The sequence below is a fragment of the Carassius auratus genome, unplaced genomic scaffold (genome assembly GCF_003368295.1).
Source record: "Carassius auratus strain Wakin unplaced genomic scaffold, ASM336829v1 scaf_tig00215732, whole genome shotgun sequence".
Taxonomy (NCBI): domain Eukaryota; kingdom Metazoa; phylum Chordata; class Actinopteri; order Cypriniformes; family Cyprinidae; genus Carassius; species Carassius auratus.
In genome coordinates this window covers 21,431-93,519 of record NW_020528216.1, presented here as the reverse complement: position 1 = coordinate 93,519, position 72,089 = coordinate 21,431, and the positions used below count along the sequence as shown (strand labels likewise).

The following is a 72,089-nucleotide window of genomic DNA, read 5'->3' as shown; positions in this document are numbered from 1 at the left end:
GGGAGTCAAGTAGACAGAGATGCACCTAAACGTGCACATATACACGGATGCACATGAATTGTCTGACTGACAGCTGTCTGTAGTGCTGTCCAGTGAGTTAGAGGACCAGACAGCTTATATAAGCCTGATGATCCCGTAATATTTCCCCCTCATATTCCACCTGATTAAAGCTGAGGCTTCTCATTAAGCCAAAACTCTGTTTTACATTTTCTTTCCATGTGTTCAGTGCTCACATTCATGTACTGTACCTCAAGAGTTTAATTATGAATGTGGCAGGGGAGGGGAAAGAGTTTTGTAATTGTCAGGGTCTGGAAATACATATCACAACCTTGAGGAAATAAATTGACAGATGTGAGAGAGGATCATGTGCTGGGTGTAAGCAGTTTAGGGTAACCGGCTCTCTGAATGAAGACATCTGATGGGACAGTAGGGATGTAAAAATAAAAAAGAAGAGGAAATAAACAATATATTACACCTCATGTTCTGTTTCAGGTCTGAAAAAACCCAAGGCTCATTAAATAATAAAAATTTTTTTTAAAAAAAACGTAACATATTACTATCATGTTGATATTTTATGGTATTCTTACTCTGATAAGAATGTGATTTCAACTTAATAAGCTACAAAAGTAAAAATAATTCATAAGAATAAAGAATAAAATAAGAAATAAAATTATTGTCTTACATACACTGAACAAAATTATGAATGCAACACTTTTGTTTTTGCCCCCATTTTTCATGGGCTGAACTCAAAGTTTTAAGTTTACATTTAAGAGTGGCCTTTTATTGTGTCCAGCCTAAGGCACACCAATGCAATAATCATGTTGTCTAATCATCATCTTGGTATGCCAAACCTGTGAGGTGGATGGATTATTTTAGCAAAGGAGAAGTGCTCACCAACACAGATTTAGACAGATTTGTGAACAATATTTGAGAGAAATAGGCCTTTTGTGTACATAGAAAAAGTCTTAGATTTTTGAGTTCAGCTCATGAAAAATGGGGGCAAAAACAATAGTGATGCTTTAATAATTTTGTTCAGTGTATGAAAGAATTGATCTGTCTGTCACCGTATAATTCAGTTTGAACTTTTCTTTCACAACATTTCTTTTCATTGAGTTAATTGTGTCACTTTGTTCGGGTGTGTGACATTTAATTAGTCTAGTCTGCTTGTGCTTTTAAGTTGCTCTCTTTCTCTTCATTGTTGTCAGGTCTCATCGATGTTATGTGTTTCAAGTCTTTTCTCGGTTTGGATTTACCTTCTGTGAATTTATTAAAAACTGCCTATCATCATTATCATCATCTTCTTCTTCATCATCACGCTGAAGAGATAATCATTGTATTAGGCCTACAATTAAGCGCTTTACTGCAGCATACCTCAACTAAATGCATTTTATATGGGATAACTAATGCAAGATTTATATATAAATCAAATATTGCAACTTAAAGTTCAACAAAAGGCTGTGAGTGGCTGCAGAAGCAAACTTGACTGCTAGTCATAATGATATAGCTCTGTGGATGCATTCTTTCCATAACTACGCCCTGAAACATGGCATATTCTTTCACAGTTGTGTTCTCACTATAATTTTATGTACCTTATATGACAGCTTTGTTCTGCATATGATGCCCTTAATGGTACCTTTCTTTTCAAATTGATTCAAGCAATTCAAGACCATCATGGGCGAACACATTTGAAGTGTCATCAATGGTAGGCCAAGAGAGTATCGCAGTGCATACAGTGGGTGGTGTATCGTGGCTATTCGGTTCGGTTTGAATATCATTACACCCCTAATATTGAAAAATGTGTTCATCGTTTTTATGTGTGCGTGTGTGTTGGTAAATATTGTTATCCACATTATAATAAGATCTCTTCATTTAAATGAATATGGTCAAGTCCGTTTCACAGTCAGCATTAACTTTGTCTTGGACCTGTTTTATTTATAAGATGGAACGTTAAATTAGAAGTAAAGCTGACATGAGAACAACAACAGTAACAACTGAAAAGGGGTGCAAATGAGTGCTGTTCCAAAGGGAACCCTCCAATCAGGAGCTTGCGCAACTTATTAATGCAAACATTAAAGCAGGAGTGAGAGGCAGAATTCATTTCATCCCTATGCTTCACCAAGACCCTGAGCAAAACCCTAGTGTTTACACACATATCTGTCTCCACTAAATGACAGGAGACAGCTGACGTGCTCGCCGAATGTATCTATGCCTCTCGTGTACAGGAAGTAATGGCTCGGGCTGAGACAGGTTTCTTAACTTCACCTCCGCCTCCACCCACAAGCAGCACCACTGATCAATTCTGCTTATACTCCTACAAAATTGTTACCAGGCCTAATCCCATTTGAGGTTTTTGGGGGGAAATTGACGTTTGCTGAGGTGTTTTCATGGATGGAGGAGAATAGATGGACCTCACCTGTGGTTCTGGGCCACTGGTGCATACTGTGGATAATGGCACAATGTGCATGACTGGAACAATGGGATCAGAGAGTTGAGCACATGAGCCGACAGAAGGAAGTGTGATAATTCTCTCTTGCTCTCTTTCACTCTATATCCAGCTATGATGTGTCCTCTCTCTTTCTCTCGCACACACCTTTCCTTTGCATGTAGGTCAGTGTCTCATCTTCAGGAATTTGATATGTCCTGGGTAATGGATTATGGCTTAAATTGGGCCGGAACGATCTGGAATAGTGTACCAGCACCTTAGATTCAATTTGTTTGTCAATCAATTCCATTTCCCGTATGCTCCTGCACATTTTTTGTAGATTCATTATCGCTCCATTTAGTAAGTGTACTTGGTCAAAACCTTTAAAGTTTACTAGACTAAGCATTATGTTCCCTTTAAATCGGTAACTCTGACAGAGACAAGATTAATGTCAAGACACAGTTCTGTGATATATAGCAGCATGGGGCATCTCGCCCCTCTCTAAAACCCTATTCATAGAGCCAATGTCTTTGTCTCTGCATGTCACCAGTCTCAGTAGTGGTTGGTCATCTGTAGGCATTCTTAGTACTGGTTGCCCTAGAAACAGTAAAGGAGTAAGTTTATTCAGATCTCAAGTATGTTTTTTTCATGTGTCATTTTTTTATTATTATTAAATTGGCTGACATAATTGTGTGAGGTTTATTGTTTTCTTTTTACATTGAATTTGTCTTTGCATAAATGTAGATATATTTTGTTGTTGGATATGCCCACATCGATTCACCAATGGTCTGTGCTACTCATGTCACTGCATCTCGCCAACGGTCATTGAAAATGAATGTAACAATAACAATGTAAACATGTAAAGTTTACATGTCATATTATTTCACATTATTTGCACAACAAAATGATTCAGTAATCCCTAATTAAGGCTCCCAATGTTCACCTCATTAAGTAACTACATAAATATGCAACCTTTCCTTGTAGGTAGTTACAGCTTGCTACATCAAGCTCAAGCAGCTGTTATCCATGCAACAGTGGAGTAGCTACTTTCAGCAATTAAACCACTATGGTTACTGTAATCCAAGAATAGACATGAAGAAATGTAAGAGAGGGGGGAAAAATCCAATCAATGTGCTATTTAGCACTTAGCTCCTCAGTGGTATATCATTATTTCATCAGAATTATCGCTCTTTTACCATGCCTGATATGACAGCAGATTTGTGTTGAAGGTGTCATCATTGCAACTGTAGCTCCACAAATGATGAGCAGATAAGTGGAGGTTGGGAGGACATGTTCTCTGCGACTGTATGTCAGAACCTGCTTTGTGTGCAGCTTTATCAGCCACAATGTGATCCCTCTGGCAAGAGAAGACACACAATCACAGAGTACTGACAGTTCAATTTCACACTTCATTATTGGGCTGCAGAGTGGTTGGAGTCACTCAGAGAACTAGCATTGTTTTGCTTCAGTTCTGTGATGCTGTTCATTTTTCTCTCCAAATTGATCTGGAACACAGTATTATCCACAAGGCTTTGAAGAATATATTCTAAAAATAGAGCACCTGTGCTTTTATTTACGGTATATGCATTGAATGTACACCTCAGGTGTATGTGGTAGAGAGGGCTGGTTCTGTATGCAAGCTAATATGTTATACTGTATGTGTCAATAGTTTTTGACAAGGTAAAGAAAGAAGGGGTATACACATTTAAATAAGGTTTTGCAAATGCTTTGATGCTTGAATACAATGGTAAGTTACAGTAGCTCTGATACTGATACATTTTGAAGACACCCTAGTTTTGTTTCTTTTTTAAGTGACATTAATGGCATTGTATATATTTGCGCCAAAGAAACAAACACATTGTCATCTTGTCCCAGCGGGTGAAGTGGATTTAGTTATTGTACAGTTAACAAAAGTTATCCTGAGTATTGTAATGACTGAATTGAATATACATATATAATGAATATACATAACAAATGTCAGTAGACCAGAAAGATTTAAAAATGGCCTGATAATTCATAAATCCATAAGATCTTACCTTCATGCTGTGGGAGTACTGGTGTTAGGACAAATCCAGAGGCCAGGCGAGGGGGCCCAGAATGTGATTTAAACACACACTTGTATCAAACTATTAGTTTATTACTTTAACTATTAGTTTATTATTTTACTTCCATGCCAAACAATTTTACTTACATTAAGCTTTTACTTAATAATATATCTATTTTTTATTTTATTTATTTTTTATGTGGGAAGACAACTTGTTTTGAAAATATACACATATTTTCCTTAAATTTCATAAATCTGCATGTAGAATAATATAAGTTCCAAATTTAACATTTCACAAATAAATACATGTTTAAAGACAAGGAAAGGGAACCCAATATATAGGCCAGTACACATGAGGATCAGGTGAAAACAAATCAAGCTGACAAAGGCTAAACAAGGGGGCGTGACCAGGGGTAACAAGGAGGTGGGACAAAAGGAGCACGTACTGTAGCAGAATGAATATATATATATATATATATATATATATATATATATATATATATATATATATATATATTAGGGCTGTCAATCGATTAATCTAATTAATCACACCCTTTTTTTTCTGTGATCAATCGCTATTAATCGCACAGTTCATGAAATTAAGAATAAACCAAATATCTTGTTTCAAATATTTATTTTGTCATAATTTGCCATATCCTGCGAATTAAACCAAAATATTTCATGGTGATTCTCAAAATTCAGCATTTTTGCTTTTTCTAAATAAATTCAGGATAAGGATATACTGTATGTCTTTTCAAAAAAGGACACTTAGAAACTCCAACAGGACACAAAAGAACCAGATGATATAAGGAGTCCATGTAAACAAATATGAAAAAAAGTATGTGTATGTTTTATAGTATGTGTACAGTGAGCAGAGAGCTTTTTTACATTTTAGAGAGGTCAAGATGCAATACTGAACAGGACCACATGGAGATAAAAAAAATAAAAAAAACTAAACTAATGGCTGACTGCATATATCTATTATAGTATATGGACCCATTCAGAAAAAACTAAACACAGCAACATACACGACAAATCAAAACATTATCGTGAATGTGTGTGGAAACAATGTGAATGTACAGAAATGTCTGTGCTGTGCATAAATACAATGTGATACAATACAATACGATCAGTGCGTAAAGAGCACTCATGCATTATTATAACAAACTCGCACTTACTGTACGACTCCTGTACGCCACCGCAATCGTCTTTACCTTGATTGCAGTCTTCTCCATCGAAACTCTACTAGCAAGACTGGTTATCCAGTCGAGAAACTGTAGTTTGCGTCTCATCTGGCCATATAGCAGTGGGATGTGTTGACAATCCGTTCAGTCTGTACTTAACACGACGTGTGAGGCACAGCAATACGTGAGAGACAATCACAGAATATTACAGAACTCGTGTTTAAAAGCCAAACACACTGGAATGAATAATTCACTGAAATGCAATGCGAGTCTCTGCTCTCTCTGCAATCTCTGATGTAATCAGCCTGGTTTCCTTTATATTAGCACTGTTTTGGACAGATTAAAAAGAACTGATAACAAGCAGAGAAGCAAAATTTGGGTTAAATGGTTAGAATATAATTTGTTCATCAGTAATTTTGTGTTAACTGTGTTAAATTATTTAAATACATTAAGAATTGTAAAATTAATAACATGCGTTAAAGATGACAGCCCTAATATATACATATACATATACAGTAAGAGTGAAATACTTAATTGTAACCAATTTATTTATTTTGTATTAATAATATCACATTAAATTTTCTTAGTAAAATGTGCCTAGGACAATGGGCGCCTCTTTTAACATATTATGCTAATACTAATTTTGTGCTACTGCTATTACTGCCACTAATACTTTTAGAATGACCTCTTTTTGCCACAAAATCTTGTTAGTTTTAATGGGCATCTGATGTAAAATATTGACATAAAATTAACATCAGTAAAGTTTATCTCCTGACAAACTGCTTCCTAAGAGATGTGCTTGATTAAAGCAAACTCTCATTGAACTGTCTTTTTGAAGTTCCTTAAAAGTGTTTAATTTCTGATGCTGTTGGTGATTGGCCAGAGAACCCAGCTTAGATCTACCAGGACCAGCTAAATCAAACTTGCTGCAGTGAATACTTTGACGGAAAAAATCTGAGACATTGCTCCAAAAATCTGCTGCTGGCTATTTGCATTCATCTCTAAAGGATTTATTAGAGTTAAAGGTTTATTTGGTACAAATGTATAATCATAAGTCAGAGCTAGAAACATGAATTGCTTTTAACATTAGGGGATATCTGGTTGTTTGTTTTACTAGTAAGTAATGCTAAACTAGCTTTTTTTTTTTTGGACTAAATGGCTAATAAAGTAGCATTGCATAGCTAATGTTTAAGTCTTCTAGAAGAGTTACTCTTTAAACCATACCAAACAGTTAAATTTAGCTTAGGATTCATTTAGATAGTGGAGAACCCCCTGTAGTCCTAACTGTGTTCCCCATTTTAGGGCCCTATTGTTTAGTCATCAAGTGAAGATAAGTGAAACAATGCTAATCACCTGTCAGAGAACAAAAGTACACAGACATCAGAAAGCCACTACTGATAATGGTAGACATCAGACACGTAGTGTCCTCACCCAGCCTGTCTCCTGGCCTCCATATCTACATGTGTGCAGGTGGAGGGAAACAAGAGAATCTTTATCTGGCTTTTCCTAAACCACATAACAGCAGATTAATCAACTTGTCTCAACCTGGTAAACAGAAGAAAAAACAAGTTCAGGTTCCAAGGTAACATCAAGAAAAAAAGAATACTGTTGTCAACAAAGGGAAGGTCCATTGAATTTCAATTTATGTAAAGCACAGTCTGTACAGGAGAGAAAAACTTTGAACTGTTGAGCAGTAAATGTGTTGAACCATATACAAAGAATTACTGTAAAATGTTACCAAATTATTAATGCACAGGTTATCAAGCTATACTAGTTATATGTTTGAATGTTTTAAAATACAGTAAAACCTGTAATGTTTTAAGTAATGTTTAATAATCCTTAATACTATTTCAATTTTAAACAATGTTTCTATTGTAATGTGTTTTAAATAAATTGTAATTCTGTGATGGCAAAGTTGAATTAAATTGTTTTATTAAATTATTTTACATTTTTAATATTTATTTATTATTATTATTATTATTATTATTATTATTATTATTATTATTATTATTATTATTATTATTATTATTATTATTATTATTATTATATTTTGAATTGTGTTGTGTTTGTGTCATTTTTTGATGAATACAAAGTTCAAAAGACCATCATTAATTTAAAATAGGAATCTTTTGTAGCATTATAAATGACAACCATTTGATATTAATTAAATGTCATTGCTAAATAAAAAGAATATACATTTCTTTAAAAAAAATAAATAAATAAAATCTTGCAGAGCCTAAACTTTGGAACAGCAGTGTATATGTTTATTTTCCACATTATATTGCCTTTTCTTAAGAAAATACCTCTACAAAACTCTAAATCACTCGAGTTTAAATCATAAATACTGTAGTGAGACTTTTTACATCGCCATCCTCATAAATGCCTGCCAGAAACAGATATCAACAGATGTTACAAAGTGGTATGAAGAAATCAATCCTCAGATGTCTTAAATTTTTTATGTTTATATGTCTTTTCCATCTTAGGCGGTTTTCTGCTATCTTTTGCATATAATGAAAGCCCTACATCTCACAATCCCCTCTTGTCTTTTTTCAGGCCCTAAAGCCTTTTTCAACAGAGAGGTACATGAGAGCGATTGTCTGCAGTGTGGTAACTGCTCCTAAACTAGTGCTCATTTGTAAGATGGTTGGCTCGGTATTGTTGATCACACTCCCACTAATGAGCAGAGCCACAAGGAAACTGTGGACTTACTTTGTATTTTCCATGTTGATTTGAGTGGTTGATTGCGGGGGGGGGGGTCATGGGGTGTATTTAAACATGGTAAAATCTGTTAAACAGTTGAGAATATTAGACATGTTTTGCTAGCTCCAAGCATAATCAAATTAGCCAAACTCGTTCATAAACAAACAGGGACGTGAAGAGCTTTGTGTACGCCGGCTTTCCACATCTACAGATATTTTTGTGGAGTTCTGCACGATCACATTCCTGCCGGCCTGCTAATGAGGTACCATTCAAAGGAGAAATCCTTCAAACAGAATCCAACTTCTGTATTATTTAAAATCAGACTATAACATGAAATTAAGATTGAGTCAAATATATACACATATGTGTGTGTATATCACAGTATTAACAAAAATATTAAGCAGTTTTCTGTTTTCAACTTTGATAATAGTATGTTTCTTTAGCATAAAATAAGCATATTCAAATGATTTCATGAACTCTCCCTCTCTCTCTCATATGGGTTATAATAATGAGAAATAAAGGAGAACCCACAGAATATAGCCTCAAAAGACTAAATCACTAAGCAGGAGAGAATATAACTCTTAGACAAAATCATCTTTCGATGAAGCAATCTATAGTTCAAGGAACAGAAAATACTGTAAATGAATTAGCTAAAGCTACTTTTCCTCTTAAGAGACTGCATGTAGCATTGTTTAAATGCTCATCTTTGTATAAATTGAATGTGTTGTAGATATGAGTTGTGTGCTACAAATTGCATGGACAAGTGTGGTTAGTTTGTATAAAAGCATTACTGCTGAAGGTCTAGTCAGAGGCAGCTGCTGAAGTGCGGGGGCAAAAGAATTGCAGGGTCGAGTGCACTCTCCAACCAAAGGTTGCAACAAAGTTAATTACCGTAGACTGAAGTTATTTTGTGTTCCCCATGGGATTTCCTCAGAGCAAAAATAAAGTAGTTACTTGTGAATTCATGCCATTTCCTGGAGCCTTCCGCCTCATTTTAAGAGGAACAACCTCCAGTGAATGTTACCTCGGGTTTTCAGCAGTCCCTGCTCCTGCTTATTGTAGTCCTATACCTAAACAGTATTTTTGACTAATCCTTTTATTATGTTCTCTTCTGTCAAGACAAAGGCTCTGTGGGTCATCATCACCCTTTGGCTCTTTTAAACCTCAGACCTGGTCTTTACCAGTTGGAAAAAGCAGATTCCGGGGCACTTAAAAAAAAAAAGAGGATTACGTCCATTGGCTTTGTAAACCACCAGCACCTGGTAAAGCCTTTTAATGGGCCACACTCAAGTTTTCCTAGATTTTCTCATTTTTGCCTTGCTAATTTGAAGATGGATTTAAACAGACCTCTTGGATTAATCGACTGAACAGTCTCTAAAGCCTTAAAAATGCCAAGTGCTTAAGGGTAGTCTTCAGACAGCCGGAACCACACAAGTGTGAAAAGTGATTTTCCTGAGGGACGGAACGGAAATATCCTTATTTGCATTTAGAGAATGCTTCAACTTTATGAAATGTTTAGCAACTGTGAAGCAGAGCTTGTGTTGATGTCACAGCACTATTTGGCTTTTAATAGGACCAGAGGCTTAAGCGCGGCATTACATCTTTCCTTCCTCTTGAAATTGTCACTCTGTAATCCCTTGGCAAAGAGTAATGCAGCTAGATTAGTGGGCCAACCCCAGATTTCTGAGCGATCGTCAGAGAACCCACAAAGAGATCACTGGACCATCTAGCTCACAGTATATATGTTGCTCTGTGTTTTTCCATTTGACATCAACAGAATGCATTGTGATGCTATATGTATGTGATCTGATGACGATGGGGGTTTTGAAATGTGTTCATGATTTGAGCACAAAACACTCCGGATTTAATAAGAGTGAACAGGCTCTGTCCATCTGGGCCAGCGAGGGGCGAGGTGGGGGGGGGGGTGATTAATCCATAGCTCTGTGCAGTATGAGGGATATTAATAATGGACAGTTGAAAAAGTACCTGTCTAAATACAATGAAAGCCGAGAGAACTGTTTCTATTTCACGTGAAACAGCTTACATCTTAAAATATGATGGATTTGATTGCCTTCCGCCCTTCAAATGGTAATTTCCTCAACCCTCCTGAGATGCCTTTTCAGAATATAAACAAGATTAGATTAGCTCAACACCTCAGAAGAAAATCTCATTCAAATACTAATGTAATTGTCTGTTAATTTGCTTTTCAGCAGCTTTTATCACCTGTCAGCATCTTTAACAGCGTAAGGCAATCAAGGGGTAATTGACACTAATGTTACATAGAAATCCAACATATTAAATGAACAATGAGAATCATTTTGACTGTGATCAGCACTAATCGTCATAAGAACTGATTATATATTTATATTGCTTTGTGATGTATGCAAGCTGAAAATTATGATATGTAAATTAATCTTTGTGAACTTCATTTTACTCTTACTCTTTAGATAAAACTTTGAAATAAGGATTAATTCATTAATATTAGTTAATGCATTATGTAAAAAAATAACTATCGCTCCACCATAATAGTTCAAATATTCGCCATTTAAAATACTTATTTGTAATATATATATATATATATATATATATATATATATATATATATATTATTATTATTATTATTATTATTATTATTATTATTTTAAAATGATTATACATTTAATTATTATTGATTTATGTTTGTTTATAATACATTTTAGTTATTTTATTTTTATCTTGAAAAGTGAAAAAAAAGTACAAAAAATGCATTAGTATGTAGATACCTTGAACCAAAATGCTGTAAAATACTGTTCGTTTTATTATACAATGAAAAAGAAAACAAAAAATGGTGTAGAAACAATTTCACTTAAAAATTGCAAGAATTATTTCATGAGGAATTGCATATAGCACATTGAATTAAACATGAAAAAGATGTGTTCTAGTAAAGCATACTATTATAATCTTTGTTTTATTTACAACTTAGAAAAAAATTATTTTATAGTGTGCCCAATGTATTAATTAATGTTAGGGAATTGTACATTATTGCAAAGTTACTCTCTTTTTTGTAGTTTTACTTAAAAGCGCACACACATGATTGTATGCTCTCCTAGAATTCCTTAGGCCAGTGTTTGTCTCTTTCAGTCTTGTTTCCCCATGACAGTAGCCCTACAAATGCAACATGACAAAGTCTATTGAGAAGCACGTCTAATAAATGTTTCCCCCTGCTGTAGTGATGTTGCCCTGGGTCCTTGGGATCTGCTCTCTTGCTGAGGGGTGGAAATCACATTCCAGTGGCGGAGACGACGGGTCAACCCCTGTGATTTTCCATGCTCAGCAAGAGTGCACGGGACTACTCTCTTAGGCCCCAATGACTCACATTTGAATCCTCAGGGAATAGATACTTTACAGCACACCACACACCAGCCTACAGGTCATGAAAATACAGTAGGATGCCCTTGAAGTTTCCACATTCAATAAGAGAAAATCAAACATTTGCATTAAGAAGCATGGAGATAGGAAGACTCGGATGTGACAAGAAGTCATCAGCATAATTACGTATGTAATACAAACTGACATTTGCTCCATGCACTTTTTCCCCTTTGAAATATTGAAGGCTTTGCGTGACATATTTGGGCTGCTTATTATTTTACATTGCACCCATTGCTCCTTGACTCTGTCTTGGGTAGTGTAAGGTATAAGCCTGAGCCAATATGCTGTTACTGATTTAAAGCGGATTATCGTTTGCTGTCCTAAACCTCAGTGAAATCCTTTAAAATATTCATATTGGCAGACCTGGATTAGAAAACGAAACAACAGACCCTTTTTTATTTTTTACAATTGTAGATGGGGTATATGTTTTTTTCAAAATTCATATGAACACAATAGTTTGGATTAATCTCAGCTTCTTTACATTCACCTTAATGGTATTTTCATAGTGTGATGGAGTGTGTGTTGTATCCATGTTAGATTAGATAGACCTTAATGCAACATAAACATAAACATCTGCTGAGTGATTGGCTGTTAACATAAATCATGTGAGCTATCATTCTGTACTCCGTCACCACATTTATACTCATTTCACATTACAAACATAATCTCTGCTAGCATGAGACTGGAGACAGCAAGGATGAGAATTTTCAGTATCACTTTTTTTAACTCATTCTTGTCCTGCTTTATCAGTGTAGGACAACGTATATGCTTTTTTTCCCATTTTTCCATTTTTTTTACACACATACTTGTAAAAGCATTTGTAGATTTATTCACGCTGACTTGAGCAAGACTTTCTGCTTTGTCAGCAGTCAAGTAGAATGTGCATCAGCCATGTCAAAGAATACATTTAGGTCATGTCAGGATTTCATCAGTTGGAATTCAGCTGGTGTGTCTAAACGCGTGGCATTTCCAGAGTTGAGCATCATGCCTGTGAGCACAATTGTCACACTCCTGGTAACTCGAATGCAATGTGGTTTTGGTGAGTCCTTAAAAAAAAAAAATAATAATAAAGTTGTGAAGACAATGTTTTAGAATTTTTTCTGATGTTGTGAAATGCATCAGGGTCTTGTGAGCAAAGCAATACAAATTTCACAGCAGCCAAGACTGCTCCTCAATGCTGAGTCATATATCTGCTAAAACAATAGCTTTGTGCTCGCACTAACAGACCCACTAATGAGGCATCATCAGGTCTAAAGGAATTCCCATTGTGTTTAGGAGTAGTTGGATTTGACAGGAAGGGGGCTTGCTTAGTTAAAGTGTGACCAGATTTAATTAGGTGTCTGTCTGATAACTGAAAATGGTATGTGGCTTTTGACTTTAGGGCTTGACTTTTAATACATAGCTTACTATTTAAGTTATCACAACAAACTCAACTGACGAGTTCTATCTCATTCAAGAGTTTCAGGCTATTGGTCCCTTCAAGTTTTAATGGTTTATTACTCAATACAGCCTGTAAATCAGTATTCACTCTGCATTTAAGTTTGCCATCTAATGTTATCGATAGTTGTCTTAAGGTTTGTTAAGATTAAACCTATAGAAAATTTAAAGTAGAAGTCACAGTTACGTCACTTGCAGCTGTGTACGTAAAGTATTGTGGTGGCAGAAAAACACTGGTAACAAATGGATGAAATCTGCTATGATTACCCTACTTTTAAAGCATAAATTTGAGTCATAAAATAGGTCTATAGTCACATAGGGAACATGTTGTATTAGCCCTATAGTTAAAGCAGGAAATACTGTTTAAATCTATAACATTTTATATAGCATTTACCTATTTTATCTCACAATTGGGACTTTTATTTTTTCTTGCAAATGCAAGTTTATCTCCTAGTTTGAATATAATAACTTAATTCAACTCAACAATTGAGAGTTTGTCAATTCTGAAGAAAAAAAAAGTCGAAGGAAAAAAGAGAGAATGACAAGTTGATTTTTCTTTCCAGAATTGTGAGATGTAATCCGAATCCGAAAAATAAACTTTTTTATTATTTTATTAAATGGCTTGCATAGACATGCTATGTTAAAACACTAAAATTGGTCTATGCCTCTGATCAGCAGTATACTGAAAAACAATGGTGTGTTTACTTTGGAGAAAAGAAAATCATTCAGAAATTGCTAGTAAATTTCACAAATAATTACAAAGATAAAATTATAATTGAAATAACACAACATTTGGAGTAAACATACTCCAATAATCTTTGTTTTATTTACATCTTTGAAATTTTGTTTTCTAACATGTATTTATTATTTTGATAAATATCTATTATATCTATAAATGTTTACTTAGAACATAAAATCCAATGTTTTCTGAACAGTGAATTTCAGATTACATATACTGTATGTGTGACTTTTACATACTTAAAAATACATTGTGGCACCTGGAATCTAAAAAAAAAACAAAAACACTGTACCCAATAGGCCTATGACAGTTTGTAAGCTAAATGTATTGAGTCAGTAACTTTAGATACAATTCATGGTTGTGTAACATTAGTCTCCTGGAGGAGAACAGTATCCAGCTCTTTTGAGTTTGTGGCCCCTGATCCTTGATAGTTGTACTGATAGAGTAAACTGACTTGGCTTTCTGTCCATAATGGAGGGCTAAAGTGCTGTTTCCCTCTAAATAATGTAATTATCAGTAAAGTAACAACAAAATAAAAGATGCCGGAGAACAATTGTCATGGGAGTGAGCTGAGCAGCTGTTTATATATTTGTATGACTGACAGGAGTAGAAAAACATGCACCTCCTGAAATTTCATTTAGAGCTCCATGTAATGCAAGAATGCCAAGAACATAATATAATAGTTAAAATGCTTCTGATGTAGGAGGCCTGATGCATTCCCCTTGGTTGTGGAGAATAACTGTACAGCAGCTTCTATAACCAGGGATCATACATCAGTAATTCTTTTATCACTAGTCAGAAAAGTGCTAAAGCATCATAGTGTAAAAGAAGTCAGACAGGGTTCTTGAGGGGGTTTTGATTCTTAGCAGAAAAATATGGACAGTAAAACTTCAGTGTGAAATAGTAGGCCTCATGTCCACAACAGCTACGGGGTCAATAGATTTACGACACCAAGTCTTTGAAAAATGAACTAAAAACCTTGTTCTCCATCTTGCATAACATGTTCAGGACTCTGAAGACTTAAAGGGGAAAGTTCACCCCCAAAAAAAGAAAGAAAGAAAGAAAGAAAGATAACCCTGTCTTGTGGGTCTACCCATCCTGATGTTATTCCAAACCCGTATTAGTGTCTTTCTTCAGTGGAACACAAAAGAAAATGTAAATATGACTGCTTCAGCAGGGGCGCTACTATGGTCTCTGGGCCCCCTGAACAGCATATTGACCCGGGCCCCCTCCGTGATTGTGTTTTTGTATTTTATTTATTTTTTTTACCCCCTTAAAAATCACTTTATGGGTCCCCTCTCCCTTGTCGGACCTTTGGATTTGTCCTAACCTTCCCCCAATTACAGCTTCACTTTCATTAAAAAGCTCCTCTAAAAAAAAAAAAAAAAAGAAAGAAAAGAAAAGAAAGGTTTAAAATAACACGAATGTGGGTGAGTAAATTAATTGTCATTTGGTTTGAAATATCTCTTTAAAAGCCACATGAACACAAGTATTTATTATTTTATTTATATATTTTTATCTTATCTTCGCCTTTTCATCCCACGGCCAAAAATAGATGAATGATAAACTGAATCAAAGTAGAAGACCCAAATATAGGTGAATAGTAGTGACCCAAATATCTGAACAGACGCGACATATCATATAACGCAGGCTTAATTTTCAAACTACTTTCGCATCCCTTAATGTTGATGATCCCTCTCAGTCACCGCGCTACGAGTGACAGCCAATCAGCGGCTCTGTCGCTTAGACCGCATGAGATTTCAGAGAGAGAGAGAGAGAGAGAGAGCGGTGATGCTGCGCACAAGGGAGGGCAGAGAGAGAGTCCAAACAGTACAGTGTCTTCACAGCGCTCAGCGGATACACATCGAAAGCAGGACTACTCTCGACTCCTCAGCATTGAGGTGAGTGGGGGAAATTAACTACACTTATCTAATTTCTACGTTTAATTGAACAGATCTGCATTGAGTGTGCACGCGCTATTTGACCCCTACAGACTTAAGCGGTAGATTGACTTTCGTGGAAGCGCGTGGATGATGGTTGAAAAAATTGGCCCGGATACTTTTTTTAACTATTAAGCAACATTTATTTATTTATTTATTTATTTATTTATTTATTTATTTATGTATCTATCTATCTATCTATCTATCTATCTATCTATCTATCTATCTATCTATCTATCTATGCGAAACATGTTATCTCCTACATGTACGCGTGAGTTTTCTTTGGCTCGTTATAATACTGCATGCGATAGTGTTGTTCATTATTGTTTTTTAATGCTTAACGTAATTTTCGAATTCAAGATGTTAATAAAATTTATTGAGGAATGTTTAAGTTTTGCAATTGCCATTTAAGCTGCAAAAACCTACTGTTAAAAAGTTTTAATCTGTTTCCATCTATACATATAACTTGCGAATATATATATATATATATATATATATATATATATATATATATATATATGTGTGTGTGTGTGTGTGTGTGTGTGTGTGTGTGTGTGTGTGTGTGTTTCAGCTTAATTGTCTCCATCGGTAATTTAATTCAAATGAGTGAAAAGTGTAATGACCCCTTCACTGCAGGTTGTGATGTGGTGATTTTACATAATTTAAAGTAGCAATTATACTTAATTTTTCAGTTTAAGTAGGTTGACATTTTGTGCAGTGCTCACTGTCCATCTGTTTTGTGGAGTGGCTGAATGTCCTTAGTTATTTACATTTCAAGGCCTTTTTTTCCAGAGATAACCCTGAACAAAAATTTCCAGCATGCATATGCAACATCTAATTTTAGCAGTACTTGTTATATCAGAGGTTATATGACGGAGACTTTCTTTGTTGCTTTGTTGCACCTTACCTTTGTACCTTTTTACAGCATCCACTGTATTTTGGTGTCACGACTTTTAAAACTGAGATGTTAACTTTAATATTTGTGGATATAAACTGACCGGATCTGTAAAAGTCATGCAAGATAATAAAATCTATATTTTTTTCAAGCTATGTATAAGAGAAAAATCTATTATATATATATATATATATATATATATATATATATATATATATATATATATATATATATATATATATATATATATATAAAATATTGTTTTTTTTTTTTTTTTTGTGAGCACAGTCTCTATAAAATTATTCATTAAATCCTTATCCAGTGATCAAGGATGACTGAAAAAGTAATGGAGAAGTCATGGAAATTCAATGATCAAAAGGTGTGGGAACATGTTCAGACTGTGGCTCTGTGTGAGCCCTTTTTATGTCAGGCACCTGTAGATTTCTGAGTGGATTGATTAAAGTTGTTGTACATTATGTAAATTATTCAGACATTTTTGACTTTCACAATTGTTGTAAGGGTTTCTAAAATGAAATGTGTGAGATGGTATTTTATGTTCTTTGACTGTGTGTTCTTACCCGTCTTTGCAGTCTTTTCCAGGATATGCAGTTTTTAATCCAGAACATTTCTGTAATATATCTTAGTCTGGCCAATATTGGTTGAGCAGCTGTGGTCTTAGGTGTATGGATTGTCTTGTGGTGTTCTGCTTGTACTTTGATTGGAGTTTTAGGCCATATACACACCAAACAGTAGACCTCTTATGTGATCTTTTTTGAAAATTCTGATGTTAGGACCTTTTTTTTTTTTGATAAATGAAACTGGAAGTTGGGTGTTTTCAAGTTTAAAGATTCAAGCAAAGATGTGCAATTTTCAGTTCTCCTTTTTAAAGGAATAAAACTTTTTTTGTGGTTCACTATAGATTATACTGGATTCTGAACACTTGGGTTCATACATTACCCTCATCCATTGTCTCTAAACTATGGCGCAAAACATGGATTTCCCAAAAGGTAATTGAAGGAAATGGGTGCCCACCACTTACAACGTGTTTTAAAACACAAACATATCATTTAAATGTTTACATGTTGAGAAATATGTCGCCTCATAATCAGAGTAGTTTGCCAAAGTCTACATGATAGTAAGGCTTCATGACCTTTGACATGCTGAAATTCTTTGACCACAAGCCACATCGCCATTGAATGGAGAATATGCCATTCATGTTGTTGATTTTATCATGGGCATTTTAATTAAACTGGAGAGGCTGCCTGGGAGTTTTTTTTTTTTTTTTTTTTAAACATAAAACAAAAAAAGCCTTTTAATGGCAGTTGTCATAGTTGTCTTGTTACATTCAAACAAACAGATCTGAGTGGATTGATTAAAGTTGTTGTGCATTATGTAAATTAGTCTGACATTTTTGACTTCTCCTTCAGATTTAATTCTGAGGAAGAACCACAATTGTTGTAAGGGTTTCTAAAATGAAATGTGTGAGATGGTATTTTATGTTCTTTGACTGTGTGTTCTTACCAGTCTTTATAGTCTTTTCCAGGATATGCAGTTTTTAATCCAGTACATTTCTGGATTTGACACACTGTAATATATCTTAGTCTGGCAAATATTGGGTGAGCAGCTGTGGTCTTCGCTGTATGGATTGTCTTGTGGTGTTCAGGAGTTTTAGGCCATATACATAACAAACAGTAGACCTCTTATGTGATCTTTTTTGACAATTCTGATGTTGTTGTTTTTTGTTTTGTTTTTTTTTCAAAAAATGAAACTGGAAGATGGATGTGTTCAAGTTTAAAGATTCAAGCAAAGATGTGCAATTTTCAGTTTTCCTTTTTAAAGGAATAACACTTTTTGTGGTTCACTATGGATTTATATTCTGAACACTTGGGTTCATACATTACCCTCATGCATTATCTCTAAACATGGATTTGATGCAAAACATGGATTTTCCAAAAGGTAATTGAAGGAAATGGGTGCCCACCGCTTATAATGTGTTTTAAAACACAAACATATCATTTAAATGTTAACATGTTGAGAAATATGTCGCCTCATAATCAGAGTAGTTTGCCAAAGTCTACATGATAGTAAGGCTTCATGACCTTTGACATGCTGAAATTCTTTGACCACAAGCCACATCACCATTGAATGGAGAATATGCCATTCATGTTGTTGATTTTATCATGGGCATTTTAATTAAACTGGAGAGGCTGCCTGGGAGTTTTTATTTTATTTTTTATTATTATTTATTTAAAAACATAAAACAATAAAAGCCTTTTAATGGCAGTTGTCATAGTTGTCTTGTTACATCCAAACAAACAGATTTTAAAATATGTTATAGCAAACAATAGACTTTCCTTTTTTTTATCAAAAGTTTCACACTTTTTAGACAGTTTTAATAGTTTGAGTTTTGAGTTCTCAGATCGAGGATGCCTTTATGCAAATGTTTCAGTAGGCTCTGTATGATAATTAGATCAGAGCTATCTGTCACCTGACACAACAATGGCCCAGTAAAAGATGTATTTGCTCGCAGGAGATAAAGCAGGATAACATTGATTAGCCCATGCATATGATTAATTTCACCCAAGAGTGATTTATGGAGCTCCATCTTGCTTTTACCTCAATAATGGAACCCCTCACAAATATCACCAACAATTAAGCACTTTCAGACAGTTGGAATGCAAAATAACTTAATCAAGGAAAGCGGAGATTATTATTCCAAGATTTTTCCAAGATATGGATCATGCGCTGTTCTGATGTGTAGAACACTTCCAAAATCAATAGAATGGTGTTTATCTACACCCGCTTTAGTCCAATTCGAGGCAATTGATTTTCTTTACCAATTCATCGTCCGCTATCTCTTTTCAGTTTCCTGGCTTGTTCGTGTTCGTTCTTGTTGTTTACTAATTCGTAAAGATGGGGATGGAGGGAGGCAAACGAATAAAACCAGTGTCTCAAGTGAATCTTTAAATGGGCTCACAAAGGAAAATACATTCTCCTCGCTTGCTGTCTATGATAATAAGTTTACATCTTACAGCAGGTTATTGTTATTTTCTTTCATCCACACATCCCTATAGGAAATAGCCTTGGTGTATGAAAGCTCTGGATGTCCTCCATAGCATACTCCTCACATCTTTCAGTGTGTAAGATGACAGGGCAGATCACAGAGAGTGCGAGTTGGAGGGAATTTGGGGGAAAAAATAGCATTGATGATGAAAAACAAACTTGAAACAGAATTCGCTATACACAATGAATATTTCTATCATTAAGGCTGGTGCTTTAGAATAAATAAGGATCGCTTGCTCTCTTTGTGCTGAGTGTTAAATAAGAATGCTGATGACAGAGACAACATGCTGGCGGTCCTGGCATGGCTAAGTTTATGTAAGATGATTTATTCAGTCAGCATATGACTGCTCTGATCTGTGGCTCTCCTCCATCTTAATCATCGTGACCCTGGTGATTTCGGTAAAGTTCAGTTCAACTCAGATTCTGAGTGTGTACGGTTAGTCTAAAGGGTGGGCTATGGTTTGAATCGAATGTTTATGGTGTTTATGGATCCTTTAGCTATGGATGCTGAGATTTTAAGATGATTGCTTTTACAGAACTTTCACTCTAAAAAGAAATCTGTGAAATATGGTGGCAACATTTTGTGTTACACAGATTGAACTTAACTTTAAAGTTCAAAAAAGGTTATATTTAATTAATTTAAATACTGTTCATATCAAAATACAAAAATTTGCATTTACCTTTATAATATACTGACCACCTTCCATTGGTTAAGAGAAAGCCACTTGATGAATCATAAGAAAACTTTTTTCACAAGTTGAGGTAAATACTAATATATAGAAAGTACTCAGTATCAAAGTTATTTATTATTATTATTATTATTATTATTATTTTGTAAAAAAAAAAACACAAAAAAACAACACACATAAAACTGAGCACAAATGCCAAGTAAGAACAAGGAAACTAAACCAAGACTTTAACATAAAAGTCCTAAATGGGGAATATGTGACAGTAGCACGCTACACTTAAAAATGCTATAAACATTTATGAACATAAATCATAAGAAAAAAGCTAAAAAGCATAGTTGTTTCAATGAAAATCCATCAAATGTAAAATATTACAAAAATTGTGAAAGTCAATTTTTGTTATTAGCACAGAAATGCCGCTCGAAACTGTTTTCGTGAGACTGGAGTCCCTTTAATCGAAAATCTTCCTCAAAGTTTTTGATTCGTGTTTGAAGGGACTTTTGATTCATGTTTGCAGTGACTTGCTCAGCTCAGCTGTCTCTGCTGATATGATCTGCTCTGGTTCATGTTGAAGCCAAGTTCTCCACCCATGTACGCAGGGATACACGAGTCCTCTCGATCAATTTTTCATAGTCATATATAAGACATCTCTAACTGTCTCCAGATGTCCACCATGTTACACTAGGAGAGTACAAGTCCCAGTTGCATGGACAATTTGCGTCTGGCTAATTATCTGGTGGCTGTTGTTTGAAATATAGCCCATTGAACTCTAATGCTCATGTATCTCCCTCAGCATAGCCTCTTGTAATACGCTCTAGATTTGCATAACTGAGGAGCTTCCTCCCTTTGTAAGTTGAAACTGTGTCCACAATGTGTGGCGGTGGCACCTAATTACTCACCAGCGCCGAATTGTCAAAAATTTGCTATCTGTGCAGGCAGCATCCAATCATGTAGTCCACTTTCAGGCACAATAATAGGCCTAATGTCATTAATGTTCCTCTCAGTTGTCATGGTTCTTTCAGTTGATTGCTTTCTCCTATTACGTACGAGTCAGTCCAAAATGAGGCAGAATGTGTTACAGCTCTCCAATTTTCAAACCTGTCCTGGACGTGTGCGATATAAATTACACCAGCATCCATTCTGTTAAAGAATCACGGTTGTCTCAAACATAGATTGGTCAGACAATCTAGCCTGGAAATTTCAGGCGTTGACATCTTGCACTGAAACTGTGATACTGATATATTTACCCTTGGAAAAACAAACTATCATACAAGCAGCATGGCCTAAAAGCAAATAGTTATTACCTGGAAGACGACACAGTCAGAATGTGGTCACAGAGAGGGCACAAGCCCTAAGAGCCAAGTGCAAGAAATACAAACCACATATAGATTACTGTATAGCTGATGTATAAAATGGTAAATGTGATGCAGTCTGTTATGGAAAAGATAAACACATTTAGTATTTATAATCTCAGTTAAAATTATTTTAGTTTTTAGTTTATTTTTATATGTTAGAAAAGTCATTAAGACAAACCGTTATAGAATTTACCAGTTATTTTTATAATTAATTGTGCATGCTAAATTCTCATACTTATTTATGAAGACAATCTTTTCCATCATTTAACACTCACTTGAAGTTAATCTTTAAAAAATGTTAATATCTTGACAAAATTGTTAAATGTCTTCTTTAGCGAATCTAAAAGTGTATTTTCATTTTTCGTTGTAATATGCAATACTGATAAATTCACTTGTAGCATTACAGCTATTTATTTTTGTTTACAATTTATTTTGACAATATGTGGTAGCATTTTTATTTTTATTTATTTATTTTTTTTGGTTTGTTTGCTTATTGTCCATGCCATATATATATATATATATATATATATATATATATATATATATATATATATATATATATTATTGGCTTATCTTATCGGCATTGAAAAATCCAGGGTCTTTTATAGCCAAGTGCAAAAAAATAAAATGAAAATGAAAAAAAAGTAAGTTTTAATCAACAGCCTTTAACCTTTGCTCTTTGTTTGCCTTTGGCATATACAGTGTCTTTTAATGCAAATAATTTTCCAGTTGCCGCTCACAGGGTTTATTTATTTGTGGTCACAGAGCGTTGGGATTTTCAGTTGAATTGCTGCGCTTGTTAATGTCAATAAATGTCATTATCGATTATTTCCATTGATATATACTTTTTTTCTTTCCTTGCCGTGTGGGGCCAGAACTGTAATATCAACAAAGGAGCAGAATCAAATGTCACAGTTTGTTTTGATCGCAATCAAGATGACTTCTTGTGACCTTTTGAAATGGAAGCATTGTTACCTTGATTGTAAAATCCTGTCTTTAAGGCTTCTTCTACAAAGCAAGGGTTAGAGGCATAAAACATCACAATGAATTACGACCTAAGCCAGGAACGGTTCCATTTAGATACCTTCATGTAAATCCCAGCCGTAAGTCTGGAGGTTAAACAACCATGTCACAGTTTGTCTGGAACACAAGTCTTGTGTTTACCAAGGTAAAGGTGCCATACTTACAAGATATTGAGAGTCTGAGGATGAATTAATGGCATTTTCAAGTTGTAAAAGGGTCTTTAGGGTAGAACACGCAATAAATATCAACTGTGGTATGAGAAACAGTCTTTGACTTTGACAGCCTCTGCAAACTCTGTTAGCACAGTGTTTGTGATTTGCGTATTTGACGGCCGTGGAAGTGACAAGTAAACAAGCATGCACGTAAACGCGCGAGCACAAAACAACCAGACTTGGAGACATTTGCATTGCAATGGGAGCTGCATTCCAGGGCTCAATCACAATGCTGAAGGGAGACTGCTGTCTCACAGGCTCCCGCCGAGCTCTTTACACAGGCCGTAAAACTGCGGTTCCCACGGCTTCTCCTGTGCCTCATGAGAGAAAACCCTAAACAAACACCCCACAATGCTGTTATGGGATTACAGGGAAACCTTTCCAGCTCCATTGTAAATGCTAGGGCCACACTGACACAAAGGTTAACAGGTGTTTTGTGCTATATATTTGAACAGTCTCCACAAATCGACAAAGCAAGGGCAAGCTGCAGTCTATCATGCGACGCTCTCGTGAGCAAATGAATGGCATGCAGCTAAATGGCGATTTGAGGAACATTTGATTTTAGCGGGTTTGGCTAAATTGCTTTAATTCACCACACAGTGCGGGTTGCTCCAGGCAGTTTGTGTGGCAAAAGCACACGCTTTCACCATCATTATGGCTGACCAGGAAAAGCAGATTCGAAAGTCAGTGGCACAACATTGCTTCCAGATCACATTATGGCCTCTTTCGTTACGTAATTAAGAGGACCCATCTGGTACGGGCAGCACTCCCTGACACTAATTGTGTTGGTGTGCACATGGCCGTCCCATTGAGCAAAAAAAGACCTTCAACATTTGAAACCATTATCTCCTGCTGTTCAGATTAAGGCACACATGTTGCCGGGGAGATTATGAGGGACGCTTGTATCTTGTAGGGTCGAGGCTTGAGGATTAAGTCTGTGGTTCGTTAACCACATTGGTTAAGTACTTCCAGCAATATAGTCACATGCCGGGTGTGCTGTGTCTTAACAAGTGACTCTTTATGTGTAGAGACTTTATGTGTAAAACTAATCGGTTTTGACCGATACTTATACTTTTCATACTTTTTAACTTTCTTTAACAATGGATCTATTTTGCAAGAATAGCACCCAACAGTAGGTAAAGAATTAGAATTTATTATTTGGATAATTGATCACATTTTTTTCGAATAACAGCCATTAATTCTTCAAGTATTTGCAAGTATTTGCCAAGTTAGAAATATCCCAGTGAATAATATCAATGAAAAATTATATAAAATATAAATGTATAATAATAAATCTAAATATTAAAATGGATTATAACTATCCTTTTTAACAATTATTATCACCAAAAAAAATATATATATATCACAATGCTGCAAATTTATATTTTATTATATTAATATCATTAATGATAATAATAATAGTGCATATGTTGCAATTGTGTCAAATAGCTGAAATAAAACAATAATTTACATTTAGTTTTGAATTTCAGTTATTTGATACTTTATTCTTAACATTAAAATAATCCCCCACTATTGATCATAAAAACATTATATCAATCGATTGTGTGCTGTAATATTATACTCCACTACTTTTGGTTGCGTCAGCTGCAAAAACAGCACAGTATTATACCTTCTCAGCACCGATTTATTCCACATCTTAGCCTTCTTGCTGTCAGGTAAGTGTGTTATTGCATTTAAACCTCAAGTGATGTGTATAAATAGCCCTGGCAAAATGTAGGGTAGGTCAGAGTTGGGAAAAAAATGTATGTCTAAAATGAATAAATCAATCATCGCTTACAGCCAAGCTAGAGTGTTGCAGGAAAAGTGATACCTTAGCATTCGAAAACCCAGCTGTCTAGACAGCCCTTTTCCCCCCAAACAGACAAATCAATATATATTGATTACCCACAATGCCCTCGGGAATGACACGGATACGCTGCTTGGCAGGCAAGTGCACCCGGATGGACCGAAGAGGAGCTCGATTCTGTTCAAGTGTGCCACCCTGACTGAATTTGTGTTCACCTGATCTCGACTTTGCCTCTCAAGCACTGTTGCTCAGTGGTAGGAAGAGAACCCACAATCAAACATGGCACATGTCTCCTACCATTTGCTCGAGCGAGATGAGTACTAGCTGGAGAGTTTTCTCTTAGTGTTTTCACTAAGATGTGATGTAGCCAGAAGCAACACGAAAATTTCTTAGCGGAGGCAAAAATAAATAAATAAGTGATTCGCATAGCTCCGAAAATTCAAACATTTATGCTATCGATATCTTGAGACGCTATATCATGTACCTTGGCTTTGCAAACAAGAATGACCTATTTAAGAGCTGTGGCGTCTAGTCTTTCTAGTTAATGGGTGGTGGTCCGGTGCCTTATTCATTTTAATAGAGAGCCCGAAGACAGTGTGTGGCATTAGCTAGCTCTGTTTCTCTCTGCTCTGCTGGTCTGTGTTCCTGCAGCAAGACATGTTACCTGTCGGCTCCCTCCTCGATGCCCGTGGCTGACATTCTCCTTCTCTCTCTCCTAATTGCCCCTGTGGGACTTATCAGGGCTGCTGTGGCTGTCTGCAGTGTGGCAGAGCTTTCAGCGGGGGCCACTCTCGAGGACCCGCCTCTCTCTTTCTTTCTTTTCCCCGTTTCGTGCCGCCTGGCTGACTCCCCAAGTCCTCCACAGGTGTCGCCGGTCTTCCTCTTCCTCCCTCACCTGTCAGCACCCACCTTGCTCACATTCCCGAAGGGCTTCTGAGGGGACTGTGTCTTTGAAAGGAAAACAAAAACAAAACAAAAATAGGACATCTGATGTCTCAAGGTCAGACTGGTATGGCAAATTGCCTGATCTGAAAATAAAAGCAGATAACATTCAGCCAGACGTAAGTGAGGTGCTGTTGAGGTTAATTTGTTTTGTCTGTGTTTCGGATAGCAGACGACTGTGGCCCTATTTATGGCAGGCACCCTGTGAGTTAATTACTTTATCGTTGCACTGATTGAAACATGAAAAATGTAAACATGCTAGTGTAACAGAGTCAGTTTAAAGGTGTTGTGTGTAATTTATTCTACAGTATGTAGGTTGATTTCTCTGCAACTCTGTGGCCTGTGGTGCTTTCAAAACATTGGGTGTTTGAGCTTATACACCAGCCTGACACATCAACAGTGGCTCAACCAGTGGTGTTTGGGACAGGACTTTTGACCAATTGCTGACAGGTAGAATTTTTTAGGAAAACTGTCAGTATTTTTGCAGTTCAGTTTTAGTGTTACTAACATAACAAAGTGTTCTACACACTCGCATGTTTCCTTCTTTTTTTCCCTGGTGTTGTTCATTTTGGGGGTCACGCTTGTGTTATTCGAATTCAACAGTGACTGGACACCTGAAATGTAACTTTTTTTTATTTTAATTCTTTCAGTAAAATCAATGTAATATATTTTTGTTCAATATTTTGTTTTCAGATAATTTCATGGTAGTAATTAATATTTATGTTATATTTATGATTGTTTTCCCCCCATTCCATTACTTTTCAATTAAGGCAGTATTTCACGTTAAAACAGAGACAATGCCTTTAAAATGCTATTTTTGAAGGCAAATTAGGGACATCTGGTTGGAGTTAAATAAGAAAAACATATTTTATCCATGAAATGAAAAGGCTTATAAATTATCTAGTTGTTTTTAAGCACAAATGCTTATTTTTATTAAGTTGTGGATTGGGATTTATATTTAGACATTCTCAAAGACAACTTTTTTGTAAAATGTTAGATTTTTTATTATTAGTAGTATTATTATTATAAAAAAAAAAGTCAATTTTTCATTTTACTAGTCAAAAGTGAACACAGAGAAAGACAGTTTATTACACATAAAAATCTAGAGAAAAATAAAAAATAAAATAATGTCTTCTGGCTCAATTTTGCCAAATTGTTACAGCCACACCAGTTCATTTGTGTGTGTGTGTGTGTGTGTGTGTGTGTGTGTGCGTGTGTCACTGAATTATTTATTTTATTTCATGCATTTGTAAAAACATGCTTTGTGAAGTGTCTATTTTGTACTCAATATTTTTCACCCCTTCACTGCTGTGCACTTTTTGTGGAAGTATTTCCCATCCATTCCAATGGTGTGACCATTTCTTTCTTTCTTTCTTTTTTTCTTTCTTTCTTTTTTGTGGTCACATAACAGCTACCATAAAAAGACAGTGTTTCGTACCATTCTGATGAAGCAGCAATTTTTAAAAGCTCAAAATATATTTGTGTTTCATCTAAAATGACTAAACAACACCAGAGGGTTAAAATATACATTAAAAATTAGTCTTATTTTTTGCATTTATTTTCACCATGCTATGTCATGCAAAGCATGCCTAAAAATGTAAGTTGTTCCAATGCAAACAGACAGATTGATGACAGATTTTGAATTTTTGTCTAAATTATCCTTTTAAGGTACTCAATCATGACTTAAATAGTATACGACTGACATAAAGAGTCTGTAGAGTCTGTAGATCCGCATATGTGCCAAAATGACACAACTGTGAGCCTGTAAAATGAAGTGCTGTGTGAAACCATAGTGTCCCATTGAGTTCTCCTAGGTCTGTGCTTATATTTAAGGACAGCAGGGGAATTTTCATCCTGCACTATCCATCTCCCTTTCAGCAGGATGGACTTGTAAATGAACAAGCAGACATTTTGTGCTGGAAACTGTGTCTGTTCACTCTGACACACCATGTAACAAAACCGCTTTAGATCCAGCTGAGTTCCCCCGGCAGGACTGTGTCAAGGGATTTGCCAGGTCACAGAGCTGAGCAAAATGGCTGCCTGAGTTTGACTAATGTGCTCCAGGAGGTAGCTCTCATTGCCCAAGAGTTTTGGGTGGCTGAAATTCATTAAAGAGTAGAATCCATAAACTACAGCTGTTTGACATAACAGAGCCCACATTTCCCATCCCGCTTTCCTGTTTGTACTGAAATACACAGATAAAATCATGTGCACACCTATATTTATATATACGTAGAGCTCCCATGACAATTTCTCGCTCATTGACTTTGACAGCAAATCAATATTCTGCGCTATCTATTGTTAGCTAATTCAATTAGTCCAATTCATAAAGCAGAACATAATGGAGCTAATGGAAAGTGCTATTAGGGGAATAGCGGCACCATTTAAGTCACGCACGGAACTACGAAAGTCAATTCGGCATTGCAATTGTGCATTTCCATCTGAATTGCTGGCCCTCAACCGTCGCTCTTCCCGGATGAAGAGCGATGTTGACCTGATGCATTTTTACACTGACGGAGGGAGTGAGCGAATGTCGCAAGCAATATTGTAAATAAAAAATAACAAAAACAGAGGTACTTAAATGCGATTCATTGAGAGGCCTTCATCTCCCCTTCAGCACTGGGTACAATCGCATTTGCAATCTGCTTGATAAAGTGTGAGAGGGAGCGAGGGCAGTCGTTCAGTCGCAGACAAAGCCGTAGATTGATGTAGAAACAGGAAACGTGCTGATTGCTGATTATTATGTGGTGGCAGGATGCTTTTGTCTCTGAGACTGTCATTCCAGCAGGTCAGTTCTGAGCCAGAAGGCTATTGTGACCACGCATGCTGATAAAACCCAACACACATCGGTTGTTATGGTTTTTTTGAGGGGCAGCTGAATTCAATAGCGCCGCAAGTGTTTAGATCTTTAAAGCGGGGCATTTAGAGAGCATGCGTATTGATTCATTGATTACAGATTTGTGAGAGCTCACCCATTGGCCTGCGCTGCAGTATTTTAAGAGTCGTAGGTTAATGGCTAAGTGAAAAAAAAGCCTTTCTGCCTTTTATAGTGACGGCTGCAGCACTTTGAATGGTCTATGGTTTTATACTTCATAAATGTGGGATGCCAATTATATACATATCAGAGCCTCGGCCACAAAACTTGCAGTGGAATTGGTGTCTTATGGAGAATGTTTCAAAGATATATTTAATAAGAGGATGGCTGTCGTTTGGTACAGGAGCTCTAGTTGCCTTTAATTAGGAAGAGAAGCATTGCCAGCAGCCTTGGGATAACACTCTGAGACTTCACCCAATAGCTGATTGTTTTTTCAATTTCTTTTTCTCTCTTATTACAGGTAGTGGCTCGCTGGCAGCAGGAAGGACTATGAGGGTGGCTTCCACCTGCACTGCAGAGCTCTGTAACTTTGGCAGATAGGATCATTATCCCACTGTAAGACACCATAAGAGCAGAAAAGATGAGGACTTGGATTGTACTTCTTCTGTGGGCGTGTGCACAACAGAGTGTGAATGCAGTTGCCCTTTCAGGGGGGCCAGTTCGAAGGAAAACCAAAGAAATTGAAGGACGGCAAGACAAAGAGTTGCTCAGACGTTCAAAAAGAGGGTGGATGTGGAGACAGTTTTTTCTGCAGGAGGAATACACAGGAACGGAGCACCAGTACATTGGCAAGGTATGAGATTGTGTTTCTTTTCCAGGGTCTAAACATGGTGTGAGCAGTGCTGGAGTAATGTTGATGGAGTCGATTGCAGAGGTAGATCTGTATTCATCACTCCTTGTGATTCTGTCTTTTGAGGTTAATAAACAGAGAATGATCAAAAACCGTGCCTATGTCATATGTAGGGATCTCCAGCGTAGAGCCTGCTGGATTTGAGATAAGGAGCAGGGTGAAATCTGACCTCCCTGGTACCTCACACTTCATCTAAAGCTCAGAGCTGCTGAGGATCAAAGATTAGAATAAAATATAGCAGCTTGATACTGTTACTTATAGCAGAAGAGCTCAAACTGTGGCCCTGAGTTGGTAGGCAACACAACCTACAATTGCAATAATAAAAAATATAAGGTAATCAGTTTAACTTGTTAATTCATTCAAATATTATCATGTGCATCTAGTCAGTAAATCTGGTTCCGTGATTACCGCCAAATAACCTTCATCTGCTTTTAAATGGAGCTGCATTTAATAGATAGAGCAATAGATCGCTTACAAGCTACGCAATATCGCGTTCATTATCGAAAGCATTTTGTCAGTGATCTATTGCTCTGTCTATTAAACAGAGGTGGGTAGTAACGAGTTACATTTACTTCGTTACATTTACTTGAGTAATTTTTCGGGGTAACGAATACTTTTCGGAGTATATTTAAAGATGGGTACTTTATACTCTTACTTGAGTACATTTTTTGGGAAAAATCTGTACTTTTACTTCGTTACTGTGGGCGACGCCCCTCTCGTTACTTTATCTTAATGCAATAAATGCTTCAGTTTATTCCAAACGCGCCGTCTACTTTTCTCTGGACAATAAGCGATGCCCATTCGCGAATGATTCATTCTTTTGAGTCAACTCTGTTCAAAGGCTTGATCAAACCAATTGGCAAACGAGTGAATTGGTTCATGAATCAGTTTGATTGAGTCGTTCAGTTCCATGCTGCACGCGCTGAGCGTCTGAAGCGGTTCACTCAGAGTTATAACGTTTAACATCAGCAGCGTTGAAAACGTGGCTATGGAACTGCACTGAATTGAAAGCTAATCTGCAAAGGCTATTATTTGCTTGCGATGGAGATCCTTATTAGATGAACGCGTGTGCTGTCTACTGTTTAACAGGTAATAACTTGGGCTACATTCGATTACAGTACACGATACCACTGTGACATTAGTTTGTTGTACGTGTGTGGCTTATAACAGGTTGAATGCAGCTTCCAAAAGACAAAGAATAGCCGATTAAGATTTTATTAATTTTAATACAATCACACCAGTGCGAGTACGTTCAGCAAGTCATATCATCAGCTGCTAAATTCAGATCTGTGATCGCTTGCTGGCGCTGAGCCAGAGACAGACGCGTTTTTACAGCGCTGCGCATTAACCAATCACACAAGATTCTGTTGAGCTTTTGAATGCAATGGCCAATCAGAGGTGTTCCGATGAGTCATCGCTGAAATGCCGGTGCTTCCTTCACTCGCTCACTTACTGAATACCTCTTTCTGCCGAATTCTCTCGTCAGAAACAACAAAGTGCAGATGTGTGTAAGAATCTATAATTAAGATATTGATTTCACAGTGTTAAAAGTTTCAGTGATTTTAATGGTAGTTTCTGAGAGTGAATGAAATCTAGACTGTCAGTGAAAATTATGTTTAATAATGTAAATGTTATTTGCTCTCTTTCTGAACAATGAAAGATTAGTAGCAATATTTATATCACATTAATTTTCAATGTTAAATTCACATTTAAAATAAAGTCAGTCGTATTAAAAATATGTTATGGCATGATTCCTATATTTGTTACTTAAATAGACAGGGTTTTATAATAAATTACATAAATTAGATTAAAGGCTGATGAAATATATACATTTATACACACACACATACATTACATAAATTTTTTGTCTATATATCTATATAAAAAAAGGCTCCGTATATATGACCCAAAGTAACTAGTAACTAACTACTTGAGTAGATTTTTTATCCGATACTCTTTTACTCTTACTCAAGTAACTATTCAAGACTAGTACTTTTACTTTTACTTGAGTAAATATTTCTAGAATTACTTTTACTTTTACTTGAGTAAAGTTTTTGGGTACTCTACCCACCTCTGCTATTAAATCCCGCTCCATTTAAAAGCAGATGAAGGTTATTTGGCGGTAATCACGGAACCAGATTTACTGACTAGATGCGCATGATCATATCGTTAGATATATCGCCCAGCCCTATTGTACAATATGAAAATTTGATATTAATTAGAATGCATTTAATTGTCATTAAATTATTTATTTTATTGTAGATTAGATGATGGCAAATGTAATATAAGTTTGCATTTCACAATAAATATCTAACATCAACATACCAAAATAAAAGTAATGGACAATAACCAATATAGTACAGATATATTATGCATCCCTAAATATACTAAATATATCTCTAAATAGACAAAAAGTGACTTATTAGTAAAGACATGTTGCAAAAGATTTTAATTTCAAATGCTCTTCTTTTGTTCTCTCTAAAATCACATGTCCACAATAATATTAAGCTTTTCTACATTGTTAATAAAAAATTGATATAATTTGAGCACCAAATTTGCATATTAGAATGATTGGTATCTAAAGTATTAAAAACAGATATTTTATTATTATTATTATTATTATTATTATTATTATTATTATTATTATTATTATTGATACTAAACATGGTTTTAATTGAACTGTAAAATGTGTATATTTACAACAATAGAGCCTGAAATCCTTAAATGTTTTATTTTAAATGTTCTTCTGCCTAAGGCCTGTGAAGGAACTGATAAAAGATTTTACAAGAATATTGATATTAGTCAAAATACGGCACTGTCTTTTTTACACAGTCCTTAAGCTTGCACTCCAGTGAGGAGAATTTATTAGGTGGTACTTGATCAAAGGTGCTTCTTGGCCTGAAAAGTCTGAGAACCACTGACTTGGAGACTCGAAAGCTTTGCAAAGGATCACCAACCACTGGATTATTCATATGGGATGTTGAAAGCGCAGAATTCACAAAGCTCCCATTGTTGCTATGGACATTATGTGTCTGGATCATGTAGCAGTCAATGTGGAGTAGAAGCAGCTATTTCTAAAATGTTCAGATGGAAAATCACGAAGAGCAAAAGGGCCATTGTGTTTCATTGGTCTTTAGTATTTTACTACCCTATTTTATTGTAACAAAGCGGCTCATTCAAGTGGAAAGAAATGTCAAATCATTCACTCACTCCTCTATCAGATGTCATTGTCGAAGCTAATCACGTCACACCTTCAGCTCTGAAGTGTGATGTTCCTATCAGTCAATTCAGTCATTTCTTCGAATAGTCGATGTCACAAATTCAAAACAGTTAGACACATCTTTAAAAGACGAGAAGCAGAAAAGTTTGATTTGCCTTATGAATATCAGAGAAAAGTGGTTGCACAGACAGCATTACTGTTAGTAACAGACGTGCATTCACCTTGATTGCACATTCAGTACTTTCATCTGATATGCCATCAGAATTCAATTCCACATGGACTCATTTTCACATATTTACCATGGAGTACCTGTCTATTGCTGTATTCCCCTGTAGTATTTCTTCATTGTTTTATTCAAAATCAGCGGATGTTGAATGCATTCAGAATATTGAATGCCATCCATATTCATGAGCCCTATCAACTGCACAACGAGCGGAGGTGCTAATGAAATGCTTGAATTGCTTCCTCTCAACAGCTTCACTCAGATATGGATAGAGGAGACGGCACGGTGATGTACGTTCTCACAGGTGAAGGTGCGGGGACGATCTTTGTGATAGATGCCAACTCAGGCGATCTGCATGCTACCAGGAGCCTGGACAGAGAGGAGAAGCCTTTCTACGCGCTCCGAGCCCAGGCTGTCAACAAGAAGACCGGCATCCCACTGGAGCCAGAGACCGAGTTTATTGTGAAACTGCATGACATCAATGACAATGAGCCCAAGTTTGACAAGGAGGTTTATACAGCATCTGTACCTGAAAGGTCACACATCGGTAAGATTCGGCAGCTTCAAAAACAAGCTTTGAAAGTTTTGTGAGCCCACATGAATTATAGTATATAAATATTCCAGAAGCAATACAAAACAATCTATTTTTTTTATATTGTAGTACAAAACAATATTGTATCATCGTATTTTAGTATGTATACCATCATTTTAAGGAATAACAGAGTCTAAAGTAATACAAGTAGAGTCCATACAGTTCAATTTGTTGTGACTGGCGTTTTAAAGCTTAAAAAAGGGTGTAAATTTGGTCAATTTAGTTATTATTCACTGCTAATCTTAACGTAGAAAACTGTTAAATGCTGCAACTGGATTACTGAATCAGTGAGTTGAGCTTTAAAATGAATAATGTAAATTTTGCAAAAATTGGTTCAGTTTAATTAACTTTGTAGTCTTTTTGTAGCTTGAAAGTTTCAGTCTGAATTCTGTGGCCATGGACAAGAGTTACAAGCACTTTCATATTTCCTCCTTTTGTTTTCCACTGAAGAACGAAAGTCATAACAAACATTATCTGAATAACAACATAGTGACAGATTTTTCGGGTTTATAGGTGAACCCTTCCTTGAACTGATTTCTTGTTTTTCAGGCACCTTTGTCACTCAAGTTACCGCCCAGGATGCAGATGATGAAATGTTTGGCAACAGTGCAAAGCTGGCCTACAGCATCAGCCAGGGTCATCCATACTTCTCAGTAGAGCCAAATACAGGTCAGTCCTGCTGAACTGTTATGTCACAGACAGAGATGTCGAGATGAACAGAGAGATGCTGAGAGAGTGTGTGTATCTGTATAATTTGATATAGTGCAAGGGTTGTACTGCGGCTCTGTCGTTCAAGCATTTCAGCCGAGCAAATTCAACCAGCGAGTTTAATCATTGCTAATGTGTGCCCTGGAACATTTCCCGCAGAGGTCTTTGTTTAAACAAAAGAGAAATGGAAACACAAAAGCTCCCATGGCAGATTAGTGTCCAGCTTAACACTGATATGCTTTAGCCCAGATGGGACACGGACGATGATGTCCATGAGCACACAAAATCCTAAAATCGAAAAAAGGGATATTCATTAGAGGTGGGGGTTAATCTGGGTACATTTGTGCCATTCAAAGAAGCAGCAGGGCCTGGGTTCTTCTCTACATGATGGATTTGCCTTTTTTGGGTCTGACCGAGACATCAGGCGTATTCACGTTCAAAGTCAACGTGAATCACTGTCTGATGGACGTTTTACTTCCGTAATGTGACGTAACAGGAATTTCAATAGGAAAAAAACTAATTTAGAATGGGACTGAGGGCGTTTCAAACCAGAGAGTGAGATTAATAACAATCCTGCAATCATATAAAAATATATTTGGCTGTTGTTTAACAGTAGCTTGCATTTTCCCAGTAAAAAAAAAAAAAAAAACTTGAAATAATGTGCAATGATCACAAACATTTAAATTAATAATAATAATAAAAAAATTATAACATGTTTTAAATAATATAATTATGATAATTATAATTATTTTTTTATTTTTATTTTTTATTTTTACTTTTAATACTTGTACATTGTCTTGTATGAAATTGTATTTCTTGCTGTGAGAAAATTACATATTTTTATGACTTCACTTATTTTGGTTCAAAACTGTCAAGCACGTCCAAGGATGTCTTACTCTGAAATTGTTTGCCATCAAATTGGTTTAGCTTGTAAAATACCGCTTTTAATAATCCAAGGTCTTGTTTCTTCAGAAGACGCAGCGAGCAAACCCGCTCTCAGTCAGCAGCTGCTGCCTATAATAATCTCTGCGGCAAAATGTCAATCTCAATGCATGTACAGAATTAGTTCTGCACAGTTCAGACACTACCAAGACTCAGCTGCCACTGCGATCTAGTGTCGTCCATCTCCTAAAGTAAAGAACTAGGCTGGATCGGATGTCAAAGAATAAAAATAAACCATCTTTCCCTCAGGTATAATCCGGACAGCTTTGGGACCTTCCGATATGGACAGAGAGCAGAGGGAGCACTACCAGGTGGTGATCGAAGCCAAGGACATGGCCGGCCAGAAGGGAGGCTTAACAGGCTCCACCACAGTAAACATTAGCCTCACCGATGTCAACGATAACCCCCCTCGTTTCACGCAGAGTAAGCATGCATTCACAAGATAGAAAAATAGTTGTCAGTGCATAAATATCATCGGTCGGATATTTCCATAAAACATCTGTTCCATAATTCTAAAGCTTCTTGATAGGATTCATGCAAATAACAAGAAATACAATGCAGAAACTCAACTCAAAAAAACAAAGACAGATAAACTTTTTTTTTATCTTGCGTTTTATGTGAGGGAAAATGGTTAGTGGCAAAGCTTTAGCAACTGCGTGAGGTCTGTGTGTTAATCCTGATTAAATGGACAGGGTGGACTCAGCTCACTTACTCTTTTGTGTTTCTCTTAATATAATCTATTCTTTTAGCCTGCTTGCAAATAGAAAATGCTTGGAATTTCTGTCATGTTAATCAGAGAAAAGCAGGGTATGAGCACAAAGCGGATTTATAGCAGGCAGCACAATATCTGTCACGTTCGCCATTTATTACAGTAAAGAGAACACCAAGACTATGCTTTAGAATACACTTTAATTGGCTAAAGTGTTATATGCAGGGATCAGATTTTTGAATGTAATTTGTCAAGCGCGATTTGTTCCTCCGAACCCTTTCTTTTGGTTTCACGATAGTTGGAGTTTATGTTATAGATCTTCTCTCAAGAAGACAAAAAAGGAAGACTCTTGAGAATTCAGCTTTAAGCACAACCTGACGTTAGCATTATGTTCCCCAGGTATATATCAGTTCAGCGTTCCAGAACTCACCAAGGTAGGATCATCAGTTGGCAGGATCAGGGCTGTGGATGCCGACGTCGGCAGAAATGCGGAGATGGACTACACAGTTGTTGGCGGAGACGGTCTGGATGTGTTCGACATCAGCACTGACAGAAACACCCAAGAAGGCATACTTAGTCTTAAGAAGGTACAGAGGATTTTTCATTTCTCTCGTGCAAGTTTGAAAAGCTTTTTTTTTTTTTTTTTTTTTTTTATTAAATGTGTTCAACTGGATGGTTTGTGAATAAAATGCAGGTTTATGTACTGAAAATTTGACCCTGAGGGGGTTGTTTATTCCTGTGGATATCTTTACGTTGCAGCCTCTGGACTATGAAAAGAAGAAATCGTACATGCTTCAGATCCAGGTCCAAAACACACATCCGGACCCACACTTTCTGAGCTTGGATGCCAAGGACATGGCGACCGTCAGGGTCAGTGTTGAGGATGTGGATGAGCCCCCTCAGTTTGAGAAAATCAGCTATATTTTGGAGGTGAAAGAGGACGCGGCAGTGGGCACTGTGATAGGATCGGTCAGCGCTGCGGATCCTGACATACGCCGCAGTCCGGTCAAGTAAGGGCTTTGCGTTAATATCATCCCACATTGTCTCCATCATTTGAATTTCTAAGAACTGTGTAAATCTCTTTAAATGCACATTTCCCGACACACAGCAGCTTGACAGTAGCTTGCAAGCCTTTTAAACATCTGCCCATTTCTTCCGGTAACCTTTTGATAATCGCAAAACCCTGATTAATCTGTATGAAGCTGGGGCGATATGAGGTTAGATGGACTGCTTCCTCGAAGCGTGCTTATTAAATTCTCATTTAATTCAAGAGGTCCTTCAATCGCGGCATCTTTATGAGATAATTGTAATAAACTACAATTATGAGAATAAATGAGGATATTATCACTGTCCAATGGGCCCTAATGATAAGGCTGATGCAGAAGGCTCAGGAGGGCTGTATAAATGGATGTTTTTGTTTTTTTTCCTCCGGAGACCACAGTAAATAAGAATGGAGAATGGAAGCACAATTAAAAGGCCCTCTGCAGCACAGAACAGGACTTCAGGGCTGGTAATTATCAGGGACATCAGAAGCACGAGCAAGGCTGTCGCTCGAAACATCAGGAGGCTAATTAGGAAATTGAACAATCCCACTGATTGATTGCATTTGAAAGAGCAATATTGTGATCTTCTGGCGAAAGATGAATAAATGGGAACTGGGCATGTGTTGTGGGCTCAGGGCATGCAGTTATAGCTGTGGTGTGCATCAAGCCTTTTCAAGTGTCTCCCGTTCTAAAGGATCAGTCTTGTTAATGTTTGTGCAAACCTGTGTTGGGGAAATTGTTTTGCCGAGTTACAAGCTAATTAGAATTCAAGTGGTCAAACTAGTTAGTGCACCCTTTAAAAATGTTTTTATTTTAAAAAAGTAGTTAGCGGCACTACAAGCAACTGACTAAAAGAAGCTCACTACATGAAGTCTTCTTAAGGTGCAGTATCTTGACCTAATAATATATAAATATCGGAATAAATAATCTAATAATATCCTTTATAATTAGGTCAGAGCTGTATGTTTCCTAATACAAAAAACCTTGAGGATTTTTAATAAATTGCACAGACTTTTTGATCAGTTAATTTCCACCAATGTACTTTTATTGTATAAGCATTTTAAAATCATTTAATAGAGATTGTATTCGCAAAGAACAACTCCATTCAAATGAAATGATCATAGCTGATCAAAACCAGTATTGTTATTTCTATTACTTTGTATTTTACTTTTTTTCATCAATTTCTAGTCATGGAAAAACATGGAAACACAAAAGGCAGTTTAAAAGTAGTTAACCTGTACCAGTTCACACTATTGAAAACATATTGCTGAGAGTTGAGCTAAATGGTATGAATTACAGGTACTCCATTGATCGGCACACAGATGTGGACCGTATTTTTGGTGTCTATGCTGGGAATGGATCTATATTCCTGCAGAGGCCTCTGGATCGGGAGGAATTAGCTTGGCACAACATCTCAGTGATCGCAACAGAGTTCAGTAAGTAACTCCACACGGCTCACAGACGCAGTTCATTTGGAATGAATTTAGACTGATAAGCTCAAGTCATCCAGCATTAAATTTCTCCAATAAGATTTACGCATTTTCATTTACCATGACAGCTTATATTGACTAAATATATTAGTTTACTTTTTTAAATTAGAACTCCAGTTTCCTCCTGTGACTCCAATAGCGTGAGTTTCTATCCTCTCAAGCAGTCAACCATCATCTGCTACATCTTTTAAAGGGCACTTAGACAACCCCGAACAGACCAGCCGAGTTCCTGTGTACATCCGTGTACTGGACGTCAATGATAACCCCCCCATGTTGGCATCCTTCTACGAGACCTTTGTCTGTGAAAACGCCAAAGCCGGTCAGGTAAAGAGCATTTTAGTATACGTTTCCCATTTTATCTGCCACATTGTCAATTTCTATGTAAGATAAGGGGTCGGGGGGGTCAACCTCTCCTGTCCGGCCAGTGAGTGGATGTGTCGATTTAAAGCAGGGGCGTCTGTTAAACAGTGTGTGACCTCTACAGAACTCACACCTCCAGAGCGAGATAGAGATCAGTGATGAGCATTTCTCCTTCATGGATTAGACGGCAGAGCATTTTTCTGTCAGGCTTGATGAGATTATATGTCATGGTGGATGTCAGGGGCTGTCACATATCACAGGCACTTCATAATAACTGTCCACCTCTCCTCCATTTCCTGACTCTTCCTGTATCCCTCGTTGTCTGTCATCACCCACCTCACTGACCCGCCCACAGCTTGTGTGTCACGGTTTAGTTATTACTGGGTACAAAAAGACTGGTTTTTGAACATACCTTGAGTAGGGTAAAGCCAATAAAATAATTTTTTTTTTTTTTTTAAGTTTGAAAAATGTATAATATATATATATATATATATATATGGAAAATGAATGGATGGATGGATGGATGGATGGATGGATGGATGGAAGGATGGATGATAATAATCATATATATTCTCTAAAAAAGTTTATTTTTTTACAGAAACAAGCTCATATGCTTTAAACTACATATACTAATACTGTATATATTTATACTTTTGATATAAGTATCATTCAGTATTATAGTATAGAGGTTTGCAAACGCATCGGCATGCTCAGTTGCAGTTTTGTTTTCCTGATAACAGCAGAAAGAAGTGACAATGCTCTGTCATTTTAGGGCGTACAGTAAGAGTAATACATCATTAAACAATGTGTGTCTACCATTTAAGTACATATAGGTAAAAGAGAGTTAAAAAAACAGCAGACTTGTGTAGCAGTGCTGTTATTTGCATGATGAAACTAAACATATATTAATTATTATGGTGTTTTTTTAACTGTATTTAAGCAACGGCAGTGTGAGATAAGGCTAGGATTTTGGTTCTGTTCAGCAGTTATATTCTAAAAGACTGCAGTAAAACCCAGAGGAAAGGGGAGCCAGCCAGCAACACAAGAAATCTGGCCAGTACTTGAGCCTGGTAGAGAAAAAACACAAAGCACACAATGGATGATTACATTTTTGTCACAGCGTGTTGCCAGTGCACCCTTGAGAGATGCATTTAAACTAAAATTGCCCTTGGTGACAACTAAAGATAACCATAAGCCTCTATCACTGAGCCAACATCTTTCCTCACTGTAAACATGCTTGTAGTGTTTACATGTAAACGCTTGTAAGGTCTGGAAGATGACATTGTGAATGGGCCATTCCTGTTATGCAGTACCTTTCTAGCTCTGTACCTTAAATGATATATATATATATATTTATTTTTTTTTATTTTTTTTTATACAGAATTTTGTGATGGTCAAGCTCGAACATTTAAATTGCATTTTAAATTGTAACTTAACACAATTTGCATAATGTCAAGAGAAATTGGCTGGATGGATCTTAACTGGATGGAAATACAGAGCAAAAGTTAGCTAAAAGGAGACCAGGATGGAAATGAAAAACAAAACAAAACAATATCCGCAGAAAGCATGTTTTTATTGAAATAAAAAATTATTATGGAAAAATAATAATAACTAAAATTATACTTTTTTTCATTTATTTATTTAAAAACATAAAAAAAAACCATTTGTTTTTCTGCTACGTTTATTAATTAAACATTCATATCGTCATGTAACTTAACAGCACGTGTAATTGATTAATTTCATAATTGTATTTTTTATAATACATTTGAATTAAGATTACATTTATTAAGATTTAGCTTTATGTATATCATTATTTAAGTTGTGAAAGTGAAATTAAGTTGCCAAAGATGGTAATAACATATTTTAGGTAAATAAACCAGATTAGTTAAACAGATAACATTGATACTTGAAACAAATACTGTATGTTTTTTATCTTTAATGGAAAGACACCTCAGGTGAATAGGATTGTAACTAAACTATTAACTAATAAATATAATTGTACTTCCCCAGTTGATAACATTTAGATTTGCAGACGTTTTGTATTGTGTGTGTGTGTGCTCTTGTTTTTGTGACATATCAGGACACAACTCTGTATAATGACATGGGTATGACACAGGTATTACAAGGAGAGGGTGACTTATGAGGCCATACTTTAACCTATGTCCCCATTTTTCAAAACACTTATAAATCATACAGAATTAGTTTTTTTTTTTTTGAGAAAGTAAAAATGCACAAAGTTTCTTGTGAGGGTTAGATGTAGTGTTGGTGTAGGGCCATAGAAAATACAGTTTGTACAGTATAAAAACCATTACGCCTATGGGATGTCCCCAATTTTCACAAAAACAAACGTGTGTGCGTGTTTGTGTGTTTTCACTATCATACAGTATGAATAAAATGTTATATCCAGTCAACCAAATTATATATGAACAAACCCCTCTTTATGCACTTCAGAATATAAATAATGGTTGGTCTATGTAAGTTTTGAACTAGATATTTATGGCTCAGTGCAGGAGAAACATCTAATTTTGAGAAAATGGCTTTTTAAATATATGTAATGTAACTGAAATCTACATATACAAACAGATAAAGTGCATAAAAGACACACTTAAAAATGTATTTTGTATGTTTTTTTAATTGAATGAATGAATCCCTACTTTATGAAAAGGCAAAAAGCTCAAAATATATCAAATTGACCAATGCATGAAAAACAAAAGCAATTTGTAAAGTATGTTCCTTAAATTTTGTTGAATATGTGATTGTCACCATGACCTTCTTTGTCACAGAAAATCCAGACAATAAGCGCAGTGGATCCAGATGAGCCCAGTTGGTGGACATCGCTTTTTGTTCTCCTTAGCACCAGAGAGCTCAGTGCGAGCAAACTTCTCTGTCCGAGATAATGGAGGTGGGTGCCCTCTCACATTGTCTGGCCTTCTAGCTAGCTCACTGTCTCTCTTCATGACAACACAGACCGATCAAACAGGAGAAATATTTAGGATACATGGCCTCTCCATATCTAGCTGTTTAAATCGGGGCAGCTCTTTCTGCAGTAGCCATAACATGAGGTCAGTCTGGGCCTGCTGTGGTCTGCAGAGTGAGCTGATCCTTCGTTTCTTAATGAACTAAGCACTCAACTCTCCACAGATAACACAGCTGGGATCTTCACACGACGCACCGGATTTGGCCGAATGCACAAGAGCACCCATCTAATTTCTGTGGTAATCTCAGATGGACACGATCCCAGGCAGACCAGCACGGGCACGCTCACAATTCGGGTGTGCACGTGCAACCGAGACGGCAACATGGTGATGTGCAATGCAGAGGCTCTGACAAGCTCCGCGGGGCTCAGCACAGGGGCGCTCGTGGCCATCCTGCTCTGCCTCCTCATCCTGCTCCGTAAGTCGCCTTCACTGCTCTCTTTTGACTTTAACAGTCAGAACACTTCTACATTCATCTGTCTGATGGCCACTTCCTCCATCCGTCTGTCTGCTGTGAATCTGACTGTTCATCTTTCAAGCCATTTGTTAGTGAGACTTTACAGTTCATTTTCCCACCTGTCTTCTTGTCAGTTAGCGCTTTTGTCTGCGCTGCCATTTGATTAATTACGATTCCAGTGGTCTGAAGTGTGTACGCCTGATCTGCATGCAAAATAATTAACAATTATGTGGAAAAAAAGAAAACAAAGAAAAACTGTTTCTGACATGCCTCAGATGGCTGAACTGATAAAACTCGCTGGTTGGTTATTTAATCAGGAAACGTGGTAACAAGGGCTAGATTTCAATTAAACTCACATTAATCCAGTTTTGATTTAATTCAACAAAACAGGAATATCACATCTGAGTTTATGACTTAACTTAGATTTAATAACGTGTTTGTTTGTTTTTTCATAATTATTTGATAAATAGAACATTCAGAACTGCATTTAATTAATATAAATATTTTGTAACATTATAAATGTTCGGTTGCACTTTATTTTACAGTACGTGTTATAACATGTACTTATAGTGTACTTACAGTGTATTTATCTAAGAAAGTTCTGGTAATACAAGGTAAATACATGGGGTAGGGTTAGGGTTAGGTTTAGGGGTAGGTTCAGGGTTAGGTTTAGGGGTAGGTTCAGGGTTAGTACCTAGTTATTACATAGTTAATGTAATTACTATAATAAGTACATAGTATGTACATCAGGAATAGGACTGTAAAATAAAGTGCTACCAAATGTTCTGTCATTTTGGTCAATTGAATGTGTCATTACTGCATATAAGCATTAATTTATATATTTATATACACAATATTCTGATGCCAAATGCAAAACTTTTAATAAATATATAAGTATATATAATATTTAGGTTGCACTTTATTTTACAGTACGTGTACTAACATGTACTTATAGTGTACTTACATAGTATTTATCTAAAATAAAGTTCTGGTAACACAAGGTAACTACATGGGGTAGGGTTAGTTTTAGGGGTAGGTTCAGGGTTAGTACCTAGTTATTACATAGTTATTGTAATTAGTATAATAAGTACATAGTATGTACATGAGGAACAGGACTGTAAAATAAAATGCTACCAATATTTGCCAAGGTATTTCTGGTGCATCACTAATAACTAAAAATGTAATTTTTCCTATCTTGTTCTGTAGTGATCGTGGTGTTGTTTGCTGCCATGAAACGTCAGAAGAAGAAAGAGCCCCTGATCATCTCCAAGGAGGACGTGAGGGACAATGTGGTCAGCTACAATGACGAGGGTGGTGGCGAGGAGGACACACAGGCCTTTGACATTGGAGCTCTTCGCCATCCGGATGTAATGGAGGAGGGCAAACTGCGGCGGGACATCCTGCCCTCTGAGTCACTCTACCCTCCGCCGCCACTTCGCAGGACCATGGCGCCATCCCGAGAGAACGCAGACGTACGGGACTTTATCAACCAGCGTGTGCTGGATAACGACGGCAACCCCACGGCTCCTCCTTACGACTCACTGGCCACCTACGCGTACGAAGGTAACGGATCGGTGGCAGAGTCGCTCAGCTCGCTGGGGTCCATGTCCTCTGAAGGGGATCAGGACTATAACTACCTCAGCGAGTGGGGGCCACGCTTCAGGAAGCTAGCAGACATGTACGGTGGTGAGGACAGCGACTGGGACTCCTAACGGACAGACTGAGGAGCGAGACTCATTTGCTGATCTGCCTCTACATGAAGACTAGAGTGGCAGAATGAGGCAGCCTAATTTCTTTTACAAAGTGCCCTTTTATTCTTCTCTTTGTCCTACAATCAGGCAGCCGGTTTCTCTGTCCTGATTGGCTGTGCATTTTCTCAAATGAGGAAACGAACTTCACGCTCTGTTGAGGAGGACTTATCTGGATGTGGACTTCTCATCAGAAAGTTCATCTGCGGTGACATCTTCCGGCATAATCCCAGATAGTTCTGGAGATGTCTGCATTTTTTCATATCTGCAACCATCACTGAAAAGGTTCTTTTGAAAAAGCCAAGCATCTGATGCAGAATTGCTCTTCAAATCCTGTTGCAAAGAACAGTTAATCGGTTGACTGTGAGCCTGTAAAACACTTGAAGTGAAACTCGAGCAGGTCATTGACTGGATAATGGCCGAGGCTGAGGAATTTATGAAAGTAACGAAACCACCGCCAAACTCGAGCCTGTGAATTCACCATCAGACCTCAACGTGTAGCGGGCAGCTCGGTATTAAACAGTCAACATCATAGGAGTTGTCTAATAGCTGGGAGGAAATTTCAAACCCTTACTATTAACCATTTGCATAATGTTACTAATCTACTTACGACCTCAAGAAAAGATGTTTTGTCATGTAACCAGAATCAAGACGGATTGTATTAAGCCCATCTAGAAAATGGGTCAGAAGATGTTTCATGCTTGGCACTGGTTTTCATCATCCACATGAAAAAAAAAAAAAGCTAGAAGCTTAAAATTATCTGCCATGTCATTGGAACTAAGTGTGTTTTGCTTCCTTTAGCAGTCTGACAAACATTTAATTGAACTCAGAACTGCTTAGTATGATTTTCTCCTTGTGAGAAACAGACTTCCACACGGTCCCTTAATGACGTGCAGCATAATTTACATTCCATACTATAACTGTATGTTATTTTTACTTCTCTCTATTATTCCAGATGAGACCTTGACATAGATCACATTAGAGTCCAAAAGAGAATTAAACATTAATATCTATACATAGAATTATGGCTTTGTGGACCAAAAGATTGAAAGCAAAGTTGTTAATTAATCACAGTTTGAAGCTGCAATTCTCACCTTTCCTCTGACAACCTTCTGCTTTTAATAGCAAGCGTCAAATAACCAAGGAAGTAATAAAAGCTCAACTGATTTATTCCTCAGCTGAATGTTAACCACAACAGTGTTGTATTGAAGTGTGAATCAAATCTTAAAGTAAATCACTCCGCAATGATTGCGCCCTCTCTTCAAACCACAAAATGAGCCTGAGATTGCCTTCACCTCTTCGGTTAGGAGGGGGTGAGAGGGCTCTGAATGGTGCTTCAGCAGGTAAATATGTGTGTTTTAGAAGCAGAATTTCCATTCTTTGTCATTGATATGCTGTAAAAAGAAGAAAAAAAAAAGAGAAAAAAGATGGTTACTCATGCTGTAAAAACTTGGTTAAATGAACAGTGCTTTGTACCAGTGGCTTGGGAGAGTATATAATGTCCATGTACAACTTTACTTTATATCTTGTGAAATTTTGTACCAAATATTTATATACCACGATGATGTCTAAATATTCTTGGAATATGTACATTCAGTATTATTGTTTCCGTGTCTTGAAAGTGTTAAACTGTAAATGTGAGCTGTTTGCAGTTCATTCGATGATGTGCAAATGGAATCAAACTTTCATTCAAATAAATGTTCTCTTTTACAGAAAACCTGAGCAATTCTCTGCACACACAGAGACACTTATAAATGCATTACGTTAAGCTTTTGACTTATCACAAGCAATTTGTATTTATTTATTTATTTTGCAAATGAAAGTTGGGCTGTTGCCCATTTTGTGAGCAGAGATAAGTTCAATCATAGAACCTGAAATGAATGTATTTAAATGTATTTAATATGTAAATGTAATAATATTATATATTTGATTTATGTTGCACATGTGTGTGGTGTGTGTTAATACAAAAAGAATATATATATATATATATATATATATATATATATATATATATATATATATATATATATATATATATATATATATATATATATATATATATATATATTATTTTTGTATTTACACACATTGTTAAACATAATATATAGAACATGTAAATATACAAATTAAAAGCATATTATTTTTAAACATATATTTGTATATATATTTAGATATATTTCAGTATTGAGAATGAGAAGTCACGTGCCGATTTGGGTTGATTTGGGAGGGGTCTGAGCCGGTCGGCCCTGATGGCAGGATACGCTATCTGTTGCCAGGGGCAATGCCTTCAGAACTTCACAGAGGCGCGACTAAACATTTCAGAGCGCTTTCATTTTTGCGCATTTATTTTGTCGGCGGAACAGATTGAGACGGATCTACGAATACGCGAAAGAAAAGAAAGTAAAGCAATGCAAAAACATAAGGCGAAAGAAAGGGGACCTTACAGGAACAAGCTCACACCAAGCGCAAAACAGCGGTGTTTGGAGAAGCTCTCAGGCAGCTCCCTGCAGCGGCACAGAGACCTGAACAATTTACCTCAGTGCACACATATGGACATTGGGAATTATATTGTTTACGATGCAAGTCACTTTGCATTCACACTGTTAATGGCTTAATCTAACCCGGACATTTACATCTAGCAATCACATATTTAACTACCCTAGCTAACCCAGAACTGGTTTGTCCACTTTGCAGCCCCCAACAAAAAAAACTGGTACAGTATGTGTCATTGGGTTAAAATCAAATTATAACTAAACATACACAGCTTTAGCCTACATCAAAATATGTTGGAAACGTTCGTATACATTGAACATCTCGTTACAATCTAGTGTTCATTCGCAGTTAATTACTTTGCCATTTTGGTCAAGAAGTGCATTCTAAATGCAATGTAATTACAATACACTAAAACGCATGTGAATAAACTTACTTTGGCCAGTACAACACTGTTGTCATCACCTGCTGTAGATGGACCCAGCCACAGCAGAAAGCCTCGTAACTTTCCAAAGACTTGTGACTTTTAAACTCCTGCATTGTGTAGTAACTTAAACCAAAAAAATATATAATTCCCAATTTCCATATGTGTGCATCGAGGTAAATGGTCCAGGTCTCTGTGCTGCTGCAGGGAGCTCGTATGGGTCGATATTTTGTATGCTTGAGAGCTTCTCCAAATACCGCTGTTTTGCGCTTGGTGTAACCTAAAAAAACTGTATTCCATTGTTCCTATGTTTTCCATATGTATCGTGTGAGGTACTGCAGCAGTTCTTAACGCAGCAGTAACTTACAGGCATGGTAAAACAGTGCAGAATTGTGAGAGCCTCCTCTTAACAACACATGTAAACAATCCTGTTTCGCCGCCGGTATCCTTCCAACGTGGCAGATACTGTGATATCAAGGGAGGGGCTTTGTGCTATGACGACAACTTCTCATTCTCAATAGATATATCCTACATACAGTATTGCTTAGTATTATTTCTTTTGATGCTCAATATACAGCCATGACTTTAAACGATTCTTACAGGACAAATGTCATGATCGTTATCGGAAAATGTCCAGTTTCTGTCCCAGATCGTCAGCTCATTAGGCCAATCTATAATGAAGATCTCAGAGCTCGCCACTGGATTTGGAGGGAGAGGAAACAGTTTTCATTTTAAATTGATTGGGGATCAAGAGTTGTGAGGCAGATGGTGACATTTCAAACAAGGCCCATGTTAACTCAATCACCCTGCCATCCAGCGCTCTCTGCAAATATGTACGTACTGTAGACACTAGTCTCATCCAATCTCTCTGTGTGTCTGTACAAGGCCATTAAGGGCTTTAATATAAAGCAGCACTTCAGGATTCAGGTGCACTAACCTCATTTAGAAGGGTCAGTATGCATGTATTAGAAAGAAAATGGGAAATAAAAGTACTACAGCAGAAGTGCTTTTGTTTCTTATTGAATAGGCTGAGATCTATTTATAACTATATGATTGCTTATATCTATCTATCTATCTATCTATCTATCTATCTATCTATCTATATATATATATATATATATATATATATATATATATATATATATATATATATATATATATATACCCACATGTCAATTCAAACCCATATGCTATTGCATATGCATTGGCCGGTCTTAGCTGGTTAAAGATGGGAGTAGCTAGCGGAAGTAGCCAGACCTGCTAAAGAAAGCAGTCAAAATCCCTCAAAACCAGCCTGGAAACCAGCTATGACCAACCATGTTATAGGCTGGTTTCAGATTTTTTTTTTCTTCTTTTTCTATCTTCTCCAACAGGGAATGGGTGAACTTTAACAATATGAGCTTATTTTTCAGGTTCAGATTCAGGTTTTTTTTTTTTTTTTTTTTTTTTTCGTATAATGAAAAAGACTGAGCAAAACTTAACCAGCTTTTACCTGATATGCATAAGACATGAAGTTATGCTGCACTAAAATGTTGCGATCTCCCTCTAGACTTGAGTTCATTACAAGCGTATATCTTGAATCAAATACGGCTGGTAATCATAGGATAAGCCCCAAAGAAAAGATTACATGAACTTCGCTGTAACGAAAGCAAGGGCGGCACAAAGCCGAGGAAAAATGTACACTCAAGTGTGTTTTAATCTCTGTAATATTAAGCTGACTAAAGGTTGCTGTGCTTGAGGCCTGCGCTGGCTGTACGCTGGGGATCCGCTGCTCTCACAGCCGACTCTGAGAATGAGCCTCCTGTATCAAGGGCAGTCAACATGTCACCAAAGCAGTGCGGCTGCTGAGGGTTGTAACTCATCATGGTTGAGGCTTAAAACGCTGCGTCGCTTCCCATTAGCCTCGCCTGTCTCTTTAGCCTTAATCTTTAATGGGCATGTCATGTTAGGGGAAATGCTAAACACCAATCTACCTCATCTCGGGCTTTGATTTCTTTCTCTTTCTACCAAATGCTTTCACAGGGTGCAGTATCATCCGCTGTTGCCATCATCACTGACAGGTGAAGTTTTCATTGTAATTTACGAAATCATGTAAAAGTTGTTGGATTAAACTTTACTCCAGAGAGTTCTAAAGCACCATTCCCGCTTTCTTTAGTGACAAAAATGATGTTTATATTCAATCTGTCAAGCTGTGATTGTTGTAAAGTGCACTGAAAGGTCTGTTGTCTGTGTTATCTAAGAGCTCCTGATGTTGTTTTGAATGCGCTGTGTCATGGCCTATTTTCCAGTCATTCACCAAATGAGTTCCATTCACTTCTACACTCATTTTGTTTACTTGTTGTAGTTCTGACTCATTTAACAAGCAATAGACTGTTTATTGGCCATACAAAAGACATTTAGCTATGGCTCAAAATAATCTCCCGAACAGCATGTTTAGCGATACGTACACCGTCGTTCAACAGTTTAAGCAACAGTGACTGTTATAACTGTTTAAAAAAATCCGTAGCCATCATTAGACTCTGATACAGTGAGTGCTTTTGATGGATCATTCCAATTAATATGGGCTCTTGAGCTTTTCTTGGAATGGTACTGATGGGAAGTCTCTAATCTCAGAGTCCAATACATCTCGTGTTTCAAAAGTGTCCAAACTTTCTTAACTTCTCAGTATAATATAAGCCTACATTGATTACATTTAAACAAAAAATATGCACTGGAGTAATATTTTTTATGGTTTATCTTTACTTTTTGTGTACTGCAAACCAAAAGTCCTAGTACCAGACAGTGCTGTGGCATTAGTCACATCACAGGGCCTTCGATTTTTGTCCTTTCACCCTGCTTATCTGGGTACATGACAGGTATTTGGCAATCACTGTCTGCCCATCAGAACAACACAGCGCATTGAAGAGTGAGTGGTCTGGAAGACAGCTGATGTCAAAAAGGCCAGCAAAAATTCATTAGAGCTTGAAATATTGAACCTGTAAGGCACCAAGTAACAATCTCCCACCGGGTTTCATGTCTAGTTTTTCATGTCTGTAGCGAATGTGAAGCCATGCACAGAGGATCCAAATCTGTAAGGACACCCCCTGTATATGTACTGAAGGAGTCACACTGCTTTTCTTTTTGAACTTCTGAACCTTTGCAGCCACATCAGGCAAACACTGTTTTCTGTTAGAAAGGACATGAAGGTTTGCTTAAAAACAATGCACATCTGAGGTGCTAACATCTCTCTCCAATGGGCCGGAAAATGCAGCCTTTAACGCACACCAGTGGAAAAAAGGAACATTTATTGGCCACACAATGTCCGTCATCACAGACCAATTCGTGAAAGCAAAGACAGCATTATATTTTTAACCCCAAATTCCAATTTTCCCGCAGTTTAGCATTTACCTGCCTTCAAAAAGCATGGCTATTTCTTTGTCATCAGATGGTGGATTATTGGTGGAAATGTGAAGCTGTTGTCAACGGGATATTTTCTAATATGCCTCTATCTGCCAAGTCTATGACGTTAATGTTTACTCGGCGGGGGGATGGAAGGGTCCGGAGGAGAAGAAATGAAAGATCACCGGGTCTGCCGCATCTCATCCGCCTCTCTACATTTCATTTCACCCTTAGTATTCATTTTCCTGCCCCTAAAATGATCAGAATTGTTCATGTGCTCCTGCGTTGCCTGTAGAATGTGATTTCCACTTCTCGGCCCTCTCAGCTGAACAACCCCACAGAGGCTTTGGACTTTGAGGTCACTCAGCTCCAGCATAGATGATGCCCGTATCTATAATTCAATGGACAGAAAAAGGGGATGAGTACAGATCACAGACTACTTAGAAGACATACGATGGTGTGGAATCTCCCTCGTGCCCGCAAGATTGGACCCACATTCCGATGGGGGCATCTAAAAGCAAAGTCCATTAGCAGGAATCCTGTCTTTAAAATATTCCTGCCCTCTGAAATATTTGTTTTGGCCCTTTTAACTGAACTTTTAGTTTTAGACTATTTTAGGGTCTTATGCATTTGTAGATGCACCTCTTTTTTTTCAAATGTAAGTGTATTTCCGTTCTCAGTTCGATCGCCCAGATGTCACTGAATCCACTTTAGTTGCTAACACATGGCAATATGAAAATGGTTCCATTTTCGTCTTAGATGCACTTAGTCTAAAACTCCTGTGTACTAAATAGGCCTTTTGCTCAGAAATGGGAGACGTAAAAATTGCACTAGTTCAAACAGGATTACAGACCTTTTCATGTGGAGTGCTAGTCCTTTCAAGTTCAATCACAAGTGGCCATTAAGTCTTCTTGCATAGCTTCTCTCTCAAGCACTTCATTGATTTGGCTCAAGGGCCTCCCTTAACCAGTCCAGTTACCTATTAATAATCCTCGTTGTAAACAAAAAATGACAAGGGCATTTCTGTCACTTTTGTAAGGAAATGGACAAAACTGAGAAATTTAATACTGTGGGATATTGCCAATCATACTTGCCCTCGAGATGGAAATGAATAAGGTTTATTAAAAAGAGATGCCTTCATAAAACAAACATTATTCTTTATTGTGGATCTGAAGCAAGATTGAGTCCTTGATTCGATCTTTGCGCTATACATTTCATATGCATCATGTGGTTGAGAATTGAAGAAAATTGTTAAATTATTGGTTTGTTTAACTGTTTTAAACCAATTTTCTGCACTTTGCAACCACATGATGCCTATAAAATGTCAATTAAATGGTTAAAAATGCAACAGAATGAACCAGTAAAAGCTTTTACTTTGGTCACATTATATCCTGTAGTCAATGTAATGTCATTTTCTGGAACGATGCACCATGTAAGCACATTTGTGTTGCTCTCAGAAAAGTATTTTTATTGATTTTACTCATTTTAAAGTACATTTTTATGTAATGATTAACTATAGCTGTGTTAATGGTGGAGTGGATGCAGTTATTTTTATCTATGTTTTTTATGAATTATAATAAAAGTTGCAATTAATTTTTTTAATTTTTTTGTATTCTCAAATTAAAAATGTATTAAATTTCAAGTCGCTCTCTTTCACTATAAATAATTATTTAAATAATCACACCAAACACCTTTTTGATTCTCAGAAAATTAATTAAATTACATATGAAATAAATACATACTTACATACATACAAACATAAGTAAATAAATAAAATGTACAAAAGCTATCATGGTACTCTTTTGAAAGGTACTACTATGCACCTTTTAAGGGTAAATAAGTTAAATGTACCTTGAAAAGGTATTGTCCCAGTTATATGTAGTTTTTGTACCTTTTTTGTCTGAGAATCCATGATGAATAAGTAAGTAAACAAACAAACAAATTGGATGGATGGATGTGGTATGGTGCTTTTTGTTTTTACCCAACAAAACTACAAAACAAAATGGTGACCACCATATTGTTAAAACTATACAAAACGGTTGTGGTTTAGATTTCGAATAAAAGCGTAACCTTACATTTAGATCCAGCATCGGTGCCACGATATACGCTATTCATATACTTATGAGCACATGATATACGCTATTCATATACTTATGAGCACATACGCTATTCATATACTTATGAGCACATGATATGCGCTATTCATATACTTGGCTTCCCATAGCAACAGAGTCTGGGTCAAATCTGGTTTACATTCACTTCTGGCTTCAGTGCTGTTGTTGTCTGATTGCAAATGTTTTTTTTTTTTTTTGTTGTTGTTGTTGTTGACAAACACCCAGTTCATATCAAACTTGGCTATATGTTATTAAACTGTACATAATATCAGATTATTTTATTTAAAAGTTTCGTGCTTGTGTTTATTCCATTGCATCTGACAAATACTTTCAGAAACAACCCAACCAACCCCACCCCCACCAAAAAAAAAACACGGCCCTCCAAAAATTGCACCTGCCCCCTCACTTTGTGTGCTCTGGCGCCGACCCTTTTTAAGATCTATGGTTCATTTTAAGCATCAGCGATCTAATCACTGATGCTCTCCACGCTCTCCTTCATTCATGGTAATTTCAAATATTGAGGGCCCTTTAAATCATCCATGGTACTTCAGCCACCTCTGCTTTGGTCTGGAGGAGAGGTGTCCCTTCTCATCTTCTCTACACCTCTCATTCTCAGAGGCTCTAAGACACTCGCCTCCCACATAACTTTAAATGAGACCACCATTCTCTGTCATAAGGGCTTTTAAGAAAGAAAGAGCACGTTTTGCTCTGTATTCAATGCGTGCTGCCTAAAATGTATTGTTTCAAGGGTTAAGTTGCACGTGTTGAGACTACCCTATCTACGTTTTATCTATGTTTGTCAAATTTAATAAAATATCAGTTATAAAAAAAAGGCTTTCAATTTATCAGCAATGACTTCGAGGAAGCGTAATAAAGTAGTCTGCTTCATATGCGTATCACATCCCATCAGGAAAGGCCATAAGTGGAAAGTACATTGAAATTGGCTGCCATAAAGCACGCCTGTCCCATTTTCTTGGGCACATTGTGCTAGGCTCCACATTTGAATTTTCAACTCTCAAAAGACACACACCTCATTAGGCATGATGTGATGCCAAGAAAAGGAATGAATGGAATAAGTCCGCTAATACATGAAAACTCCCCTGATAAAACATCGTCATTAGATAGCTTACAAAAATACTTTATTTTAGAGGACTTGTATGATTATTTAAACGAGCAAGCAGCATCCCCACTCTATATTTATTGATGGAAATGAACAAAAGAGCACCATGATTTTCATATGGATTATTGTGCTCTAGAGAACATGTACATCCATCTAAACAGACTGGCAGCTGCTGCTATGAGCTGTTAACCTAGCTAGCTGAGATAATAAATATAAAAGGTTTTCTGTTTCAGAGTGGTCCTATATCATAAATCCAGGGCAACTGATAAAAATCCCAACTGTTTTTGATGAGTTGATGTACTGTTAAGAGACAGCGAAAGTCCTGAAGGGAAATCGGGCTTAAATCAAGTGTACCTGCCTCTAGTTACAGTAAATCAAGGACAATTCATGAAACTGTCAGCAATGTGACATCAAAGAGACCTGCATGCCATGCCTGTCATTGCAGACTGCATTTGAGTAAAAGTTCAGTTGTATTTATGTCAGACAAGTCAGCTTGCTTTTTGTCTGCATGTGGACAGTGTATGGTACAGGCATGGGATCAGCTCATTCTTTTTTATCAGCAGGTTTATATATATATATAATTCAGTTTATATATGTTTGACAACAAAGACAATAATAATTCTTATTATAAGTCTTATTATTTCTAAATCTTTTTATTTTATTAAACATATCAATAATATATTACTATTTTGCTACTATTTATATTATTATGCTTTAAATAAATGTGTTTGAAATGTATTTAAAAACGCACCATCTTTTTTCATTTGATTTATGCAATTCTGCTTTTCAGAACGTAATATATGTATAAATACGGAAAAATGACATGACTGATTAATAATTTTAAAAGCTGTTTTTCACTAAAACTAGCAGTTTTAAACTGGGAGTCATGCAACATGTAACTGTGATGAAGAGTTTGTGCCACATTGAATTCAGTTCTTGAATTTAGTTAACAAGTCTGTAGGTGTAGATTTGGCGTATACTTACTGTACATGTTTCTGAAATGACGATGGCATATTGCACATCATGGCTGTGTTTTCAGCAAAGTATTTTCTGTGGCGGAAGCGCAAACAGCAGTGTCCGATTCTCATGCAGTTCTCTCTTATGAGCATTACAGTATGAATGTACTTTCATTGAGCTGAATCCGTCAAAGTGGCTAGTACTGTATCAAATATTCACTGAAACGGGAGCTGCACTGGGACCTGTGTAATCAAATGACTCAGTTCTTTTAATGAATCCTCACACAGTGAGGAGCTACCTAAGGAGTTACCCATCTGAATCAGTCTAACAACTCCTTAAGACACACCAAATCCATGGTGAGTTCAGCTACATAATCAACACATATTCACTGAACTGAATTTCCATGTCAATACAGCCGCCACAAAGAAAGCAAAAACATAGAGTACTCACTCTTCATTTGTATTCAAACTCGTGTATTCTCATTTGATTGCTTACCATGAGCCTCCATGCAATGAAACTGATAACTAGGCCTATAGCTACCCAATGTAAAAATATGACAAGGCGTCCCCTTGGAATTATAAGGTTCTATCTGCGTTCTGAGCAGTTTTGAGATATTGAGCTTCAAAGTTTTTGTGTTCCATAGACTTCTGTAGATAGAACCTTTTTGTTTTTTCAATAAAAAAATCTCAAAATGTATACAACTTAAAAAAAAAACATCACATAATGTAAACAATTTGTCACTGAATAAGAATATGTGAATAACTCAATTTTGACAAAAATGTCAGATAGAACTTTATAATTCCAAAGGGACAAAGGGGGAAGAAAAGAGAAGAAAAGCATACTTTTTCCTATATATATATATATATATATATATGTATATATATATATATATATATATATATATATATATATATATATATATATATATATATATACATATATATATATATATATATATATATATATATATATATATATATATATATATATATATATATATATATATATACATATATATATATATATATATATATATATATATATATATATATATATATATATATATATATATATATAAAAGTTAGGGAGCTATTATTCAACTGCATTAGTGCTTTCGAAAGTAGTAAATTATTAATGCAATTGGTGTGTAATGTGGGAAGAAATATAAAATGTTAGTTATGATAATATACAATGTGGATACTGATATTAATATCATTATATTCCTTGGTATATAGGCTATATATATATTGTACAATGCTACGATACAATGAAGATATCTGAGTGACTTAATTATGCTTTTTCAAAATACACGCATTTGTCCACTACTAACCTTCAACACTGCAGTTCACTCCTTTCCGTATAAACGCACACAGTATTGCCAGAGTTTTATTTACATCCTTGCTGCCATCACTGAATTCAATTTGAGTTCAGATACCAGTAATGGATAGCTTAATAAACCTGCTCCTCTCCCAGTGCATCGCTGCAATGGGCCCATACGAGCAGAAGAGGTGAATGGAGAAAAAATCCTCTCGCTATTACCCCGGAGGACCACTTAAAACATCTCCTATAGTAGAGGAAATAAATGAGGGCCCCAATCTCTCATCGCCACAAAAGCTCAATGCACAGGCAGGGCTACGGAGCCTGGGGTAAAAAGGGGTTGGCGAGGTGGAGGCTCAAAGAGAGCAGAGGAGCACCTATCAATCTAGTCTGACAACCTGTCCTGTTTTCTTCCTTTATGCCAAGCCAGAGAGCATCCCTCATCCGTGTCCACTCCACCCCGGCTCCTATACTTTTACTTCCCTCCTCTATGCCGTTCAATCTCTTTCTCTCCCCCAGAAGGGATTCTGTCATCTACTATCGGCTCTGTCGTTAACAAGAAGGGAACACATCAAAGTGAGGCTGAAACCCCAGGAGAGGAGAGATCAAAGTTTGGCTCTAATCTCATCAGGAATGAGGCAGATTGATGAAGATTTGAGGAAAGGTGGTGGTCTGCTCAAAGACAGGAGCGCGGTGGGAGGAGGCCCGAGGCGGGGAACCCGAGATCTTTCTTTCAATCAAGCAGATGCTTTATGTGGACACCGAATGCTGTCAGGAAACGAGACTGGGTCCTGAAGTTTTCCTGCTCTTTGATTATTTTATTACCATTTCAAAAGAATGTATGAATGACTACAGGTGAACGGGGAAGCAGAAAGTCAAATTAACCTGTATCACCTTTTATATCACAATCTTTATACTCCTCCAGAAGCTGCGATCTTGATTTCCATCTTCTTGCAAAACAGTTTCCTGACATTTGTGAGGGTTAGCAAAGCTCAGTTTTGACTACGCCGCTCTCAAAGCATCTGTGTGCCTCTTTTGCTGCAATCAACGGAATGATATCTCTATATGATTGTAGCACACTCTGCTGGTTACTGCCGCAACATGTTGACACACAAGCAAGTGTGAGATGCAGCTTAACAGCTTTCAGTCAATAGAAGAAATGCAAAAGCAGAATATGCAGATCTTGGGCTGCATGTTTTCTTATATAATCACAGATAATGTGGCGAACCATGACTGCATATGACATTTAGTCTTAAGCAGTCATGAATAAACCTGTGCATCTTCTCTGAAGCTGTTTAAAGTCAACATAGAGGCGCTGAACTGTAAGGAAGGGGTTAACGTAATGTCAGGGGTAAAGGGTTTGTGCCAACAGGCAAATTCAAAGGCTTGTTGTTGTCCTAGCAACAGATGCAAGACCTCAAAATGCAGGGGAACATGAGTGACATACAGTATCTTTTCAATGTACTAAAAAATCAGCAATATCAAACATGAAACAGAAAAGAATATTTTTATAATCCATTGAGAATATTACGTCAACATAGAAATTGTTTGCTTGAATGCAATTTAATGATGAACCATTTCTGGATGACAATCAATAGCTGATATAAAACATTCTAGTTCACTCAAAAATAATAATTTACTCAACAATTACATTTTAATGCGGATTTTCTGTATGAATTTATTCTGCTGAACACAGACAAATATATTCTGATGAATGTTGGTAATCAAACTGTTAAAGGTTGCCAAAGAGTTCCACAATATATAGTAATAATAATAAAATAGTATGGAAGTCATGGCCTCTATCAATTGTTTGGTATTTTCATTTACAAAATTTGCTTGTAAATTTTACAAACAATTACAAACAATGTCAAATTGTGAAAAAAAAACAACTGTTTTATTTTATTTATTTTCATTAATCTATGTTTTATTTACAATTTTGATAAATCATATTTAACAGTGTATAAAATGGAAAAATAAACACAGAATATGTTCATTCTGAGATTTTTTATGGATACATTTAACAGTTAAATTGTTCATGTTTTAAAGTTTTTATTAATTTATCATTAGATGTCAGCAAAGGTAATAGGAATGTAAAAATAGGGGAATTAAACATTAAAAATATATATAAATAATTAAAATAAATTCAAAAAATACGCATACATTAATAAAATCTATATTATTGACCAATAATCTATATAGTACTAATGCATCAATGTATTTGCCGTGTTTTAACTTCATCTTTTGATAATATCCCCTTACTATTATAATGAGAAACAGACCACAGACTGTCGCTGAGCCACTGCATGTGGCACTCATTTGTCATCCGTTGATTTGTGCACAGCCCTCAATAAAAGGCTTTGACTTCTGGGATTAGATAAAGAGGGGTGAGCATGGTTGGTCGCCGGAAGATGACCATGGCAAACACAAACACCCCTCATTGCTCTCCTTTTGTACATTGCTACCTGAACCTGCTGTGGGTCGCATCTCCTCCTCCATCACTGTCCTGATGTTGGTCCACCCCCAAAGCCTCATCCATCACGACCATCGCATATCCTCCCCTAGTCCTCTGGGCTAAATGTGCTCTTGGCATCATGCTCAGCTTGCGTGTTTTTATCATCCCCGCAATCTATCATCGGCAGCCCAGTACAGTTCAGATGCCCTCTGTTCTTGCTGGGATAAAGCAAGGCTTGGACAAAAGGATGTGTAGCACTTTGGGAGACTCACATGGTTTGAGTCACCCATCGCCGGGATTCATGCATCCACTCCAGGTGAAACAAAATAAAGCGTGTCCTTATGGATAGCCTTGAGTGACATAACAGCATCTTTCAATAGAAGAACCCCCATCAAATAAACAACCCGTATAGCCACTGAGTGTGAAATGTCCACTCAGTGGCAGAGCTTCACCAACAACACAAAAGGCTAAAGTCTACAGCAGAGTTCATTCTTAAATTGAGCAGTTTTGCAGAGAAAAAATATATAACTGCACTGCTGCAGATTGCCATGGGTGATCCACGCAAAGGCTAAACAGCTGTTTGAAAGGCCATGGCCCCTATAATCTTACCCAAGGCATTGCAGAACAATATTGCGAATATCACCACTGCCATATGGAGCATCATTCTTCCGCAAGTGTGGGCTTATCTCTGGCATTAACATTCATCCAAAAGCATTTCCTATTCTCATTTTTTCCAACAACACAACTCTTCTAGTTTCTAATAAGTTCTTTTATAAAACTATGTAATTTCCATCATTCGTTTTAATGGCATTTTGACTTATGCAGGTCAACGGATTGGTACAGTTAATTGAACTGACCCTGCAGCTTTACTTTTGTAATGTTTTAGAAAGTACAAGGATCGTAATTAAGCCTAAGCTTTAATACATTGTACAAAAATGTTCTGTGGATGAGTTCCATATTGTCTCCTCCAAACACAGCTGAGGATTTTCTTGAATATATGAGTGCAAGCCAGAGTGGAACCATCTTTCTCGGGTCATCTTTGGCCAACCACTTTCTATGGGCCAGTATAAAAGCATCTTTACAGTGTAATATAAAGAAGAAATCTTTATTTAAGACTTTTTAAAATATTTAAGAAGTAAATGCATGTGTAAAGTCTTGTATACGATTGTTATAGTCTAATTATTATGAAGATTTTGAATTTACTTTTTATTTTATTTTTATTTTCCACTTTTTCATTTTTAAATCTAAAAAATAGTTTTAGTAATTTTGGTTTTGTCATTTTTAGTATTCTGACATTTCTGTTTAGCTTCAGTATTTTTATTTTGTTCAGTTTCAGTTTAAGTAATTATATTACTTCAAGTAAAACTTTTAATTTTAATGTAAAGTTTTTTTTTTTTTTAATCATCATGAAATTATGATTCACCCCATCTGTTTTCTAAATGCATTATATTGATTCTATTGTGAATAATTAATCTGTGCATATGTTTATTTATTGTTTGTTTGTTTAAAAAAGGTTTGACCTCATAATGTTTAAGCAAAATGTCCTAAATGGACCTTCTGGTAAAAATGATAAGACTTCACTCTGGTGAGTTATACAGGACTTCTCCAATCATTTTGTCACTTAAACCCAGTCCCACGTTCTTCTCTCTTCACTTTTCCAATCAAATCCAAACTATAACTGACTGATAAGTCCCACCCTAAATGATTCATTTTTTCACCTACAATCTGTTATACCCAAATATACTGATTATGAATGACAAAATAATTTATATATAAATCATACACTATATGGTTTAGCACATATGTAACTGCAAAATGTATAAGTGCATAGTGTTAAGTGCGTCATTTGGGATGCAGCTAATGTATTTTTCATTTCATTTATTGTACTGCATGAACATTATGGTTCATAAATGTTTATTTTAATTTTGCCTTGTTTTTGTTCAGAGTATAAATGCAAACAAATGACCAATCTAGGTAATACATCAATACTATGAATTTATATATATATATTTATATATTTATATATATATATATATATATATAGTTTGGTTATATGATTGTTTATGTGTGTATTGGGAAATTAACGTGAACAAATGATATTAAAAGACTTTCTACACAGGCCTTCTAATAGGGCAGGCATTATCCACCAGGGGGCAAAAGACATGTTAACTATACACAAAAGTGTTTTGCAAAAGTATTGATTATGTAAATGAAGGCCTTAGAGGCCTTAGAAAGCAAAAGCTATTAAATATATAAATATGGCTTAATAGGTTTGAAATACAATACCTGTAATCCCAAAGTAAAATGCAGGCCCTATTTGTTACCTTATGTACTTTATATTTCTTGTACTTTTCTGATGGATTCCTCTATTGGTCTTGGGTCCATCTGTGCTGCTTAAATTCAGAATATACCTTGTATTCCTGTGAGTGCGAGCATGAGTGATACTTTAATACTTCCCTTCACCTTCCACTCAGAATGTTTCCACCTCATTGGTGCTTATCGACTCTGACTTAGTGACAGTGAATTTAAAAGAGAACATTTACGGGAACCTTCTCACCGTTCACGTCTTGTCTTTCAAACTAATTTCCTTATTTTATTTATTTATTTCATTATTTCGGAAACCTCTCCACCTGGAAGTGCATCCCTATGATCACAGAAGTCCCTTTGGCTATTGCATTAGATCCAGGGTTTCTTACCAGGGGTCCCTGAAGGCACTCTAGAAGGGCCATGGAGAAGATATATATATATAAAACTTGTTAAATTTATAAAATAATTAATGATCCAGTAAGAATTATATAATGTAGTAATGGTAGCTGATATTCTGAATGAAAGTTATTATATTTAGCTGGGTGCTGAGCTCTTTGGGTTTATAAAGGTTGCAAATTTCCCCATTAGACAGATGAATAACAAAGAGATTGAGAGCCTATCTAAAAAAAAAAAAAGTCATATATCATAACAATATTCAGTACTATGGTGGTAATCCTGTATTCTGGTCTTTGTAATAGGAAGAGCTTAGAAAGAAATACAAAGCCGCACCATCTGCTCTGCAATGGCGGGTGGCTCCACTAGACTATAATCCACAGATCAGCTGCACACAGAAATTAGGGGCATAAAGAACAGCCGAACAGACTTCTCTCTCGCTGCGTTTGATGGAAATGAAGCTGAGAGCTTATCAGCTGGAGAGGCTTCGTAAGTGAAGATAGCACTGAAAAAAAGTCGAGCGAAGTTCTCCAAGGAGTTCAGCGGTCCACTTACACAGTCTGTGAGAGTGGAATCTTTTTAATTGGAGATCGGGAGATGGTGACCCCCCACCATGAAATCCATCGAGCCTTGACAAGATGATGAATAGAGTTCTGTGCGTTCACACTGGTGGGCTTTGAAATTCGGATGAAGTCTGGGTAGGTACTGATGATGTCACGCGCTGACTCTACGAGAAGGCTTGACGGATCTCCGTTGTGTGCTTAAAACCAGTGGTGGAATTATTAGTTCTCCCGAGTCAAATAGTGGCAGTGATTTTCCAATCTCTGCAAAATAATTTGGAATGCATGGGAGTTGTAATGTCATAATGATCACCATGGGAAACCAAGCTGAGGGGAAAAATCAACATAATCACTTTCAGTGCTTCTGTACCTCATGCAAACGGCTCAAAAACCAGGTGTTGTTTTGAAGAGTGAGCTCTGTTCTGAATCCCATCATCGTCCAGACGGTTTCTTTCAAATCCCAACAGCTTTTGTAAAAGCGCAGCAAGACGCCAGAGCTCTGTTTAACTGATCCGAGTGTGACGTTGATAGAACGCTGCGGAGTGGTAATGTGCCCACTGCCTAGATGTTGAGCGATGGCTGCTCCTGTTGTCAGCGCTCTCTGTGCCGGCCTGATAGATGCATTCTCACAGGGCAAGAAGAAAGCCTTATCTGCTCCGATAAAGCCTGCTTTCTCTGGGGGCTCTTAGTTTAAAGGTCGCATTACGTCGACAACAGCAAGACCGGGGTCTTTGGAGTGTACGCGGCATATCTGAGGTATCTGTATATGAGTCACAAGCGTGGCGGGAGACAGCAAAGGCACCCTTTGTGGCCAGCCCTGAATAGCATTTCAATATCAACCTGTGCCTGCAGGCTGTGCTCAACCCCTTTGGTGTCAACAGAACATCATATTAGCTTATCATGCTCAGCTTGGGTTCAGAGATGGAGAGATGGGCTGACACTGTTTGCTACCAAAACTGTTCCTCACAGTCAGGGAGGATGACAAAAGTGTCAGGGAAGAGTGAGGCGGAAGGGTGGGAGGTATCGGAACGCCACATCTTCCCCTCGGTCATGGATGCGTGGCCCACGGTAAGCCACCGCTATCGGGAAAGCTATTCCAAGTCAGTCCTCCATAGGATGACTTATCTGCTTATTATTCATAGAGGCTGAAGGTGGAGAGATAAAGTGTGCATTGCTGCTACTGTGTCCTGTTAGCATGGGTAGCTGCTATGAAGAAAGGCCAACTGTGGAGATGAATATGAAAGAGCATGAGGAAAAAAAGGTGCACACACGCTCTCACGCTGGGTATAGCCTTCACTGCCAAATGCCAACTTGTTATGATACAAAATATGATGGCCATGGCCAAAAAAAATACAAATAATGAAAGAAAAGGGTTTGTTTTTGAAGGAAGCGCTAACACCCGCTGGCGTGCACACAAATGATAGACCTTATCATCTGCTTCTTGAACAGATTGGAGTGTCGAGTAAGAGGTGTGATGCCATTGTAAACTGATGTGACACAAATAAATAAATAAATAAATATCAAGTTCTGCGGGAAGAATGTTAAAGCAGTGGTTGCGCCTTTTCCCATGTGCATTACATTCCATCTGGTCCATACAGCCGACAGATGAAAGTGCTCTCGCAGCTCAGCTTGGGCCTCACCAAGCAGATGTTTCACCCTCTGTCTAGCTATAAACACAGTTAGCCAATGCACACAAAAATGTTCTCTGTCTGGCCCACGTAAACGTCTAGACTACTAAAGGACAAGCACAGCCTAAAGACTCTGAGACTGCAGGAACATGTCAGAGCGAGTAATGAGTAATGCTGGGCTATGCAGCTCAGGGAACTCTACTGCTTCCCTTTTACAATGTTATTGTGGTTTTGGATTTTCAATTTCGTGTTCATTATTAATAGCATTTTAAGATTTAATTTCATTGTCAGTTAATTTCTGATTTTATTTAAAAAATAGTAAGAATTGGTTCCCAAACTAAAGTGTGTCCGGTTTTGTCAGTGTCAAGTCGAACCAGTGTATTGATGCTAAAGTGAATTTCGGCATTCCACATTATTAGAATAAAAATATGAATAAATATTCATTTTGAGATTAAGAACCTATAAAGGCATCACCTTTTGTTATAGGCTCTTAAAGAGTTACATATTTGTCATAATTCAGTGCTGACCCTTTAAGTTAGCACTAGATGACAGCAAAGGTATTTTTTAAATATACAACAACAACAAAAAATGCAAAAATGTGCATCCACTATTAAATATCCAACCTCTATCAGCTGATTAATATCCAATATTGTACATCCCTGAAAGAAACTAAGAATCAACATGACATAAACCGGGTTATGTACAAGTAAATTCCACTGAATTAAGCCTTGAGTCTTTGAATAGAATAATAATCATTCAAAATAGATCATAATTTTTGTAAACAAGCTATTTTCAAAACATCTGACCTATTTCTCTGTGTGTGTGTGTGTGTGTGTGTGTGTGTGTGTGTGTGTCTATCTTACCCTGTCTGTCTGTCTTTCTGTCTAGATATATCTAGCCCTGTACAATGACTGCACTTATATGGAAATTCTGAAACCATAAGAAGAGATTTGGAGTGAGTTGGACCACAGCCTGGTCTCCCCTTGTGTGGTTGAACCCCCATCTGTTTGAAGCTCTGTTGGAGAGCTCATTAAAAAATATGATGGACACTGTCCTCTACTGGTGAGACTGGTGATTTTATAACTAGCATACTACACTCTGATCTGTAAGCATAGTGCGAACTACGGGGGAGCTAGGGGGAGCTCGGCTCCCCTTAATAAGACATGGGCTCCCCTGAAAACGAGAAATCTGAAATTTTGGGGGGTCTCAAAAAATACTGACAATTTGAATATTTTTAAGTGCAATTTCAGTTTTGTAATGTGATTATGATGGCAAAAATATTATTCATTCATGCATGACGGCGATTAAAACCTAATTAACTTCAATAAAGATTAAAGACGTCACAGCATCAAGGTGTGGGGGTGCTGCGCTGCAAATTCCATGTTAGTATGTCATAGGTTCGTAGAAAAAAATAAACGTTGGAGGCCATTTATCGTGCGCAAAGTCCTTCCATTATGCAGTAATAGCATCATAGCCAGGGCAAAAAGAAAACAAGGTAGTTCAATTAATTTTGGTATTATTAAGAAATTGTGTAGTGATAACGCACGACTGATTCACCTGCTGCAAGCACTGGTAAACCTCAAGCCAAGCCCACTGTGAAAACGCATGAAGCTGAAGAAAAGTAATCTCTGGGATCCTAACCCCTCTTGCTTCGAGTCCTCTCTCGCGTTAAACTGGAACAGCCAGCAGTGGAGAGACTGGAAGAGCCAATATACATGGCTGTGTGTTAAGGATGGAAGCTTGGGGTGTATCACTTTGTAACGCGTTGTGTCAGGAGGGGGAAAAATATGGATAGCTCACAAAGTTATTAGGCCAGACAAAACTCACGGAGGCGATTGACATTTAACAACGACTCGTTTTATTTCTCCAATCGAACTCGGGCAATTGTCTGACCCATGTTCCACCGTCCACAGCGTAACCAAAACAAAACAAACAAGATTAAAACAAAATGATTTCCAAACAGAGATTACCCGCATACATGGGGGATTCGAGTCGCGCGTGTATACATTATCATACAGAGTGCATACCGTTTTACAGGGAGCGCGCAGCTCTTAAAGGGGCCACATTTTTTTCCACTCGTTTCAACTTGTAAGGACGCAAAAAACCTTCTTCTGTCTGAAAAGGTACCTGGCACGCACTTGTCTGAGGAGTGGATTAATGATTAATGCTCAGAACCAGTCGCGAAAAATAATATATAAATACAGGGACAGCATTGCACACAAGATGGCCATTGAAGTGGCATTGACTAAGCAAGGGCGATTCTGGCAAATAAAGTAATTGAGGTGAATTCTAAATTAACGGAGGAGAGCGCAACATCATTCAAGGCTGTCTTCCTGACCTATCAATTTGTGTCGATAAAGTATAATAGTGCATATTGTAGCTGTTATGTATCTTTGTAAGTCATTATATGTCCTTTTTTGAGGCACTCGTGTCGATAATGTATAATAGTGCATACACTTGTAGCTGTTGTAAGTCCTTATTTGAACCCCCCCCCCCCCCCCCCCCCAAAAAAAAGAAGTGGGCTCCCCCAAAGGACACGGTATAGTTCGAACACTGTCTGTAAGTGTGCTACAAAACCAAAAATATGATCTATAGTACATCAGCCATAATCATCATGCACCTCCTCCTCAAAATCAGTTGGCAAATTAGTGTTAGTAATTATGTTGCCTTGGCAAACATGATGAGTTTTACAAAAGACTACAAGTTTGAGGTAAAATTCAGTCCTCAGATACCCATAGCTCTGAGGCAAACCTTACGACTGTCACGTCATAGAGTTTGTAACTGACATGGGAAGAGTTTGATATACCCACCACCATCAAAGCTCAACGGATACACACACACACACACACACACACACACACACACACACACACACACTATGATAACTGCTTTATTAAATCCGGAACAGAAGGGATAAAAAGGACAAAGAAAGAATGGAGATTAAGATGTTCTTGAAATGAAACAACTGGTCTAATTCCTTACCCTGTGGCCAAATCCAAAGGATCACAACAATAGCTGCCCTCAAATGACTCTTTGAATCCTACCTATACCCTTACATTTATCATCATCTCATACTTTCCTCTTTTTAATCTTTTTAAGGTGGTTTTTGCATTAAAATGACTGCTAACAACGCCATACATATATTTATTAATGCATACTGATACAGTAAATATAACAGTCTATTTTCCCAAAAGCTGGGCATTGCATTAATGAGAGATTACCATCAAGAGACTTGTCAATTATATGTTTAAAGGTGCCATATAATGCATTGATATAATATTTTAATTGTTCTCTTATGTCCCCAGAGTGTATATGCAAAGTTTTATCTCAAAATACCCCAAAGATAATTTTTTTTATAGCTTCTTTAAATTGCCACTTTAAGGGTGTGAGCCAAAACGATCTGTTTATTTGTATGTCCTCTTTAAATGAAAATGAGCTGGTGCTCCCGCCTCCATTCCAGTGTTGCCAAGGCTACTTTAACACTGTTACCATGGGTTGCTTTTAACACTGTTGCTGCGGGAGGGTTTTGTTGTGAAAACCTGGCAACCCTGCTCCCTTCTCAGAATCGTGCGGAGCTACAAGAGCTCATGCTTCCGGGCATACCAGTGTTACGGTATCCATGTTACTGACCTCACACATTGCTTCCAAATGCAATTTTTAACTACCACATTCCTATTCACCATCATTCTGCTAGCACATGAAGGCAGCATTAGTGAAAACAGATTTAGCAACATTAGCCTTACCGAGAGCCACGGATCTCTTTTGGAAAAAAGATATGATGCGTATTGCTTACTTTGTCTGTAGTCTGGATGCTTACGCAAAAAGCATTGGTATCAATCCCTCTTTTAGAAGCAATCTTTGCACAACTCCAGCGCTGAACTGACCCTCGTTTGTGAGGCAGTTGAGTCCGGTGTAAAATGTTAGCACAAAGTATAGGACTTTTCCGTTTTTTATCCTTCAAAAATGAAATGTATCTACTGTGTCCTCAGTGGTCTATGGAGACTCCTATGTTCGTTGGTGCATTCCAACACATGACACTTTTAATGACTCTTTGGCGCTGACATTGTATCTACAGCAGCTACAGCACAAGAACAGTAATGGCGGACCCCAGCTTCTCACTCAGGTCTGTTTATATACTAATAGGGTAAAGAGCATCACAAATGGCGGGACTTTCTCCGACTATGCCATAATAGTCTGGAACTGTTAGTGTGGAGAGACTGTTTACTATTCTTTAGAATTATAAAACAATGAGTGAGTGGATTTTTAATAGGCTGGTTGTTTTCACACACTGCGGCCACACAACTGTTTTCAAACACCTTAAAAAAGTGTTGTTGTTTTTTTTTTTTCATTCTATGGCACCTTTTAACATTATAGATTTAGGCAATACATGGTCCTTTAAGGTGGTTGGAGGAGTTTTTGTGGAATAAATGGCAACATTGTTGACTTGACTGCACAGAAACAGTTGGAAGAGAACTGAACTGAGCTGGACAATGACATCATTGAATCAACAATGAACTGATGAACTGACTGTTTTCTATAGTCTTCTTGCATTATCAACTCACATTTCACTGTAAAGCTGCTGTGACAGTTTATGTTGTATAAAGTGATATATAGCTAAAAGGTTTTATTTTCCATGTGTCATCCATCTGCTCAAAAGAGAGTCATCTAATACCACAAAACAATTTTATGATATCTATACAATCAAGCATAAATCACAATGACATATCAGTCAATTACATATTTTGTGCATGCACTAAATAGTAGATATTCTGATTTGTTTCAGCTGAACAGATTATTTCAGCAAGGACAGATATCAAACTGCCATGTCTTCGAGCAGCTGACTATGGGATTTCCAAATCTATCTGCAACCAAAATATGAAAAGATCCTCTTCACTTGATAAAACTGTTCAGCTGAATTATTCAAGCTCTCTGGGACGTCTCTACTCCTATCTAAGAAGAAACAGAACTACAAGCTAAAACGAAAAAGAAAACAAGCACTAATCTTGGCATAAGGTTTCCTTTTTTAATGACTCATCACACAATGATACTGTCAAGTCTGTTTACGTCATCTAAAACACACAAGAGGGTAAAAAAATATGTACCTATATTGAGAATTAATTACCTTTTTATTTTATTTTTGGTTTTTCTGTCACACACAGAGATAAAAGACAAAGGGCTTGAAAAGATGAAGCATGATGAAGAAAGTACGTAAACAGGAAAATTCGCAGACTGGATCGAAACTAGCAGAATCTATATGCGAACCATGTATTTTCTCCAAATACACTATCATGCACTAAAATACATCAAAACAAATAAGCTAGCCATCATTAGCCTCCATATACAATGTGTATGTGGGTAATGGGCTCCAGGAAGACAGATTTGACAGGACTGAGGTTACCAAAGTGAAACAAGAATCACTGTGATTACTGTGGCTCGGGAAGAGAAAAAGTGTTGAAGCCCACTTCAAAAACTCTCTTGGACTCAGTCTTGGAGCACCAACATTTGAGCACAGTTTCGATGCTGTCTGCCGCACTCCCTCCAGTCAAAGCGCCACCCACTCACCTACACTGGACTCTTTGAAACTTCAGCCAATCAGGATGCCCCAGAAGGCATGTGTCCTCAGTGGTGGCGGATGTGACAGGGGCATTCATGCGATATGGGAAGAGCTGTAAAGCAGAAAATAGACAGAGGGAGAGAAAGACACAGAATAGAAAGAGAGGGAGAGATAGCATAAAAAGAAAATGCAAAAAAAAGGCAGTTAAAGAAAGGATAGAGCATGACTGTGAAAAGGGAGAGAGAACGATGAGAAAGGGGGAGGGATTGGAGATAGACAGAGAGAAAAAATAGGAACATTCTTCCTTCAACACCTCACTGTGTTTCTAAAAATAGAACACACCTGCAAAGATTGTGGGACCTTCTTGACATTGATAAATTTTCTCTGCTCTTTAAAAGGGCACAATTTGCCCGTGCAGTGGCCCATGATGCAGTCTGCTCCACACAAAGGCTATAGCAAGGGGCCATTAAAATGAACAGAATCTCTTTTGTTCATAAAACAAATGTTCTACAATTATCAGCAAGATCGATGAGACCCACAGAATACAGAATGCTCATAATGAACATGCTGTAAACTACAGGGCGGAGGTTTGCAAATTAGGTTTGAACCTCGCAAAATTCCAGAACCGGTAATATTTCTTTGTTTTCAAACATTGCATTAGCCGTAAAGGTTTGATAACAAGTTAGCAAATATTTCCAAGTAATGGAAATTACTTTTGACAAATCAGTACTTACTATTTCCAACTTCTTGATAAATGTACGAATGAAAGTGACATGACATACAGCCAAGTATGGTGACCCATACTCAGAATTTGTGCTCTGCATTTAACCCATACTAAACACACACACACACACAGTAGTGAACACACACCCAGAGCAGTGGGCAGCCATTTATGCTGTGGCATCCAGGGAGCAGTTGGGGGTTCAGTGCCTTGCTCAAGGGCACCTCAGTCATGGTATTGCCAACCTTAGGATTAGGAGTCATACTCTCTAACCACTACGCCATGACTTCTTACACATAAAAGGATTAGGACAGTTGAGGGTGGAGAATATATATATCATATTTATATAAGATTAGACTAGATTCAACTTTATTGTCATTGCACATGTGGGTAACGAAATACAGCAGAGGGGAAGGATACAGCATAACATTAGGGAAGCAAGGAGAGCAAAAAACACTGCCCAGACTATGCTCCTTTGGGAGTACAGTATGAGAACAGGAAAAACACCTCAGCAACAAAAGCACATAATCAATACAGCATAAACACACGACTTTGCAACAGGGGAGGGGAAAAAGAGGGGTTGAGGTAATCCAGCACAGGCAAGCAGCCATCCAGTCCATTAGCCCTACGGTGCTGGTCACAGACTCTCTTATAATACGTTTTTACATAGGAATATTAAAAATGTGACCAAAATTAATAAGGTGATCATTTTGTTTTCATGCTATAGCTTTTAATCAATTAACGGCCAATATTATATATACTTTTGTCAAAATATTTAAAAAAAAATAATAATAATAAAAGTAAATTCAGGCATCACAACATTGTAATGGACAGTATGAAAATAGATTTTTATTTTGAGATTCTGATAAATATTACATTTAACAGTGTAAGTTAAATTAAATTAATGTTATTAAATTGTTAATATTTTAAAGATTAAAGTAAGCATTGATTGGTGAAAATGTAATGAAAAGAGAGAGAGAGAGAGAAATGACCATGCACAATTAAACATCCAACATAAATTATAAAACTCTAATATTGGCAACAATCAATGTAGCACCAATATATTGTGCGGTTTAACCAAGACAACCCCCAGCAACCCCCAGTTATTATAAATTAATCATGGCGGACTGCAAATAGTGCATTTCTTCAAAGGCATCCTTAACTAAATGTTTGTTTTTACAAAATGCTACATCTATCCCACTAGATGTCAGTATAAACCCAAGATGACAGTTGTATAAACGGGCATAAAATAAACCGGAGCATTACTAAATGCACCTTTTTACCCTTTGACCTACAAGAAAGTAATTTTAATAAACAATGTTCTGCAGAAGATGACACAATAGCAAAATGAATCCTTTGGCGAGACAACAGCAAACAGGAAGATGCTGGAAAAATGCCTCAAGGACCAGCTCACATGCAATGTATAGAGAGAGAGAGACCGAGGAGAGAGAGAGAGAGAGAGAGAGAGAGAGAGAGAGAGAGATAAGAAAGAATAAGGGAGAGGCCATGAGAGACAGCAGGAATGAACAGGAAGAGAACATGGAAATCCATCAGCCCTTCATTATTTATTCAGCAGAGCCCTGACAGAGAGTCAGAGCTAATAATCCAGCTGAAGTGAATTGAGCACCGTGTGTCCTAAAGAGCAGCGAGCAGCACTGCTTCACTCGGCGAATCCAAGTGGCACGGATCATGCTGCTGAGTTGCAGATGAACAGACTGACTGACAGACTGACTGACTGCACACAGTTTCCACCTTCTTCTCTGCACCTGCCTCACCTACTGTGAACTTCCTGGCAAAAGTTTTAGTGAAAGGGCCTGGAAGCCATATAACCCGAGGAATAATTCAACAAAAGAGATATCCACAGCGCCTTCCGCTCCATTGTGAGCTTTCCACTAACAAACCCTCAGCAGCTGACGTGAACCCAGGGCCACCAGCCCAACAGGCTGCCCCCGGAAATGGGGAGGGATGAGTGGCGGCGGGCCCAGCATGCGAGACGTGTGGCCTTCATCATTAGATTGGGTCAAAGCCAAAGGCCTCTGCATTAATCATGCAGGAGATGGAGCACTGCATCTCAGAACACATGCTCATCTGTATATTCCAGTGACGTGAGCCCTACAGCATCCCTCACAGCTTCTAATTAGAGTCAGTTTGGTGTCGTACCATAAGAGACATGTAGAACATGTGCAAACAGGTTACAGTCTAATTACAGAGTCAAGGCTAGCATCACAGCTTATGAATAATTTCTAAGAAAGAGAAGCTAACTTCCCCAACATGGTGACTGAAAAAAAATCCACAATACATAGTAGAAAGTATTGGAGTACTGATTATGACATTTGAATTAAAATACAAAATAAATAAAATATATAAAACAATTGCAATGAGATTATTACGTTTAAAATGTAGATTTTTACAGTTTTAGAAGTAGTACTGTACTGATCTTGCTGTGAACGATTCATAATTGTCTAATTCATTTTTAATAAATGTAGCTCTTTTTTTTTTTTTTTTTTAGGAAAGTCAGAACTCAACCCTCTGGTGAAAGGACAGATTTCTCTTTGGTCATGTAAGCTGGACTTTTCCAATCATTTAGTCTGCTTAAAACCCTGCCCTTTTTTATACAATTTACTA

General features: G+C 37.0%; 1 pseudogene; it reads left to right on the top strand.

The window, feature by feature from the left end:
• The first annotated feature begins 15,705 nt into the window (after nt 1-15,705).
• On the top strand, nt 15,706-45,766 carry LOC113095463 (cadherin-6-like; annotated as a pseudogene).
• Nucleotides 45,767-72,089: the final 26,323 nt, after the last annotated feature.